General features: G+C 40.0%; 2 non-coding genes across 2 annotated transcripts; one reads left to right on the top strand and one right to left on the bottom strand.

Moving 5' to 3' along the window:
- Positions 1-35,350: 35,350 nt before the first annotated feature.
- On the bottom strand, positions 35,351-35,422 carry trnaq-uug (transfer RNA glutamine (anticodon UUG)). The gene has a single exon. It is a non-coding gene; the product is annotated as a tRNA-Gln (tRNA).
- A 1,182-nt stretch (positions 35,423-36,604) lies between these two features.
- On the top strand, positions 36,605-36,676 carry trnaq-uug (transfer RNA glutamine (anticodon UUG)). The gene has a single exon. It is a non-coding gene; the product is annotated as a tRNA-Gln (tRNA).
- Positions 36,677-72,089: the final 35,413 nt, after the last annotated feature.

Raw genomic sequence — 72,089 nt, forward strand, 5'->3', positions numbered from 1 at the left:
CATGAAAGCATGTGGACTTTGATCAAAGAGTTTGTTCCAGTTTTACAGCCAGTGAGAAATTTGCATCAGTCTCCTCTTTCATAGGTTACTGGAAGTCTAGCTAACCTGTTGCACAACAACTTAATTAAATACTGTTAAAGGAAGGCAGATTTCCAGTTATCTCAAGGGGAAGAAAATTAGCATAATTCCATGACTAAACAGATGGTGGCCATGGTCTACAGCTCCTGTAGGAGCAGAAGGCTTGGCCCCAGCTCTCACAACGCTCCCTGTTCCACATAATGGCTACAATGCTTTATGTGTTCATTGAGTAATGTAATGTCACCTCATTTTCCTACATTCTTTTGACACTGGATGAATTCCAATGGTTTGGAGGGTAGCTAACGTGACTTCGCTAGTTACAAAAGACAGAAGAAAAACAAGGAATTAGGACCAGTTAGCCTGACATTGGTGAAGAGGAAATTGCTAGTGTCCATTACGTCAGAGCATTTAAGACCATACGACTTGAGAGCAGAATTATACCACTTGGTGCATCGAGTCTGCTCCGCTGTTCCGTCACGGCTGATTTGTTATCTGCCCCAACCCCAATTTCACTAGTTGGAAAAAAGTGGTAAAATCAGTCAAATTCAGCACACATCTAACAAAAGGAAAATCAAGTTCTGCAAGTGAAGGAAGTCTAAATAAAAAGAGATACGCAGGAAATATTAAGCAGGTTAGACCATGTCTGTGGGAAGATAAATAAAGGTAACATTTTAGATAGAAGACCCTGGGGAATCATTCTTGAATCATTTCTTGGCAAATTCAGTGATTTTTAATGAGTATTTAACTAGCAAAATGGATGGTGGTGGACTAATGTGAGTGTGCTCTATTCAGACACTCAGAACGATTTTATTATCATCTCACAGAAGACATTACTATGTGAAATTCAATCAAAATGGATCAGAATCGAAATCACTGTATCACTGGCATGCAGTATGTTGTGAAATTTGTTGTTATGCAATATATAATAATAAAAATTATACATTTTTATATAAAGTATCTATGAAAGTTAAATAATTAGAGCAAAGAGAGGGAAAAATACTGAGGAAGTGTTGTTGGGTTCATTGTCCATTCGAAGATCTGATGGCAGAGGGGAGGAGTCTGTTCCTGAAATGATGAATGTGTGTCTTCAGGCTCCTGTATCTCTTCCTTCATGGCAGCAATGAGAAGAGGATGTGCCCTAGGTGATGAGGGCCCTGAATGACAGATGCCATCTTTTTGAGGCATTGCCCATTGAAGATGTACTCAATGCTGGGCAGGCTAGCGCCCATGATGCAGCTGGCTGAGTTTACAACTTCCAGCAGCCCTTTCCAATATGCAGTGGCCTCTCTATACCAGACGGTGATGCAACCAGTTAGAATGCTCTCTAAGGTGTGCCTGTGGAAATTTGCGAGTGTCTTTGGTGACATACAATTTCACCTCAAATCCCTAATGAAATATAACCTCTTTGTAATTGTATCAGTATGTCGGGCCCAGGATAGATCCTCAGAGATGTTCACACCTTGCAACTTAAAACTGCCTACCATTTCCACTTTTGATTCCTCAGTGAGGACTGGTGTGTATAAGTTATTTTCAGCTCTGAGTCAGACAGTATTGTCTGCAGATGTGAAATTGCAAGTAAATCTCCACATTTGCAGCAGCATCATCTAGGAGGCAAACACATCTTCTGTGTCTGTGCAGCACAATATCTTTGAATTTGCCACTCACAAACATTTCCTCTGCTGGGATTTTCCTCATACCATGCCTGTTTTGCATTAATTTATAGATGCTTAAATAGTAATTAGTATTAATCTGATGTTATGCTGACCTTTTAACTTTCTCCAAAATCTATCTGACCCTTCACTCCCACATAATTCTCCATTTCTCTCATCCACGTGCCCATCTAAGAGTCTCTTAAATGCTCTTTTCCAGTTCCTGATGAAGGGTCTCAGCCCAAAACATCATCTGTGTATTCACTTCTATAGATGCTGCCTGACCTGCTGAGTCTCTCCAGTGTTTTGCATGTATTTCTCTAGATTTCCAGCATCTGCAGAATTTCTAGTGTTTCTGTCTTAAATGTCACTAATCATCGACTTCTATCACCACCTCTGGCACCTACCTCTGATATCCTTCCCTATACTCTTCTTCAATCACCTTAAATTATGCCCTCTCATATTAGCAATTGCTGCTACGGGTAAATGTAACTGGCTCTCCACTCTATCTATGTCTCTTATCAACCTCTATCAAGTCACCTCTCATCCCCCATCACTCCAAAGAGAAAAAGGGTACTTCAGCTATTGTATTTTATATTCTGTGTAATGACTAATTAATTGCTCATGTAATAATTTCATTAAAATAACAGTTTTGTAAGTAACTGTTTTATAAAGTTAATGGTAGCAAAGACTTATGTTTTGTTTTGTATGTAATGGGCTAATTTTTCTATCTGAAAGCTTCCACTGAAAAAGGATATCGTTTAAACACCATTAACTAATGTGGGCAGAAACAGTAAATTAAATATTTGTGTGTTTATTTCAAGCTTTCCTGTAAAGAGTGATTATTTCCTTGTATTTGCTTGTAAGTGCATAGCTCAGAGAACGTAAACACAGACTTGTGCACAACGTCCTTTCTTGGCAATAGCTTGTCAATCTATGAGTAATGCTGTTCCAAAATAACAACTGTGGAATAAATAGTGTCATATTTTTACAGGAAATAGTTTTCTTCTGAAATGTGCCTTGTAATAGTGGAGCAGGTTTGAACATAGACATTAGAGAGGCAGTTTTTTTTCTTTGCTGTATGTTCTGGGCACAAGTCAGCAGGAAATCTGTGTGCACTAACTCACAGCAAATCCCATAGACCCGTCCCCTAGCTCACAACAGGTCCCAGCTAAACAAAGCCTCATTTAAAAAATTTATTTCTTATCTATACTGTAAGGTTTAATGATCTATGTTTTAAATTTCTACGTTTAATCTCATCATGGTTTCTCCTCTGCCTGTCTTTACCTTGAATTGCACCACTCTGCCATTCGCTTTGTAAAAATGGTTTCTTACCAAACTATACAACTCCAAAGCCATATTTAAGTTTGCTGATAACACCCGTGTCATTGGCCAGATCAAAGATGGTGACGAATTGGCATATAGGAGAGAGACTGAAAACTTGGCTGAGTGATGCCACAACAACCTTTCACTCAATGTCAGCCAGACCAAGGATCTGATTATTGACTTCAGGAGTAGGAAGTTGGCGGCCCACGAGCTAGTCCTCATCGGGCAATCAGAGGTTCTGAAATTCTTCGGTGTACTCATTTCGGAGGACCTGTCCTGGGCCCAGCATGTAGGTACAATTACAAAGAAAGCACGGCAGCACCCCTACTTCCTTAGAAGTTTGCAAATACTCGGCATGGCATCTAAGATCTCTGAGGATCTAACCTGCTCCCAACACATCAATGTAGTTATAAAGAAGGTAAGAGAGTGGCCATACTTTATTAGGATTTGAAAAGGATTTATTAGGAAAAGAGATTTGGCATGTCAACAAATACACTCAAAGTCCTCTATAGTTGTACCGTGGAGAGCATTCTGCCAGGCTGCAGCACTGTCTGATATGGAGGGGCTACTGCACAGGACCAAAAGAAGCTGCAGAAGGTTGTAAATCTAGTCAGCTCCATCTTAGGTACTAGCCTACAAAGTATCCAGGACATCTTTAGGGAGCGGTGTCTCCGGAAGGCAGCGTCCATTTATTAAGGACCTCCAGCACCCAAAGCATGCCCTTTTCTCACTGTTACCAGCAGGTAGGAGGCACAAAAGCCTGAAGGCACACACTCAGCGATTCAGGAATAGCTTCTTCCCCTCTGCCATCTGATTGCTAAATGGACATTGAAGCTTTGGACACTACCTCACTTTCTTTTTAATATACAGTATTTCTGTTCTTGCACGGTTTTAAAAAATCTACTCAATATACGGAATTGATTTACTTGTTTATTTATTATTATTATGTTTTATTTTGTTTTTTTCTCTCTGCTAAATTTATATTGCTTTGAACTGTTGTTGCTAAGTTAACAAATTTCACCTCAAATTCCGGTGATAATAAACCTGATTCTGATTCTGTTTCTGATTCTGAAAACTTGTACAAATGTCTATAGATGTGTGGTGGAAAGTGTATTGACTGGATGCATCACAGCTTGGTATGAAAACACTAATACCCTTGAATGGAATATCCTACAAAAAGTAGTGGGTATAGCCCATTTCCCCTCCCCACCACTGAGCACATCTACATGGAGTGTTGTCGCAGGAAAGCAGTGTCCATCATCAAGAATCCCCACCATTCAGGCCATGCTCTCTTCTCACTGCTGCCATCAGGAAGAAGGTACAGAAGCCTCATGTCTCACACCACCAGGTTCAGGAACAGCTATTACCCCACAACCACCGGGCTCTTGAACCAGTGGGGATAGCTTCACAACTTCACTCATCCTATTACTGAACAGTTCCCACAACTAATGGACCCACTTTCAAGGACTTTTCATCTCATGTTCTCAATAGTTATTACTTCTTTATATTTTTTTCCTTTTGTATTTGCACAGTTTGTTGTCTTTTGCACACTGGCTGTTTGTCTGCCGTGTCGGGTGCATTCTTTCATTAATTCTATCGTGGTTCTTGGATTTACTGAGCACGTCCACAAGAAAACAAATCTCAGGGTTGTACAGTATATGGTGACACATATGTACTTTGGCAATACATTTACTTGGAACCTTGGTCATTTTAATGAAATAATTGCATGAGCACATAAATCGCTCATTACAGTTACTCCAGAATGTTGTCCAATAATTATCAGCCTAACTATCCTTTTGACAACAGAATAATTGCTAATAATTAACAATCAACATCTCTAGCTCAGAGTGTAAGCAATTTAAAGCTTGAAATATAATTCCTTCTGTCTTTTCCTTTCAATTATTTCTTAGTTTCTCTTCAAGTCCATACTTTCTTACACTCTGAACTCTATTTGGCACTAAATTCAAGCATTCTGCTTCATCCTTCATTTCAATTTTTCCTCTGCTTTTCCTACTGTTCTGTAATTTCTAAAGTTTACTTGCCAGGATGTGGTGTGAGATGCAATGAGATACCAAGCTTCAGCGAACTAAAGAGGCTTTATTAAAGAAATACAATAGTTAGCTGCTAACAGAATTTCATCTTGCCTTTGAATTTGTCAGAAGTTGATCCAGTTAGTGATAACCATCCATCTGTTTCTTTCATGCAAAGGAAATAGGGCTGTAGACAACTGAAGTTGGACTATGGACACAGGGAACCATGGGGTTATTTGATGATGTGTTCTTTACCACAATTTATAGCCTGGAAAGTGTTCAGTTTAGGGCTAATGTCTTTAAGAAGCTTTACTAACATAGGTAGGTAACTTAGTTTCTCGGGTTTTCTCCGCTATTTCAATATCATCACAGGTGACCCTTTACCTTTCATTCACCTTTCCACCTGATCCTCTTAAACCCTTTTTTGTGAAAAGGCTAAATGATCTCAAGCTTAAAGGTATTCAATGACTTAGCGTCCACAACCCTCGGTGGCATGGAATTGCTCAGATTAGTCAGTAACTCTGACTAATGAAATGTCTTCACCTTAGTCCACAGAGGCGATTTATCCCTTATTCAAAGCTGTCAGAGATCTCAAGCCTGTTAACATCTATCTCATCAAACACAATTGTATGTTTCTATGATACCACTCTATTCTTCTAAACCCATGAGCATATACTCCAATTCTATTGAATGTCTCTCCTTAGGACTACCACTTCATTCCAGAAACCAATCACACATTACTGAGAGTAAGACACATAGAATGATAAAATAGTAAATACTCTGTGTAATGGGAATATTTTTTTATCACATCTGTCACATAACAAGAGCTCTCTGGTGATATTTCATTTCTTTAAATTGTCAATATACTCATTCACATCTGTCCCATTAACAGAACAAAGTTTATTGAAAACAAGACCGTATTACCAAGGGCATAGAATACTTGCTATAAAAGTAATAGACAGGGAAATGAGGATGGGGGGGATGGTTCCTCATTAAGAAATATGATAGCAGAACAAGAAGAAAATAATTCTGGTCACATGTCTCAAGAAAAATGTCAGAGGTAAAGAACATTCATTATCTAAACTTGCCATGTCATTAAAGTCTGGCCATGGTCCAGTGACAGTACTTTTGCCTCTATTTTATGTATGATCGCAGAACCATCAGGACATAGTTTAGGGCAATACTTCAACGCAAAACAGATGGAACTCTTGGTCACTGAAACAATGCATGATATGATTGTATTTGTGTTCCCAGCTGGCAGTAAAATAACCCCTGACACACTCAATTGAATTGAATTGGCTTTATTTCTTACAGCCTTCACATACATGAGGAGTAAAAATCTTTCCGTTACGTCTCCGTCTGAATGTGCAAACAGTAATTTGTAATAGATAGTATGTACGGTAAGTTATACAACAGCCAATATAGTTTAGAAGTACAATTGTGTCAGCGTGAATTAATCAGTCTGATGGCCTAGTAGAAGGAGCTGTCCTGGAGCCTGTTGGTCCTGGCTTTAATGCACAATGAAGAGCAGGGATGTCCTCTGCTGTCTTGGTAGACATATAGCCCTTAGCTAATATTACTTCAACAAAATATCTGGATTCTATTATTGCTGTTGTAGGAGTTCAGAGTATAAATTGATGTTTGCATTTTCTACATTAAAATTACTTAAGGCATACTTTATTAGCTTAAAATGAGTCTTAGGGTAGTACCATATATGGTAACGTATGTGTACTTTAATAGCAAATAAGTTTACTTTACTTTTAACTCCTGTCTTAGCAAGGACCTATCACCACAATAGGTCTTTGGAGGGTGCAATCTCTTTGACTCTTCACACAACGTGGATCACCTGGGCAATAAAAATACCTATGTCACGATACCATTTATTGACTATAGCTCAGCATTTGACACAATTGTTCCTACGGTTCTGATCGAAAAGCTCCAGGAGCTGGGCCTCTGTACCTCCCTCTGCAACTGGATGCTCGACTTCCTAAACTGAAGACCACAATCTGTGCAGATCAGAAATAACATTGCCACCTCGCTGACAACCAACACTGGCGCACCTCAGGGTGTGTGCTTAGCCCATGCTTTACTCTCCCTACACCCATGCCATCCATAAATTTCCTGACGATACAACTACCTGTTGGCAGAATTCCAGATGATGACGAGAAGGCGTACAGGAGTGAGGTATATCAGCTAGTTGAGTGGTGGCACAGCAACGACTGAAGAACTGATTGTGGACTTCAGAAAGGGTAAGATGAGGAAACACACACCTGTCCTCTTAGAGGGATCAGAAGTGGAAAGAGTGAGCAATTTCAAGTTCCTGGGTGTCAATATCTCTGAGAACCTAACTTGGACCCAACATATTGATGCAGCTACAAAGAAGGCATGACAGTGGCTCTATTTCATGAGGAGCTTGAGGAGATTTGGTATGTGACCAAAGGCAATTGTACCATGGAGAGCAATTCTAACTGGCTGCATCACCATCTGGTAAGGGGGGGGGGGGCTACTTCACAGGATTGAAATAAGCTGTAGAGAGTTGTAATCTTAGTCAACTCCATCAAGGGCACTGCCCTCTGTAGTACCCATCTTTAAGGAGTAATGCCTCAAAAAGGCAGCATCCATCATTAAGGACCTGAACCCCCCACCCCACCCCATCATCCAGATCATGCCTTGTTCTCGATGTTACCACCAGGGAGGAGGTACAGAGGCTTGAAGGTACACGCACATCAATTCAAGAACAGCTTTTTTCCCCCTGCCAACTAATTTCTGAATGGACATTGAACTCATCAACACAACCTCACTTTTTTTTTGCTTCTATTTTTGTACTACTTATTTAATTTAACTACTTAATACATATATACTTAACTGTAATTCATGTTTTTAAAGTTATTACGTATTGCATTGTATTGCTGCCGCAAAGACAAATTTCATGACGTATTCCAGTGATATTAAACCTGATTCTGATTCTGACTTTATTTTGGGAGAATGGCATTCCTACCGGCTTTTCTCATTTAGTAACACAGTGCTACTGCTACTTGTTATTTGAATATAATGAAAGATTCATATTTGATAAGAGCTGTGGTTTATGATCAAACACCACCATCATTCATCTAATTGAAGATCTTATCTGTAGTCATTTGTTTTCTATGAAATTAAATTGGGAGGTCGATGGTAGTGTGATCTCATGTTGAAAGGGCTCATAGCCTTTTGTTATTTTCCATAAACTGCTGCCACTGGAGAGGAGGAGTAAAGGTGCACAGTGTGAATATGAAATGGTGCTTGAAACCAACTAGGCAACTACAGAGTTTTATTAAGCAATGCAAAAACTACTACATTCAACTGAGAATGAATCAGAAGTAGCAGTGTCCTGAACACTTACTGCAGTTCTGGTGGAGTATGTTATTTTAAACTCGAAATTATTGAATCGATTTGGAAATACAATACCATGCAGAAGTCTTGGGAACACATATATATCTAGGGTGCCTAAGACTTTTGCACAGTACTGTGCTCGTCAACGTGGAGCAGATAGCAAGTCTGCAAATCTAGTGGGAGCAAAGTACGTTGGGAATGGTGAGGGGTGTGGGACAGGTGGCAGAGAAGGAGAACCAGAGGTAGGGGCTGGCACAGGTGCAGACACACCCAGCTCTGAGAGACTAGACAAGGTCTCACTGGTGCTTCCTGCTCCCTCCCCTCCCCCTGCCCTGTTCCCAACCATGACTCCTCTCTCCCTGCCCCCTTCCCACTCTCAGTCCACAACAGAAACTCTTCAGATTCAAGTTTATCATCACCCATATGTCATAAAATTTGTTTTTTTTTTGAGGCAGCAGTACAATACACTACATCAAATAACTACAATACTGTGCAAAATTCTTAGGCTCCATAGCTATATATATATATATATATATATATAGCACCTAAGACTTTTGCACAATACTGTATGCTCTTTTGTTTGTCGGCTTATTCCTTCATTCTAGCTACTTCTGTAATCAGAGATAAACGGCAAAGAAATTGCTATCTTTCACACAAAAATCTTTAGAATATAGTTCTCTGATGTCTGCTCTTACACCATAACTTTTTTCTCTGCAATGTGCTACATAATTTGAAAAGAATGTGTAAAACAATTATGAAACAGACAAAAAATTCCAGCAAGATAAACACATTAGGCACAAATTTTCTAAGGTATGTATGAAATGCATTACTGCTTTATAATTTACATATTTGAAGAAGCAGCTCTTTCAAAAGAGAGAGAACATCAACAAATGTCGGTTAGAAATGGAATTTTATCAGGAGATCGCCATTCATTTCCTTTATGTTTAGTCTCAACTAGACTACCTGTAAACTTTGCAACAATAATTAAGTGCACAAAAATAGGTGATTAATTTTCACAGATAATAAATATTTCAATTGGATATTCTAGGAAAATACTATGATTTTAAAACATATCCAATGGTAACAATTTATTAAATATAAAATTGAAATCCATCTAAGATGAAAAAGAAAAACTTAGTACAAAATGATCTGCATTTATTGTTATTAAAGTGTATTTTGCCACCACACATCTCTATCTATAACATACAGATTATTTAAAATACAATATTGTGGATAGTGGATATCTGAAAGAAAGCAGAAATGTTGTCGGTTGGCAGCTGAAGAGAGAAAATGTTGACGGAAGATCATCAATCTGTTTTTCTCTTCCTAACTACCACCTGACATGCTGAGTATTTACTAACCCGAGAGATTCTGCCGATGCTGAAAATCCAGAGCAACGCACAAAATGCTGGAGGAACTCATCAGCTCAGGGGGCATCTCTGGAGGAGGGGGAACAGTTGATATTTCAGGCCAAGGCCCTTCATCAGGACTGGAGAGGAAGAGGGAATGAGCCAGTAAAAGAAGGTTGAGGGAGGGAACAGTGTAAAAACTGGCAGGTGATAGGTGGACGCAGGTCAGGGGAAGACGGGAGGGTAGGGGAGAGAAGGATGAAGTGAGAAGCTGGCAGGTGATAGGTGGGAAAAGGTAAAGGGCCGAAGAAGGAGTCTGATAAGAGAGGAGACTGGGCCAGGGTAGAAAGGGAAGGAGGAGGGGCACCAAAGGGAGGTGATGGGCAGGTGAGAAGGGAAGGGGTAAAATGGAGGTAGAATGGGGAATGGAAAGGGGGGGGGTTGCTGAAATTACCAGAAGTTAGAGAAATCAATGTTCATGCCATCAAGTTTGAGGCTACTAAAGCAGAATATGAGGTGTTGTTCCTTCAGCCTGAGAGTGGACTCATTGCAGCAGTAGAGGAAGACATGGATCAACATGTTGGAACAGGAATGGAAAGTAGAATTAAAGTGGATGGTCACCAGGAAATCTCTGCAGCTTCAGCCATCAACAGACTCCTACTACTAATCACATCTTTCCCTCCCTTGTCTCTCTGCTTTCCACAGGGAACGTTTTCTCCATGACTCCCTTGAGTCCATGAGTCACTCCCCAAAGAACTCCCTCCTGAAAATTATCTCTGCAAGCAGGACAAGGACTAGACCTGCCCCACACCTCCTCCCTTGCCACCATTCAAGGCTCCAAACAGTCCTTCCAGGAGAGGTAACATTTCACCTGCAAGTCTGTTCTTGTCATCTACTGCTTCTGGTGTAATATAAATTGGGAGACCTCTTCATTGAGCGCCCTTGATTTGTCCGCCACATATTTCAATTCCACTTCCCATTCCCATTCAGACATGTCAGTCCATAATCTCTATTGCCACAATGAGACCGCTCACAGGTGGAGGAGTAACGCCTGATAATCCACCTGGGTAGCCTCCAATCTAACAGCACAAACACTGATTTCTCTAACCTGGTTATTTTTGCCCTCCTCCTTCTCACTCTTCTATCTTTTCCTTTCCCCATTCTGCCCTTGTTTTAATCCCTTACATTCTCCTCACCTGCCCATCACCTCCCTTTGGTGCCCCTCCTCCTTCCCTTTCTCCAATGACCAACTCTCCTCTCCTATCAGATTCCTTCTCCTTCAGCCCTTAACCTTTTCCACCTTCTTACTTTCTCTCTGCCCAGACCAACCACCAACCTACCCCTCACCTGGCTTCACCTAACACCCACCAGCTTGTACGCCTTCTCTTCCCCCACCTTCTTATTCTGGCTTTTATCCCATTTCCTTTCCAGTCCCGAAGAATAGTCTTAGCCCAAAATGTTGACAGTTTATTCCCGTCCATATACATTGCCTGACCTGTCGTGTCCCTCCAGCATTGCACTGAGTATTTACTGTTCTATAATTCCAAATGTACAACTTACTATCCACATATTATTTTAATGGAAATTTAAAGGCTCTTCAGACTTACTGGCCTTACAATTGTTTCATTCTTGGTTAGAAGCTCACAGCTGGAAGCAGTTTTATCAAGTTCTGAAACTTTTATTGATTATTGATTATTGTTTATTGATTACAACAGATTACTTACTTGAAGTAGTTCAGGTAATTTGAGACTTTACTTTTTATATGCCTCTGGTCTCATATTTTGAACAAGCTAAACTGGTTAGGAAGCTCCTCAGAGCTAGCTCCAATACCACCTTTCATATGGCATTGCTTCGGACCTGTCAAATGAGTTATATTTTTCAATTGGCAGGCAACCAAAGTGAACCGAAAGTGACAATGTATTTATGGTATCTTAGTTTCTTACCTAGGTGTATATTACCTCTATAAATCCTTGCAAATGATACAATTTATTCAAATCCATTCAAATTCAAATTGAATGACTGATTACTCAGTCATTGGTTGAAGAATCAGACTGACAGTAAGGAGCAAAATGGGATGGTTAAACGAAGCTTAAGAGTTGCTTATGAAAATCTGCTTGCAGTTCCAATTTATTTCTCTGTTTTTTAATTTCTTCTTTCATCGCTGAACCATGATTTCTCACTGAATTCATTTTATTAGCAACCCCCTTATTTGTTTTTAATACATTATCTTTCAATGGATATCTTACCCAATCACTTTAAGGCCCAAGGTACATGCTAGGATCAGTATAAACCACATCAACACAGAATTAAACCATTAAGGAGTATTTTTTTTTCCCGTGGTTTAGATGTCGAGTACAGATATTTGAAGGGAGGGAATAGATTGGGATTATTTGCCCTGAGGCTGACAGATTGATAAAAGTCAGAGGATGCCAGGGTAGGGGAGTCTACAAATTAAGAGTTTAAGGTGAAAGGAGAAAGATTTAAGGGAGATCTGAAGGGTAGGTTTTTCAACAGAAAAGGTGTTGGGTTTATGGAATAAGTTGTCAAAGGAGGTGGTAGGGACAGGTATAAAACCAACTTTTAAAAAAACACTTGGACAGGTCCATGGAAAGATTTCAAAGGATATGAGCTAAATATGGGCAAATTTGATTAACTTAGATTCCATAAGACCATAAGATACAGGAGCCAAATTAGACCATTCAGCCCATCGAGTCTGTTCTGCCATTTTATCATGACTGATCTATTTCCCCTCTCAGCCCCAATCTCCTGCCATCTCCCTGTATCCCTTCATGCCCTGGCTAATCAAGAATCTGTCAACCTCTGCCTAACATATACCCAATGACTTGATCTCCACGCCACTTGTGGCAATGAATTCCACAGATTCACCACTCTCTGGCTAAAGAAATTCTTCCTCATCATTCTAAGAGGACACCTCTCTATTCTGAGACTGTGTTCTCTGGTCTTAGACTTCCCTCTCATAGGAAACATCCTCTCCACATCAATTCTACTGAAGCCTTTCAACATTTGATGAGGTCACCCCTCGTTCTTCTGAATTCCAGAGATTACAGGCCCAGGGCCATCAAATGCTCCTCATATGACAAGATTTTCAATCCCAGAATCATTTTTTTACCTCCTTTGAATGTCAGCATATCCTTTCTTAGATAAGGGGCCCAATACTGCTCAGAATACTTCAAATAAGGCCTCACCAGTACTTTATAAAGCTTCAAAACTGCATCCTTGCTTTTATATTCTAGTCCTTTTGAAATGAATGCTAACATTGCATTTTCCTTCCTCACCAAAGACTCAAGCTACAGATTAACCTTTAGGAGATCCTGTACATGGACCCCCAGATCGCTTGGTAAGCATGGATAACTTGGGCTAAGGGTCCTTTTTTCCATGTTATATACCTTTATTAGTCTCTGAACTGAAAGATTCAATTTATTATCCAAGTATCAATTATCTATGTAGGCTCAATGTTTTCAATTAAATAAACTTCTGTAAATTTAGAAACAATAACATTTATAGGGAAACAGACAATGAGGTTATATGACATTTCTATATTTATAACTGAGGAAATAGACGTGAGCTCGTGTACACGTGTGAGGGGAATATGAAGAACAATTTGGGCATTCAACAACATGGCATAAATTGCAGAGCCAAATTTTTTTTCTCTTGCTAAATAGTTTTGTTGGTTCTAGGTAGATTATTAAACTTGATTTACATGGTAAAAGTGCTCCATTGAATAACTTTGCCCGAAACTGTAACAGATATATTCCTCTTCCAGTCTCATGTTTGGCACTTTCACAATAATGGCACAGTTGAGCTGTGGTCACTAATAAGGCAATAGGCTGTGTCTTGCTGCTTCTGTGAGGCCAAGAATTTTGGCAGCTCCACAACTGAGCTAATTGGCAGACCAAGCACTTGGGAAATGTCTAGAATTTAATGCAAAACTGGAGAGACTGGAGGGGAAGGAATGTTGGGCAGTTGATGGAACAGATCAGACAGATATAAGTAGTGTGGGGAGTAGGAGCTCTCAAGTGGGCTGGAAATAGGCTAATTTGTAAGGTCACAAGAACTATTCCTAATGCTCCAGAAGGCATAAATATAAAACTGAAAAATTTCAGTGGATTTTTGAGTACTGTAATCCCTTCAAGTTCTGTGAATCTTCAAGGTTGAATAAAAGACAATGCTCAATTTATTTTATACCAGAGTTTGATCAGCAGAACACTAATATCCCGGATTTACAGATTTAAACAGTTTTCACCCCTTTCAGTGGTGGATAATTAATCCATTCATAATCCCAAAGTAATATCTGCAATATTGAATGGGTTGCTGAAGTGCCCTTTGTCGATGCTATATTGTACTTTTTCTCAGTTGACATTATCAAAACAAGAAATTATACGTTCCCAATCAGTAAAAAATGTGACTTGTGTTACATTTCTGTTCAGATCTCAGGACAGCAAGCCAGTAAACTCACCTAGAACTTAATGATATTCTATTCCCTACTAGACATCAGAGACAAACAGTAGGAGCATTCAGGTTCACAGGGTGAAGAATGGACTGATCGGTATTTACAGCTCCTGACGAAAGGTAATTTCTGAACCTCTACTATCAGAACAAAATAATTCTGTTGCAGTATATCCTCTCCCTTTGTCATCTATACTAACTAAAGAGAATGAATTGAATAATGAAGGAATTGGAAAAAATGTAGCAAACCTACATCGAACCTTGGTTACATCATACTTAGAATGTTGTGTATGATTCTAGTCAATGTTATGAAAAGATAGATAGATAGATAGATACTTTATTCATCCCCATGGGGAAATTCAACTTTTTTTTCCAATGTCCCATACACTTGTTGTAGCAAAACTAATAACATACAATACTTAACTCAGTAAAAAATATGATATGCATCTAAATCACTATCTCAAAAAGCATTAATAATAGCTTTTAAAAAGTTCTTAAGTCCTGGCGGTTGAATTGTAAAGCCTAATGGCATTGGGGAGTATTGACCTCTTCATCCTGTCTGAGGAGCATTGCATCGATAGTAACCTGTCGCTGAAACTGCTTCTCTGTCTCTGGATGGTGCTATGTAGAGGATGTTCAGAGTTTTCCATAATTGACCGTAGCCTACTCAGTGCCCTTCGCTCAGCTACCGATGTTAAACTCTCCAGTACTTTGCCCACGACAGAGCCCGCCTTCCTTACCAGCTTATTAAGATGTGAGGCGTCCCTCTTCTTAATGCTTCCTCCCCAACACGCCACCACAAAGAAGAGGGCGCTCTCCACAACTGACCTATAGAACATCTTCAGCATCTCACTACAGACATTGAATGACGCCAACCTTCTAAGGAAGTACAGTCGACTCTGTGCCTTCCTGCACAAGGCATCTGTGTTGGCAGTCCAGTCTAGCTTCTCGTCTAACTGTACTCCCAGATACTTGTAGGTCTTAACCTGCTCCACACATTCTCCATTAATGATCACTGGCTCCATATGAGGCCTAGATCTCCTAAAGTCCACCACCATCTCCTTGGTCTTGGTGATATTGAGACGCAGGTAGTTTGAGTTGCACCATATCACAAAGTCCTGTATCAGTTTCCTATACTCCTCCTCCTGTCCATTCCTGACACACCCCACTATGGCCGTGTCATCAGTGAACTTCTGCACATGGCAGGACTCCGAGTTATATTGGAAGTCGCACAGGGAAGAAAAAGGTGCTAAAAATATCTTAAAAAGATGTTACCAGTAAGTAAAATTATATCTCAGAGGAAAGAGTGAACAGAGTAATCCAACTTTAAAAGACAACACTATGAGGCACTTAATACAAACTCCTTCAAAATTATAAAATGTTTCAACACTGCTAGCACATAGAGTGTTTCCATTTGAAGGAAATAGAAAATAAGTTTATATATATATATAGATAGATAGATAGAGAGAGAGATCATAACAAGATTTACATTAATTTGACATGGGACATTCTAGTCATAGTCTATGCCTGAGAAACTATATTAGGATGTTCATTTCATCTGCAGGTTGATTCCACCAGGTCACCTGATTCGGCTGCCTAGGTACTGCCCATATCGATGGTGCATCCTCTGGGAAGTCTTTGGGAGCAGTTGGAAAGTCTGAGCTTGGGGATTATCTAATCACTCGAATCCATTTTTTACTTTTTCATCAACATGGAATAACGTTCTGCATTCCTCTTCAATGTTGCTAGGATTCCCCTTTTCTTAACAATCATGCATTATGTTGCAGAATTGCAGAATTTAGAGAGGTGAAGCATGCTTTCTAAATCTGGTCTGATTACCCCTGTGGAGTATCAAGCTGAATAAATAAATCAATTCAAAATGGGGTGAAAATAATGTTTGATGATACAAAACTTATGGAGGAGCCTTTAGACGGATTGAAGATACCCTTATCCAAAAAGCCTAGATCATATGATAAGACCCTGATGAGATAAATCTTAACAGAGTCAATAGAATGAAGACTGACTATTATACCGGAATCCAGTGTTAAAATTCCTCACTCAGAGGAACCATTTTTAATTCATTTTCAACCTATTATCATGAACAGATTGAAATCTAGAAATGTAACCACAATGTGACTGAGGTATGTCATTAGCAACATGTCGCCGAACAGCGGTCTCTGTCAAGCTAGTGGCTCAGGCTTAATTATTTTTTTTAGGTTTGGAGGGAGGTTAGGCATCTGGTTAGCTTTAGGGACAGGAATGTGGGGGAATTAGATGTCAGGATGGAATCTATGCCTTTGTTCCATGTTTGAAGGCCGGTGACATGGACTTGTAACAAAGGACACCCATGGACAGATGTGAGGCCGGGCAGTGCTCTGGATAAAGACCAGTGAGGATGAGGGTTGGTGACCCCTCCTGTCCCCAAGTCAGCGAGTCCCCCTGGTAGCGGGTCCTATAATCGGGGGTCCACATGGGCAGGAAGTATGACTGCTGTATGCTCAGGTATGTGAGTCAGTGAGTCCAGAGTTCAAGGCTTGGAGTTCAGTCCCTTCATCAGTGAGTCCTGGGATCAATACCCAAGAGTGAAATCTGAAGGTCGATTGAAACTCTGGAAGTCGAGCTGCAATGGCTGAGGCCCTGGGTCTGTGAATGCACTGTTGAATTTGAACACTTGACATCTGCGAGCCCATTGGAGGCTGGAAACCCAGACACAGTATTGAAGGATTGTCTGTGTATATGAGTCAGTGGGAATGAGGAAAGGAGCTTGTCTAGTGTCATTGTTTTGTTGCTGTTGTTGGTACTTGTGAATATTGTGGACACTCTATGTTGGTGTTGGAACGTGTGGTGGCACATGGGTGCTGCCCCGAGCACCTCCTTAGGTTGTGTTGTTGTTTAACACAAATGACACATTTCACTCGATGTTACAATGTACATGTCATAAATTAATGAATCTGAATCAGGTTATTATTATACTTGTGAATAGAGATACATGTTTACAAGATACAAGTCATTCAAATTCAGTCCTTCTTCATTCCCTCCATATCATAAACACAAGAAATTCTGCAGATGTTGGAAATCCAAAGCAACACATAGAAAATGCAACACATATATAACTCAGCAGGTATCTTCCCCCTTCTTTTTTGGTCCTGAAGAAGGGTCTCAGCCTGAAACATTGACTGTTTATTCATTTCCATAGTTGCTGTCTGACCTGCTGAGTGTACCTAGCATCTTGTGTGTGTTTGTCTCCATATCCCTTGATTCTATGAGCTCTAAGAGCTAAATCCAACACAGTGAACATTGTGATTTGGTCTTCATTGCCCCTCCCCATCCATATACTTTTCCAAAGTATCCTTAATTATTGCAATTAAACCAGCAGCTGCCACTTCTGACACAAACAAGAGAAAATCTGCAGATGCTAGAAATCAAAGTAATACACACAAAATGCTGGAGGAACTCAGCAAGACAGGCTGCAACTATGGAAAAGAGTAAACAGCAGACGTTTCAGGCCAATGCCGTTCATCTGGACTGGAAAAAAGAGATCAGGAGTCAGCGTAAGAAAGTGGGGGAGGGGAGTATTACGAATGTGCCACAACTCTGAGGGGCCGAAGAGTACAAAGTAGCCCCCTCCTTTTTGAGAATCGCAAGATCGCTATTAACTCGGGTCTGGGACCCAGGAAATGAGAGAGAGACACACAGAATACACAAGGCTTGGAATGTGTCCTGGCCTCAGCAAGACGGAACCACTGATAATGGCCGTTGTCTCTTGGAGACGGAATTGTGTATTGAGTACTGTACTATTCATTGAAGCCCTCAGGAGATGACCAGAGTGGGCTGGTTGAGGGATTGCATCATCCCAACCTGATTGACATCTGAGACCCCATGAGTAAAGATAAAAGAGGGTCTGGGGAACAACCCCTTTAGACGCACCAGGAGAAACGCTAGAAATCCCGTGACAGCGTTTAATAGTGACAGCCGGTGGGGCTCGCATGCGTCCTTTTCCCTTGCCTGGGAATTGGCGGGCTCGCCATGGAAGAACGGCTTAGCTAAAGAAGAGGCCACACCAACGAAACTCTCAAAGGTTCGAAATCATTAAAAGGAAAAGCTGGCAAGTTTCTAAAAATCTCTCTCTTGACTCCAACCAAAGGCTGCTGCCTGAATGAACTGAGTGACTTTTATATTTCCATCGGACAATACATTATCCCCTAGACAACGATAGAGCTATTTCTTATTGATTATTATTATACCCGCACTTTTAGATTTAGTATTGACGACGTATAGTATCTGTATGTTTGCATTGATATTATTTTTGTGTATTTTTACCAATAAATACTGTTAAAAATAGTACCATCAGACTTCAACGGACCTCTCTATCTTTGCTGGTAAGTGACCCAGTTACGGGGTTCGTAACAGGAGAAAGAAATACAAGGTAGTAGGTGATAGGTGAAACCAGAAGAGGGAGAGGGGTGAAGAAAAGAGCTGGGAAGCTGAACGGTGAAAGAGATACAGGCCTGGGGAAGGGGCAATCTGATAAGAGAGGACAGAGGCCATGGAAGAAAGGGAAGGGGGAGGAGCACCGGAGGGATGTGATGGGCAGGTGAGGAGATAAGGAGAGAGTGGGAAATAGGAATGGGGAATGGTGAAGGGGGGGTATGGACAATTAATTACTGTAAGTTCAAAAAATGAATGGTCATCCCATTAGGTTGAAGGCTAATCAGACGTAGTATAAGATGTTGCTCCTCCAACCACAGTGTGGCATCATCGAAGCAGTAGAGGAGGCCATGAACTGACACGTCGATATGGTAATGAAAAGTAGAATTGAAATGGGTGGCTGCCAGGAAAACCCGCTTTTTCTGGTGGATAGAGGGTAGATGCTCAGCAAAGTGATCTCCCAATCTACGTTGGATCTCACCAATATACAGGAGGTCACATTGGGTGCACTGGATACAGTAGATGACCCCAACAGTATCACAGACGAAGTGTCACCTCACCTGGAAGGACTGTTTGGGGCCCTGAATGGTAGTGAGGGAGGAAGTGTAGGGCCCTGCTGCTTCAATATGCTCTCAGGCCTGGGCTATTAGGCCTGACAATTTATTAGTTAAACATTAGCTCAATCCTTACTCCCAAGCCTGAGCTCTGCTGCCTCACCTTGGCTCGTATCTGCCACTTCAGAATCCACTGGAAGTCTGCTCCAGCAGTGGTCAAAGGCCTTGCTAACATCCATGTAGAGAACATTCACTGCCTTTCCTTCATCAAATTTCCAGGCAACCTCTTCAAACAATTCTATAAGATTGGTTAGGCATGACCTAACACACATAAAGCCATATTGATTATCCCTAATCAGGCCCTGTCTATCCAAATACATACCCTGTTTCATAGAATATCTTCCAATAATTTACCTACTAATGATGTCAGGCTCAACTGCCTTTAATTTCCTGGCTTATTCTTAAAGCCTTTCTTGAACAATGGAACAATATCTTCTCCAATTCTTCGACACTTGCCTAAGGATGTTTTAAACATTTCTGCTAAGACGCAAACAATTTTTGCAGTAGCCTTCCACAAGGTCCAAGGGGACATTTTGTCAGCCCCTTGGGACTTACCCACACTAATTTGCCTCAAGATAAGCATATCCTCCTCTGTAATCCAGATACAGTCCAAAACCTCACTACTCTTTTGTCTCAGTTCTATAGAATCTGTATTTATCTCCAGAGTAAATATAGATGCAAAAATCCATTTAAGATCTACCCCATCTCTTTCGGCTCCATGCACAGATACCATGCTGATTGTCAAGTGGACCAGTTTTGTCCCTTGCTAAACTTTTGGACTTAATATATCTGTAGAAGCCCTTTGGATTCTCCATTACCTTGTTTGCTAGAGAAACTCCTTGCCTCTTTTTAATCCTCCTGATTTCCTCCTTAAGTGTTCTCTTACATTTCTTATACTCCACAACTACCTCATTTGTTCCTTCCTGACTATTCCAGCTATGAATTTCATCTGAACCAGGGCCTCAATATCCTTCAGAAACCAAGGTTTCCTGTTAGCCTTGTCTTTCATTCTAACCGGAACATATAGACTTTCAATATTTCATTTTTGAAGGCCTGCTATTTACCAAGCATCCCTTTGCCAGAAGACAAGCCATACCTCCCAGATCCTTTCTGATGCCAGCAAAATTGGCCTTTGATTGACCATCATTATTGACCGTAAGTGAATTATGATCAATAATGACCAGTGATCATAAGTTTATTAGGATTATCCATAATTATCTTGAAACTAATGAATTATGATCACTAAATGTTCTTCTTCTACACAAACTTCTGTCACCTGCTCTATCTCCTTCCCTAATAGGATATCCAGTATCACACTCTCTCTATTTGCAACTTCTATATACGATTGAGGAAACCTTCCTGAACACATTTGACAAACTCATAGCAATCCAGTTATTTTACAGTGTGGGAGTCCAAGTCAAAATATGGAAAGTTAAAATCATCTACTATCACAACCTTTTAATATCTTACTATCTTGCAAATGTTTGGTATTGCTCTGCAAATTTGCTCTTCTAAATCCCACTGACTATTAGGAGGTCCATAATATCATCCCATTAATGTGGTCAAACATTTCTTATTCCGCAGTCCAAGCCATATAGCCTCAATAGATGAGCCCTCCAGACTGTCCTGTCTGAGCACTGCTGTGACATTTTCCCTGACAAGTAATGCCATCCTTCCTCAAATACCTCCCTCTCTATCATGCCTACAGCAACAGAACCCCAGAACATTGAGTTGCCCCTCTTGCAACCAAGTCTCAATGATGGCCAAAGTATCATAACTCCATGCTCTAAACTCACCTGCATTACCTTCAATTCTCTGTGCATTGAAATGAATGCAAACCAGAACATTAGTTCCACCATGCTCAACCTTTTAGTTCATGTCTTTCTATGTAGGCTTACTCTCCCCACAACCACTCCACCAGCTACCCTGGCACCCTAGTTTCCACCCCCCTGCAACTCTAGTTTAAACACTCCAGAGCAGCACGAGCAAACCTCCCCACAAGGATAATTGTCCTCCTCCAGTTCAGGTGGAAACCATCCCATTTATATAGGTCCCACATTCCCTGGAAGAGAGCCCGATGATCCAAGAATCTGAAGCTCCCTCCTGCACCATCTCCTTAGCGACATGTTAAACTCTAATTTTAGCCTCCTTTTTCTAGCCTCCCGAGCAAGTGGCATGGGTAGTAGTTCTGAGATCACCACCTTTGAGATAGTGTCCTGTAATTCGGCACCTAACTCCCAGAATTCACTTTATGCAACCTCCTCACCCTTCCACCCTATGTCATCGGTACCGATATGGAACACAATCTCTGTCTGTGCACCTTCTCCATTAAGAATGCTATGGACTCAATTCAAGTTGTCCCTGACCCTGGCACCTAAGGGAAAAATACCATCTTGGAACCTTGTTCTTGTCCACAAAACCCACTGTCTGTTTCCCTAACCAATGAATCCCATATCATTGGTGCTTGTCTCTTCTCACCCTTTCCCTTGGGAGTCACAGGGCCAAAGGTCATTCCCCCTCCCCCAGTAGTATCCAAAATAATAGACTTGGAATTGAGTTCTGTCTCCTCAATGTGCTGAATGTCATCCAGCTCCAGTTCATTAATACAGTGTGTAAGAAGCTGCAGCTGGGTGCACTTCTTGTCAATGTAGTTGTCAAGGACACCAGAGGTCTCCCTGCCTTTCCACATCCCACTAGAGGAGCACTCTACTGCCTTGGCTGTCATTCCCACTGCTCCAACAGAGGGAGGGAGGGAGAGAGGAAGGAAAGAAGGAATCTTTGCCTCAGCTCTTCACTCTAATCCAGTCCCTTCACATTATTGCCACTCCCACAATGGCTGCTCTACTTCAACCTAACCTTTTATTGGCCCTTTCCTAATAACCCACCGATCTCCAGCTCCACAGAAAATTCTGAAAGATCCCACTTACTTTTTAAATCTGACACATTGCCCTTGCACACAGGTAGCTGCTCGTGCAATCTCAAGCACCGCTACTCTTCTGAGCTCCAATGAATGTAAACCTAATCTATCCAATCTGTGACAGTCTGCTCTCTCAGGAATAGGTCTTTAAATTTTCTGAAGCATTCTCTCAACAGCAGAGGTGTCCTTTAGATAATGCTACCAAAACTGCACACAATACTCGAGATGTGTTCTCATGGAGACCCTATATAACAACACATTACCCTACCCTTGTTCTCGAATCATTTTGCTATGAAGGAAAACAAATCATTTGCATTCTTAACCTCCAGCTTCATTTTAGTGAATGATACACAAGGATATCCAGGTCACATTGCATCTCCTCTTTTTCAAATCTATCAGCACTGTAGGTTGGGATGCTCTCCCATTTCAACATTATGGCGTACAAACAAAGAGTCTAAATGGCACACAAGTGAAATGTGCTGTCATAGTTGATTGAAAGGACACAGTAAAAAGCAAGAGGTGGAAGGAGAGGGGGTGAAGTGTTAATTAGCAGAAGAGTAATATCAGAAACACTAACAGGTTTAATATCATTGGCTGCCTATGTTATGAAATTTATTGTCTTTGCAGCAACAGTATAATGCAATACATAGTAAATAGGAAAACTGTGAATTACAGTAAGTACATATAATTAAATAAGTAATGCAAAAATAGAAATAAAAAAGTACTGAGGTAGTGACGACACAAAGGTTGGTGGTGTTGTGGATAGTGTAGAGGATTGTCGAAGATTGCAGAGACATTGATAGGATGCAGAAGTGGCAAATGGAGTTCAACCCGGAGAAGTGTGAGGTGGTACACTTTGGAAGGACAAACTCCATGGCAGAGTACACAGTAAATGGCAGGATATTTGGGAGTGTGGAGGAGCAGAGGGATCTTGGGGTACATGTCCACAGATCCCTGAAAGTTGCCTCACAGGTAGATAGGGTAGTTAAGAAAGCTTATGGGGTGTTAGCTTTCATAAATCGAGGGATAGAGTTTAAGAGTCATGGGATAATGATGCAGCTCTATAAAACTCTGGTTAGGCCACACTTGGAGTACTGTGTCCAGTTCTGGTCGCCTCACTATAGGAACAATGTGGAAGCATTGGAAAGGGTACAGAGGAGATTTACCAGGATGCTGCCTGGTTTAGAGAGTATGCATTATGATCAGCGATTAAGGGAGCTAGGGCTTTACTCTCTGGAGAGAAGGAGAAAGAGAGGAGACATGATAGAGGTTTACAAGATATTAAGAGGAATAGATAGAGTGGACAGCCAGCGCCTCTTCCCCAGGGCACCACTACTCAATACAAGAGGACATGGCTTTAAGGTAAGGGGAGGAAAGTTCAAGGGGGATATGAGAGGAAGGTTTTTTACTCAGAGAGTGGTTGGTGCGTGGAATGCACTGCCTGAGTCAGTGGTGGAGGCAAATACACTAGTGAAATTTAAGAGACTACTAGACAGGTATATAGAAGAATTTAAGGTGGAGGGTTATATAGGAGGCAGGGTTTAAGGGTCGGCACAACATTGTGGGCCGAATGGCTTGTACTGTGCTGTATTGTTCTTTGCTCTTTAGTGTTTATTGGTTCAATGTCCATTCAGAAATTAGATGGCAGTGGGGAGGAAGCTGTTCCTGAATCATTGAGTGTATGCCTTCAGGCTTCTGTAAGTCCTTTGTGATTAAAAACAATGAGAATCTGACATGACCTGGCTGATGAGGGTCCTTTTAGAAATCAGTTCTTAAAGATCTCCTACTATGGGGTCTAGTGCTCATGAGCTGACTAAGGCTTATTTTAATCCTGTGCAGTAGACCCCTCCCCCATACCAGACGGTGATACAGCCATTTAGAATGCTCTCCGCGGTACCTCTTGCAAGTATATTTGGTGACATACCAAATGACTTCAAACTCCTAATAAAATACAGCCGCTGTCGTGTTTTTTTGTAGCTGCATCAACATGTTGGTTCTAGGTTAGATCCTCAGAGATACCGAAATTCAGGAACTTGTATTTTTTTCTCTTCCCACTTCTGATCTCTCAATGAGGAATAGTGTGTGCTCCCTCATCTTACCCTTTCTAAAGTCCACAAACAGTTCTTTGGTCTTACTGATGTTGAGTGCAAGATTGTTGCTGTAACATCATTCAACTAGCAGATATATCGCCCTCCTGTACTCACCCCGTCACCATCTGAAATTCTGCTAACAAAAGTTGTGTTATCAGCAGATTTATAAATGGCATTTGACTTGTGCCTAGCCACAAGTCACGGGTGTAGAGAGAGTAGAGCAGTGGGCTAAGCACACATCCCTGAGGTGTGCCAGAGTTGATTGTCAGCAAGGTGGAGATGTTACTTCCAATCTGCTGAAATAGTGATATTCCAGTTAGAAAGTCAAGGATCCAGTTGCAAAGGGAGGTACAGAGGCCTAGGTTCTGGAGTTTTTCCAATCGGAACTGTAGGAATGATTGTGTTAAATGCTAAGCTTTAGTCAATAAACAGCATCCTGACATAGGTGTTTGTAATGCATTTGTATTCTGTTGCTACAGTCCACATAAGAAATGATAATACATTTGTAGATGGAATTTGGAAAGAAGTTCCAGAGAGAACTTCGTCTACTTGCCTGCAAATTATAAACACAGAACATTATTTGTTCATCTTTTTGTTGTCTGAGCCACATGACGTGCAAACTGGCTTCAGGACAAACAAAGTAGGAGGTTAAACATATAACCTGAAGACCACTCTTAGTGCTTGCTGAATTGCAAGTTTGTTGTCTCCCTGAACAATCTGAACTTTCCAGAGAAAGATAGTTGCCCTATCATGCCCAGATCAAAAGATCTATTGACTCTCCTTACCTGATTCCAAGTGCATAACAATGCATTTTGCCAGGATGTCATTGCTATCTAAAGTCCCTCAGTGCTTGGAGCCACTGGTATAGGTGTAGAGTTATTGTAGGTAAGAGCATGGTGGGTGGAGTACAAGAAGTAAAATATATTCTCTAAACAGAGGCACCTTCCCGATCTATTCTGTTGTGTGTCAATGTTTGTTTCACAATGCTACTATAAAGCTTTTTGGGACATTTTCGGTACACTGAATCAACATACTTACTATTTAGGGGCTGTATGTGTCTTTCCAGACAAGTCACAAAAAGTCAACATGCAGCAGATACAGCAAGCAATTATAAAAACAAGTGACACCAGCCTTCACTATAAAGGCATCAAAGTAAACAATTAAGTTAATACTACAGAAAGCAAAAAGAGTCTTGAGATGAGAATAGCTGAATTACTGTGCAAAGATTTGATCTCCTTAACTAAAGAATGATATATTTGCCTTAGAATGCAATAGATCACGAAGGTGCTTCTTGGGATGAGATAACCATTCTAAAGGGAGTGGCAATCTTTGAAACATATACCATTATCAAAATCAGATTTTACACTTTTTGACCACAGGCGAAATTTATCAAGTAATAGCTTTAATCTTTTTCTGGCGGTGCTATCTATGAATATTATGTTACACTCTAAGAAAGAACACAGTAACATTATTTTTAACTTCTCAGTACTTGCTTCATCAAAAAGACTGTTGCAGGCTTCAACAGGAGCCAATGCTCATAATAGACAGGAAGTCAATCAAGAAAGTAAAGATAATTTTGCAATTATTGGAATATTGACATTTTAAATTTAAATTATAATTGAATAACTCATGGACTACACAATTAGACCACACTACATTTAACACTCTGCAGCACTAATAATGGATTCCTACTTAAGCATGCTCTTAAAATACTGATTTATAATCTCTGCTGCTTATTTATCCAAGAAGTTACCTAGACATTTAGGTGCCTTATTAAATGCCACATGGAGAAACAGACATATAAGAAAAAAAGGAGAACAATTGTTGCATTAACCATCAGGTCATTTTATCCTCGAATATCTCTAAATGCATTTTTACCCTGTCAGAATTTTCCATACTGCATACAGACCCTTTAAGTGTTCACTAACTTGGTATTCACTGTTTTAATTTTTAAACTTAAATTGTACCACTAAGCTATTTCTCCCTGGGGATATCAAAGTGAACAGAGACATCTTGTGATACCATGGGCCAAAACAGGACACTGTAATTTGCACTTCCTTTGTTTTATTATTTTTTCCTTCCGAAGATTGTTATTCATTCTGAAATACAGCTTCTGTGGTCTGGAAGAGGGGATAAATGGTTTCCCCCTCCAAAGGTACATTTCAGAATGACCATTAATATTCTTCCTGTAACAGCGCTCAAATAAGACAAACTATCCTGTAAATTGCTGCTTCACCTATAATGTGCTTCTTTTCTGGCAAGTCAGTGCCCATATTTCTCCAGCTCCAGGATAGGATCATGATTTCCCCTTTTGTATAGTACTTAAATAGCAATAACTTAAGTCATATATTCACTGTAACTAAGACCAAAAAGCATCACCCTTCTCATTTTCCACTAAATTTAGTACAACTTACCATAATCTTTTTTCAGCAGTTAGTTCACTGCTGAGTTAAGTGTGACATTTGTTTGATGCTGCTCCTAACAATTCTATCGTAGACAGAACTTTTCAAACAATGGCTAATCTTCCACCATTATTTCAGAGCCCCATGACAAGTTAACTTTATCCTGCTCTAGCTCTTCATCCACATGCAGCATTAAATATTATGTGCAGATGTAATCAGCTTTCATATACACGCTGAAGAGATCTACTTTCCCATCACTTTTATTTTTGTTGTCTTCATATCACTTTTATTTCTTTAAAGTCTACTTTTATTTCTTTAAAATCTACTTTTACAGTGGGTCTCTCATGCTCTGCCCTATGTTATTTATAATTCATTCAAAAATTCATTTTATGTATCCTATTCCACAACGTGTCCCATTCACTCCCTCCTCAGTGAACTATGTTGTTATGCGAATGAAGTTATTGGAGAAAAATACCGGTAAATACGAAGCAGCTTCTTTATTTGACAAAACAAGGTCCAGCAGACATCATATGGAGACACCTTCAGTCGAAAGGTCTGGCTGGCTCAATCTGGGGCTCAATATTTTATGTGCCAAACATCAAAGGACAACTCCATGTTTACAAAATATGAACAATGCTTTATTTGAAACTACATACAACCTTCCACATCCACACCACAGATATCCAAATGAATCTTAATCAGCATTGTCTCAACTGGGATTCACTGCTTTTAGGGACTTATTGTTCAGAGCTGCACTCCAAATTAAATGCACAATACATTTTCAGATGTGAAGATGGTAGCCAACGTCATTTGCTAAGTGTATATGTCTTAAACCCAAAAATCACAATAACAAATTGCATTGGCTTATAGATGCCCATAGTAGAGATTTTAAAGTCTTAGTTTCATAGAGCCATGAACAAACCGTTCAATGAACTATGTCCATACTAAGTATCAAATATCCATCAATGCTATTCCAGTTACCAGCACTTTGCCCATAGTCTTTTACATTTACGATTAAAATGCATATATTTATTTATTTATTGGGATACAGTGCGGAATAGGGCTATTGAGTCGTGCCGCCCAGCAAACCCGTGATTTAATCCTGGTCTAGTCATGGGACAATTTACAATGACCAATTAACCCAACAACCAATACTGTGGGAGGAAACTAGAGCACCCAGAGGAAACACAGCAGTCACAGAGAGATCATACAAGCTCCTTTCAGGCAATGGGATGAATTGAACCTGAGTCACCTGTACTGTAAGAACTGTGCTAACGACTATGCTGCCATGCTGCCCTTTCCCTTTGCTACTTTTTTCCATATCCTACCTTGACATATGCTGGACATATGCAGAACCTAATTCTGATCCTGATTTTGATTCTGAATACCTCCTCCAGTCAGACAACCCATTCCAAAACTCTTAATTCCTTTTCCAGAAGTTCAGTCTCATCCATTCTATCATTTAAAAGTGCTTTGTTGACCAAGGTTATATTAACCCCAATAAAAATCACCTTATTTGCCTCAAAAGCAATTTTCCATTAATACTCCTGTAGAACACTTGATCTTATTTTACATAAGTTGAAAGCAAGATAAAATAAAATTTAAAATAAATGCAACAGTATTTTCTGTGGGTGCATTTTCGCAAGATAACTTCTGTGAAAAGGCCATGGAAATTTTAGAGATGCAATGGGAATTTCAATATGCTGTTTTAGGTTAGAATTCCATTGCTCTTTTGCTGAAATTATGATGAACGAGTTGAAGAGCTTATGGGAATTCTCCCCTGATAGCTTCAAAGTGAATTCACTTCCTTGTCAAATGCAAAGTTTTGTTTGCAATTAAGAGTTGATTTTAAAATCCATATTTCATTGCTCAAGTGTTCAGACTGTTATTTTATGGTTAATGAGTTAATTTTTCTTTGTAAAATTAAGTAGTTAAACAAGTCCGAGTTGATATTGTACCATATAAATTACTGATATAACAACAAACATTTTTTTACAATGTTTTAAGTATGAATTTCATTGGGCAAGGTTACCTTTGGTTTGAATAAAGTGTACATGTAGTTCAGGGCAATAACCGCCTCCCTGCATATACATAGGAAATTAACGGATGTAATGCAATGGTACAGAATGTCCTTCCCCCAGACTGTTGCTTGAATTCCCACCTTTGCAAGTATGTAACAGACACAGAGACTGACTATCCATTGCCAATTGTTGACCCACAAAGCAGAGCAGGTTTTAAGTGCCAAATCAACCTTAGAATGTGGTGCTTAAGAACCTGCCCCAGAAGATCTTAATGGTTTTCTGTACAAGAAAATAATCTGATGGTCTGCACAAATACAGTTTGAAATGAATACTCATAGGTAATGCATTAATTTGGATCATGTTTATGACATTCAATCACCTCAATGTTCCTCTCTGTACTTCCTTACTATATTGAAGGACGATATTTAGCCCTCTCAGTCTACTAGCATATAGAACAATCCCATTCTCTGCTTTAATTTTCCCTGTAACATAATCTCCTCACATTCCCATTGCGTTTCCACAGATCATAATTAGTGAAAGCAGTATTTTATACCAGATTATTCACTTAACAATCAACATTCCTTAGTTACTTATAGCACGGAATAAGCCCTTCTGGCCCTACAGGACCTCACCACCCCGCAACCCCAGACAACCCCAAATTTAATCCTAACCTAATCATGGGACAATTTACACTAACCACTTAACCTATAAACCAGTATGTCTTTGGACTGTGGGAGGAAACCAGAGCACCTGGAGAAAATCCATGCATTCCACAGGGAGAGCATACAAACTCCTCACAGTGGATGCCAGGATTGAGCTCTGAACTTTGATATCACGAGCTGTAATAGTGTTGCACTAACAGCTACGCTACCCAGGTACCCATGGATATTCCTGACTCTGGAATTTAGTCCAAGCCTCTGGATTACTAGTTTAGATATGCTGTATGACTAGTTTTCCAATGTTTCTTAATTTGTTAGTTCCTGAGATAGGCAGGTTCTTCTCCTTGCTAATGTAACAGTGAGCAAAATTTAAGCTTATAATCACACTTTACAATGTCAGCTTATTCTTTAGAATGACTTCTTAAAACAGATTCACAAACATAATGCTGTTTCAGGTTAGAAAGGTGTTCATGAAATAAGCAGCAGTCAGTCTCTAAACTCTTCCATGTACTGTACCCTTGATATATTATTGCAGCTAAATCTCAGCAATCAATTATTTTAAGTAACATTTCATCATCATTGCTCAAGAATGCATGACAAGGGAAAATAAGTTGTATATTATTAATTTATTGATAAATTATCACATTCAGCTGAAAAATAATGTGGGATCTTTCAAAAACTACTTTGCAAGTGGCCAGGAAGAATCAATAGTCAATTTAACAGAGTTTTCTTTGATTAATAATAAAGAATTAAGCAGACCTCATCACAAGACCTGCGTCACTTTGGTCAGTAGGTGAAGGGTAAAACAATTTTTAGTCATAAGCTTCAGATGAAATTACATTATTTTTACAAATCGTGCATAAACTGATCAGCTTTGCAAGGATGGCATTTTTTCAAAATAAATGGTACCCGTCAAAAGCTCTGTACAACAGCAGTTATCCATGAATAGCTCGAGACTGAAACTGTACTTGCCAGCATCTGCTGTTAGGAGAAACATAATGGATATTCCCTGAGTTTGGAAACCACTGCAAAACAGATGAGATATTGAATGCTCTGCATTGCTGTTCTTCATTACCCGAGCCCTAAGCCTGTTAATTAAATTTATGCACTGATACAATTTGCTGGCTTTCCACGAGGCAGCTCTTATTCTTTGTCATGTTGGCATTTAAAGGCAAATGAAATATAACCATTAGAGCAGCGCCAAAAGCAACAGAGATAAATAATGAAGCAAAAGCTGATCACAGCCGTGTGTCATAAAATTTCATTAATGCTGACATCCTGTACAACATGACCAATGGATAAGCACTGATACATTCCCTGGCCTTATGTCTCTGTATTTCAGAATTAAAAGGAACAAAGTTGGAGGTCGAATCATTGCAGTTAGTCCCCCCCCCTCCCAAGTACTGAATAAGAACATTGCCGAGAAAGATATATATAACAATGAATGGGCAGAGCTGAAGATAAGCATGCTTTAAGGATGTCTGTGTTCTTTCCAACCCAGACAACACAGACTAGTGATGTGGTTCATTTGCACTGCCACTCACGTTCTTACACTTCCTTTCAGCATTGATGGGTTGATTTAACCTCGTGTGGTCTTTACTCTACTAGACCTTCGAATTATTAGAAGTAAATCTGAGTATCATCTAGTGAATAATAAGCAGACAACTCAACTTTAGATGGGAAAGACAAAGCAGGGCTAATTTTCAAGATGATATTATCCAACCATCAACAGTATAAATGCATGGAAAGTGGTATGCATCCATTACACCAGTTATGTGCACCTTTTACATATTTTATATTTTCCTTCAGAAAATCCTTTGCTAATGCCTGTCTTTACCACTTTTAAAAGCCCTTCACATTATTCTGAATCAAATTTTGTTTCTGAATGCTTGGATGTGATATTACATTTTGGGTTCTATATAAATTAATGGAGTTTTGGGCAAATATGGTGTCTCTCATTATCTTCACACATGCTGTGAAAACTTTCTCCATTGTACCAGGTAATCAGCAAACCTATTCAGGCACTATGTATGCCCTTAGATCTTCAAGTTCAGCACATCTTCAAGGTTTGTAGGATGAAACATTTTACATGCCTTAATAGCAATGCTATTGCAGGGTACAAGGGAACATCAGCTGCACAACCATAAGGAGACAACTGTTCTCGTGAGAAATGTGAGCATCCGAAGAGCAGGAGCTTCCGGTGGAAGAGGACAAGGAGGTAGAAAAGAAAGGGAGGATGCAAACTCGTGTTCAGGCTATCCTTGGTCAACTTACCCAAATTCATACTGAGTAGCTAAACCCCACTGCCTGATCATTAACAGATCCTAATCTTACCCTCTGTAGCCCTCTCTGCTTGACTAAATAAAAGCCGGATCAAAATAAACTCCAAACCACAAAATAATGATTTCTCATACCACGGAGGCAATCATACAGTATATAATCATCTCTATGGTAGGGATGGGAGGATGAAGCTTAAAGGCCAAGTTGCCTGTCTATATTAATGCCCTACAAACCCACTGTACAAACACACTGCAACCAGCAATCTGAACTTCCATGGAAGCATCAGGCGGTGAATGGCTTTTGGCTGTGTCCTGTTGGAAGTGTGGCATTGGCTGGCTGGCTGGTGTACCATGATTGCTTGTGAGCATATTTAGTCACTAGTTTCTAACTGTGATGGGTTGAGGATTAGGAGTAACCCAGATCTCCAAAGCTCTCTTGTGGCTATTCCTCTGCTTTAAAAAAAAAATCTGTGTCTCTTTTCCATCTAACTAAAGCAGATCAAACACAGAAAATGCCTTCTTCAAACAAAACCAAGAAAGCTTTTCCATGTCTGCCTTCTGCATTCATTTGCCTTCCCTGTTCTTTTTAGTCAATGCACCATCCAGTGGTGGACAGTTGCTTGCCTAGACTGGAATTGGTTGTTGATGACCATGAAGACCATTTGCTAGCAGCTTGGAGCCTGGGTCCATTGTCTTCAGAATATGTCATCTCACAACGTGCAGCAGTGGCCAGAACTAATCACCTCTAAGGTAACTGCACAGACACTATTGATATGATGGCAGTGGGAAGCATGTGCACTGTCGCTAGGCAACCAGTTTTGATCTTAAAGGTCATATGCAGGTGCTTAGGTAGACCTAACAATGGCTTAAACATCTCAGCATCATTATAATCTACATTTGTATACATGTTCTCTCATCCTATTTCTCTATCTCCTTATTGAGTCAATGCAATCCCATTTACCCACTAGTTTTCCCTGTTATCCAGTCTCCTCACAAACATATCTACTCCTCATCAACAAATCTAAACCAAAACCAGAAAAAAATACATCAGGCCCGAAACATCCACTGTACTTTTTTCCATAGATGTTGCCTGGCTTGCAGAGTTCCTCCAGCATTTTGTGTGTGTTGCTCGGATTTCCAGCATCTGCAGATTTTCTCTTGTTTGTGAAAAATGCCCAAGTGCCCAGTAAGTCAAATCAACATTCGTGAAGAGAGAAATAGAGATAATATCTTAAATAAGACCACCTTATTCAGTTCTGGTCAGCTCACTACCTGATGGATGTGGACACTATAGAGAGAGAGCACAGAGGAGATTACAAGGATGTTGACTGGATTGCGGGGGTACCTTATGAGAATAGGTTGAGTGAACTCGGCCTTTTTCCTTGGAGTGACGGAGGATGAGAGGTGACCTGATAGAGGTGTATAAAATGATGAGGGGCATTGGTCATGTGGGTAGCCAGAGGCTTCTTTCCAAGGCTGAAATGGCTAATATGAGGGAGCATAGTTTTAAGGAGCATGGAAATAGGTATAGAGGAGATGTCAGGGGTAAGTTTTTCACACAGAGAGTGGTGGGTGCGTGGAATGCACTGCCAGCAGCAGTGATGGAAGTGGATACAGTGGGTACATTGAGCTTAGAAAAATAGAGGGATAGAGAAATTTCAGGCAGTCTCTAGATTAGGTTACATGGTCGGCCAAAGGGCGCTGTATGCGCTGTAAACTTTTATGATCTATTTTCTATGTAAGGACAGTTCTTTCTCTGTCCTATGACGTTGCTTGGTCTGATGAGTGCCTCCAGCATTTTCTGCACATCTGAAATGAGAAAGGCCATAAGGTACAGAGAGTCTGTGGGAGGAGTGGGAATTGTGATGTGAACAGATTAGGTGAGAGCATACCATGATGTGAGCTCTCCACTAAATAACTCTCCAGTCTGCAAATGTGAGTAAAATCTTCTGCCAAAGAGAAATTCATGACAAGGGTATAAGCATGATACATCTGCTATGTAAATGTCTCCTAATTCCCCTACCACCAACCCACTTTGAGAGCTATTCTACAGTTGCCAATTACCCTCCCAATCCATTATTCATAAGTGGTAAGGAGCTAGAGAACTCAAGGGAAACTCATTGAGTGACAAAGAGAATGTGCAAACTCCACACAGACAACAGCAGAGTTCAGATTAACGCTGGGTAATTGGAACTGTGAGGCAGAAGAACTGCTCGATGTGCCCTTACGGCACCCACTCTTCATCAGAAGCAATTAAATGAGAAGCTGCCATGCCCACGTTGCCATTCCATTTCTCAGTGCCCACCGATTTACATAATAGCTTTCAGTGATGGCTAAATTTAATAGCCACAGTGCCTATAAGAGCTGTAATCATGATGCTGATTAACAATGGTTCATTTTAACACACAAATGTGAGTCCTGAATTCCCGCATACCAAAAAGCATTTTGATTGACGACTCTTCGGCGTATAAGAAAATACGCAAGATGGATGCATGCCCAAGAAATAGATATTCATTGGGATAAGTTGGAGCAGATTCCCCCCACCATTTTACAGTTTATTGAATTTCTCTGCAGCAGCAACCAATATAATAACTGCCAAACACCATTGTTTACAGACAGACTATCAGCAAATAACATAACACTTCAACACAGTGAATAATACAATTCACAGAGTGAATAATTAAAACATCAGCTATAATCTCCTCCATCAAACGCTGCTTCAATATATTTACTGTGCTCATAATAGAAAAGGGCATTATGACACGTCCAGGTTAAACAGTAAAGGTCGTACTGCTTTAGGACACTACTCTCTGTGGATGCAGACAGCCACATGGCCTTTTAATTACTAGAAGGATCTTTCACTACCACTGCCACCATGCATTATTTTTCTTGACAACAAGACCAAATAGTTTGTTTAAGGGAAGAAGTAGAGTTCAGATGAAAAATATTGGCATGCAAAGGTCTGAATTCAATCCAAACCAAATGGAGCTATAATCCCTGATCAAAAATATAGTTAAGATTATAGCTCAATTACTTCCCACTCTGATATTCTTTCCATACTTGCTAATATGTTTCCCTGACTTTTCCTTTCTTGTCTGTCCAGTCATCTTTGACTGATGTTACAGAGAAACCGCAACCGTCTCAACATAATACAAATTGTTGTTCAAGTATACCCCTAGAGAACAAATGCTGGCAAAATATATCGGTCATTTTATTCAAGACTATATACCTTTCAATGTTTTTCTAATCATTCACCCCTCACTGAGGCACACTAGCCCTCTTTACTATTGTGAATCTTCTGCCAATGAAGCTCCTGAACTGCATGCAGAAAATAATTTCACTCCTGTTTACGAGCAGGAAGCATGGTGCTTGCAGTCACACGACCACGACTGCAATACTGTGGAGAAAAAAACCTTGCCAACTGGGGCTTTGAGGCTCCACCAGGACCACAAGTAAATGAAAGGACAGGGTTCATAAACCATACATTGAACTCTCCCTCAAAAGAGTCTTCTGACCCTGTGACATTAATTTATTACCTTCATAATTTGAGGGCTTTCCAGCTGCTTCTTTATTATAATATACATTCTTTATTATAACATAAGATATGGGAGCAGAATTAGGCCATTTGACCCATCAAGTCTGCTACACAAAGAACAGCTCAGGTTCATTGCAAGGTTCCACCGAGATTTGAACTCGGATCGCTGGATTCAAAGTCCAGAGTGCTAACCGTTACACCATGGAACCACTGCTATGAACCACCTATTTATCTGTGTAAAAGGAAATGATTTCTTGCCACAGGAAAGAAAGTGAAGCAGAGTTAAGATGGTGCTAAACAGCAACTCCTTTGCTTGCATCTTTGGAAACAGCTTTATTTCAATTTTTGATATCACTTATTTTCTTTTACAGAGTGTGGGGGTTTCTTTTGAAGACCCTGACCTGGGATTACACTCTGACTTCGATATTTTGCGGGAATGGGGCCCACTCTTAGGACCTGACGACTGGCCATTTTTTGATATCCCAAGGACACGGGCAGGAAGAGAAGTGCACACCTTCACGGTTCCAGGATTTCGTGGCTCTGGGGACGAGCTGATTCAAGGCTGGCGCCCCTGACTGAACCATCATGGGAAAACACGGAACATTTGGAGCAGCGGTTAGCTGCCGGGGGTTGTGTGCTTGGAGAGCTGTGCCTTTTTGGTGCCGATTCTGCAGGCGCAGAGCTTGGAAAGAGAGACACAACAGGCTTTTAACATCGTAAATCAGCGAGTTGTTTGTTATGTCTCCCCTCTCGCTGAGAAATGGGGATACCTCTTTTTCCCTTTTTAGGGAGGGAGAGGGAGAGTCTGTGGCATGTCAAATTATTGGGTGAATGTGTAGTTACTGCAAGTCTGTGTCTTTATTGATGCTTTGCTGCATGCTTGAGTGCTCCATGGAGGGTGCTGATGATTTTTTGGTGGTGGGGGGTGGTCATTGCCTTGCTGCTGTTTGTGTATGGGAGGGGGAGTTGGGGGGGGCTTTGGGGTTCTAATATTTTAACTTTCATTCATTCTTTGGGGCACTCCTCTGTTTTCGTGGATGTCTGTGAAGAAAAAAATTTCAAGAGGAATATTGTATACATTTCTCTGACATTAAATGCACCTATTGAAACCTAAAGTTTGGAAATTACCTTTTAAACTAGTTTTAGTCCTATGGTTTAATTTAGTAATGTCTTGAGATTATTTCTATGTTTGGCAGCACCATTTTCTCACATCTCATTGAGATGAGAGGAAACTCAAAATGGTGCCAATATGTAGAAACTCTTTGTCTGCAACTCTGATGGCAATCATCAAATATTCCCATGTATGACCCCACCCCCGACTATCCTGCTGCCAAATGTACAGTCTCTGTAAAATAGAATTGAACTCAGAGCAATAGGTGGTTCATAGCAGTGGTTCCATGGTGTAACGGTTAGCACTCTGGACTTTGAATCCAGCGATCCGAGTTCAAATCTCGGTGGAACCTTGCAATGAACCTGAGCCATTCTTGGCGGAGCAGATGCGACGGGTCAAATTACTTTAGATCCCCGCCCCCCTCCACCCTACAACTATCCTGCTACTGACTGTACAGTTGCTGTAAAATAAAATTAAACTCAGTGCAAGATTGCAGTAGCAGAGGGACATCAGAGACTGCTGTGTATTTTGATTCGCAGAAAGGTGGCTCACCTCCATCATTTCAGATGCAGCACTGCAGCCTCAAGGCTTCACCGTTCTCTGAAAGACAGGACAACAGTCCTTTAAAGGGTGGAGTATGCTTTATGATTAACTCATCTTGTGCACAGATGTGATGGTTCTGTCTCAATCTGTCACCTTGATAGCTCTACATAAATTATAGTGGCATTTCTTGAGCTCCTGTTGGTCTCTGGAGGCAAAGGCTTTATCCCTTGTACTGAACTATTTATCCAAGGTTTCTGGTTTGGATACAGCCAGACCGATTTTTGGGGAACAATGTCTTCAATGCACTTCCGAATGAAGCTTGTGACCACCTCCGTGTATTCGTAGATGTTCTCAGCTTGAAATACCTCCCAAGTGACACTATCAAAGCAGTCTTGTAACATTGAGCAAACACGAGGAAATCTGCAGATGCTGGAAATTCAAACAACACACACAAAATGTTGGTGGAACACAATAGGCCAGGCAGCATCTATAGGGAGAAGCACTGTCGACGTTTCAGGCCGAGACCCTTCGTCACTCGGCCCGAAACATCAACAGTGCTTCTCCCTATAGATGCTGCCTGGCCTGCTGTGTTCCACCAGAATTTTGTGTGTCTTGTAACATTGAGTCTGATTGGTTGGACCAGCAGTGGATTGTTTTCACTATGGCTGCTTCCTGCTTCAATTTCTGCCTGTAGGTAGGCGACAAGAAGATGGAGGAAAGGTCAGAGTTTCCAAATAGAGGGCGGAGATGTGCTTTGTGGAAGGGAGAGTGGCAGTGGTCAAGTATGCTTCCTCCCCATGTGCTCACTTTGATATGTCGGCTGAACTTCAGGTAAGATCTGGTCAGCAACACTTGGTTAAAGTCTCCAGCGATGATGAAAGCAACCGCTGGGTGTCTGGTTTCATGGGTATTGATGGTTTTGCCAAGCTCATTGAGAGCTAGGTTGGTATCGGCCTGTGGTGGGATGTACACAGCTGTAATAATAACAGACGTGAATTCTCTAGGCAGCCCGAAAGGTCAACATAGCAGCATAAGGTACTCCAGATCCAGGGAGCAAAAGGATTTGATGGTAAAACGGCAACATAGGTTCAAAATCCAGTCACGACTCTGTGACGATGACACACGTAGCATATGGTAAGGACTCACACCATCACAGACTTCAAGAAGAAACGCAGCAGTACAGCCAACATTGCTGCCTCACTCCCGGATGAGCTAAATGTTTTTTAACGCTCGATTAGAGGTTGCTAGAACTGACCCTTGAGGAAGGCCGCTGACGAGACCTGCAACTTGGTCATCTCTGAGGCTGAGGTACGTAGAACATTCCAACATGTCAACAGCCGCAAAACAGTGGGGCTGGACAGCATCCCAGGGCGCGTCCTTAAAGTGTGTGCTGAGCAGCTGGCTGGTGTGTTTACAGACCTTTTTAATCTCTCCCTCTCCCTCCTGCTCCAAATCGTCCATCATTGTACCGAAGAAAACCAAGATAGCATGCCTGAATGACTGGTGCCCTGTCATACTCACCTCAATTATAAGCAAATGCTTTGAGAGGCTGATTAAAGACTACATCTGCAGCTTGCTACCACCCACACTGGACCCCCTACAATTGCCTACTGACAGAACTGGTCTTCCAATGACACCATAGCCATAGCACTACACCCTGTCCTCACTCACCTGGAGAAGAGGGATACATATGTTAGAATGCTGTTCCTGGACTACAGCTCAGCATTCAACACCGTAATTCCCTCCAGCCTTGACAGGAAGCTCAGAGACCTCAGCCTGCACCCAACTTGGGCAGCTGGATCCTAGGCTTCCTGTCGGATCGCCGGCAGGTAGTAAGGATGGGCTCCCTCACCTCTGTCCCTCAGCACAGGTGCCCCCCCCCCCCCCAGGGTTGTGTGAATTATAGGAGGAACGAGACAGGCTCGGCTCAATCAACATCAATGGGTTTGCAATTGAGAGGGTGAGTAGTTTCAAGTTCCTTGGTATACACATCACTGATGATTTCACCTAGACTGTACACTCCAGCTTTGTGCCAAAGAAAGCACAGCAGCATCTCTTCCACCTCAGGTGACTGAAGAAGTTTGGCATTGGCCCCCAAATCCTCAAGATCCTCTACAAGGGTACCATTAAGAACATACTGTCTGGCTATATCACCGCCTGGGACGGGAACTGCACAAACCTTGATCACTGGACACTGCAGAGAGTGACACAGACAGCCCAGCACATCTGTGGATATCAATTTCACTCCATTGAGGACATTTATAGAAGCAGGTGCAGAAGGAAGGTCTGAAAGGTCATCAGAGACACCAGTCACCCCAACCATAAACTGTTTCAGCGGCTTCCGCCAGGCAAATGCTACCGCAACATTAAAGCCAGGGCCAACAGAATATGGGACAGCTTCCTTCTACAAGCCATTAGACTTTTAAATTCACATGTCTGTATATTGCAACCGAGTCATACCACAATGATTTTTACTCCCTCACATTGTGGGATGGATGTAAGGTTTAAGTAAATTCTAATCCTGATTCTAATTCAATCCTGCTCGCCCGACCTGGAACATCCAGCAGTCAAGTGTTGGGGATTTCAACCAGGCCAGCTTGAAACTGTCTCTGAACCACGATCACCTGTGAAGCCAGACGAGCCAACACACAGTTATACCACCATCAAGAACGGTTGCTATGCCATTCCACGCTCACCCTTTGGGTTGCCCAATCACCTGGCTGTATTTCTACTCCCAAAGCATAGGCAAAGACTAAAGACCACAGGAGCAGTGGTGAGGAACAAGATGGCATGACCAGGGGAGGTGGGTGCCCTTATAGGACTGTTTTGAATCAATGAACTGGACAATTTTCAGAATCAGAATCAAAATCAGGTTTAATATCATCGGTATATGTTGTGAAATTTGTTAACTTTATGGCAGCAATGCAATGAAATCCATGATAAATAAATATAGAGAGAAAAAAACTGAATTACATTAAGAATATATGTCTATTATATAGTTAAGTTAAAATAAGTAGTGCAAAAAAAATTATATCATAGTGATGTAGTGTTCATGGGGTCAATGTCCATTTAGAAATCAGATGGCAGAGGGGAAGAAGCTGTTCCTGAATCACTGAGCGTGTGCCTTCAGGTTTCTGTACCTCCTTCCTGATGGTAACAATGAGAAAGTGGTGGAGAACCTTAATAATGGACGCCGTACCACCTTCCTAAGGCACTGCTCCTTGAAGATATCTTGGATACTATGGAGGCTAGTGCCAATGAGGGAGCTGACTAATTTTACATGTTTCTGCAACTTACTTTGATCTTGTGCAGTAGCCCCCACACTTACACCAGTGAATGATGCAGCCAGTCAGAATGCTCTCCACAGTACATCTGTAGAATTTTTTTTGAGTGCTTCAGTTGACAGACCGAATGTTAGTAAAACCAAAGAGCTGATTGTGGACTTCAGAAAGGGTAAGATGAGGGAGGACAAACCAATCCTTATAGAGGGATCAGAAGTGAGCAATTTCATGTCCTGGATGTCAATAATTGGAGCAACTGACCTATTTAACCCTAGCCTAATCACAGAACAATTTTCAATGACCAATTACTCACTGGTACATCTTTGGAATGTAGGAAGAAACTGGAGCACTCAAAGAAACTCCATGAGGAGGAATATACAAACTCCTTACACAGGATGCCAGAATTGAATTCCAAACCCCAACGTCCTGAGCTGTAACAGCGTTGTGCTAGGCGCAACATTACCATGGTGCCTATGGGCATATTGGAGCAAGTTACCAAATGCAGCTTATTCTTGTTTCCTTCAAATCCACTTTTGAAGTTTCTACAAATCTGGCTGAGTGTCTGAATCCTGCTTATCTACTGTGTATGAATAGGAAGTAATTGTTCTAAACAGAACTCATATGTTAGACCACTCACTACTTCCCTTGCTCTATCCAGGCATTTTTGTTCTGATGGGGAACAATTAGGCAAGACCACAATATGTCAGGCACAATATCAGACAATACTCCCTTTATAAGCACAGATAGTACTGGAATCTGAAACTTCCTATAAAAAGCCGTTGAGGTTAGATCAATTGAAAGTGCCAAAAGTTACATTGTTAGATCTTTGTTAAGCAAACGTATCACCGGTTACTGAAACAAGGAGTGAGATGGAGTTGAATTACATGCCAGTCCTGTTTTAACTGTGAGGAACAAGTTTTATGGGCTTAATTGTATACTACTGCTTCTATCATCTGCTTGCTGGTTTCTGTTCATTACTGAGTTAGTGTGGAATGCCTACAGCTTTGAGTTTAATTAATAACCTTTGTGTGTAATTTTCTTAAAACCTCTTGAAAATTGTGGTGAACCACATTTAGATTTTAAATTCCCTAAGTACGGTGATTCAGGCTTTGATAAATTTGTTTCCATATTAGATTTAGGAAAGAATTCTGGTTTTTGATCCAGCTTAAGAAGCTGAATTTCTGTCAAGCTAACTTTAAAAAATGAAACCCTGCAAATAGCCTTCAGAACATCGAGAGGAGCTTTCAGCAAGAATACCCAATTTAAGGCAATTCGGGCTGAGAGTTGATGAAAAGCTTGAACGTGTTACTTCCCCCCAGTTACTTTAATATCAGTGTTCCTCAAAATTTGGATAGAAATCAATAAAGTTCACTGTTCAAAGTACATCAAAGTATTAAAGTATGTATACATTATACAACCTTGAGATTCATCTCCTTACAGGCAACACAAAACAAAGAAACCCAGAAGGAACCATAAGAAACACCGTCAAACACCCAATGTGTAGGGAGAAATAAACACAAAAAGTGCTAGCAATAAAAGTAAGAAAATAATGAAAGTGAGACCATGGACACAAAGCCCAGAGCAGGCCACAGCCTCAGCCTCAACTTAGCGCAGAGCCAAGTAAACCTTGCAGAGCAGCAAGTAGAGGTGGCCCAGGACTCACTTCTCCTCCCGACACCCTGCCTTTTCAATCCATCTGGCCCAGCGTTTAGATCATCCATACATTGGGTCATCCTTTGTCGGGGGACCAGGATGCTGCTGCTTCGTTACTTTCTGGGCCTAAACCCTGCTGCCATGTTTCAGCCCGTACCTGACCTTTCGAAATCAGCCTGGCAGTCAAACATCAATCAAACATCATTCTCGGTTTAGGTGGACAGGCCTCGAACCTGCCTCTCCTCCGCTCCGCTCACCCCGACTTTGCCTCGAATATGCCCTGACTTCACCTCGCCTTTGCCTTGCACTAGCACGCTTTGATCCTGGACTCGGCTCCTCACCTTCGCTCATCTGTCCATTGTTTGTGGTGATTGTCTGCTGTTAAGTTTTACCAGAAAAAAAATGTCATTAATGAAGTATTTCGTCATATTCTTTGTTTTGTTTGCCAGCAGTATGTAGTTCTGGACTTCAGCAGGGCCATCGAAAATGGATGGAAGTAAAGCTCCAACATTGGGATTATTAGCAGTTAGTGGGTATCCATGTGGCTGTGACTAGTACACTTTGGTTGATTCTTTCCATGATTTTGTTTTCTGGACAAAAGTAAACAAACAATTGTATTTCTGTCTGTGAATCTATGACACATTCTACAAATTATATGTGCTACACTCTCCATGGCTTTACTCTATCTTTTGATTTATGATCATCTCTGATTCTTCTTTCTGAAGATTATGTGAGGCATAGATAGAGTAGAGGGACAGAATTTTTTTTCCCCAGGGGTAAAGTGCCTAATTCCGGAGGCCATGCATTTAAGATGAGAGAAAGTAATTTCAAAGGAGAAGTGAGAGATAGGTTTTTTTTTTACACAGAAGGTGGTGGATGGCTGGAACGTGCTGCCTGGGTGGAGGGAGAGGCAGAAATATTGGGGACTTGGGAAATGTATAGATAGACACGTGAATGTGAGGGAATTGGAAGGATATGAACATTGTGAAAGCAGAAGAGATTAGTTATTTAACCACTTAATTAGTTTGGCACAACATTGTGGGCCAAAGAGCTTCTTCCTGTGCTATACTGTTCTATGTTCTCACTCTCCATTGTGTGTTTATCACATGGTTTCTTATTGTGTCTGTATCTTTTTTTGTGCCAATCAAATTCAATTTCTATACACCTTACTTATTTTCTCAAAAAGCCACAGTAGAGGAATTCACCCTTTTCTTGGTGCACTGAACTTCTGCTACATATAGCAGTTATACTCACTCCCATGTCCACAGAGAATTTCATGAAACTAGCAAGTAATAAAAGTAGCACTCCATCGACCCGGGTAGTTCCGGTCACAGCCTCGATACAGAGCTGGGAGTTGCCATGTCATTATATACCGGGATGCAAGCTCATGCTCAATAAACCTTTACCTGGTGGCAGGATAGGTTGTAAAGTGGAAACTGCCGGGGAGAGGAGGTAGCAGTACCTTATGATGTGTCTGAGTCCAGTCTTCATGAATCAGTGAACTGACCAGATCAACTCTCATGTTGTGAATGGATCCGAGCTACTGTAATCTGCAGACAGATCAATGGTCCAATGGAATAAAAAAGACTGCATTCACTGAAGTGATTTTTTAAATCTTGATAATTGAAAACTCAGACTGGGATATTCTATGTGCAAGGTGGTGTTGTGACAGTGCAGAGTCCCTAAAGCCTGTACAATGCACTCCTTTTTTTTGTGAATTAATAAAGGTCATTGGTTTGCCCCAAAAGCTCCAATTTCTGCCAGCTGTGGAAGAAATGTGCTGTGTGACCTTGACATCATTAACAGTGCAACTGACTCTAGCAAACGCTAAGCTGAATCTAGAAATGCACAGACTGATTTTCTAATATTTGCTCATTGGTCCAGAAATTATTGCTTGCGCGCTTTTGAGTGCAGAATGGTTTTGAGCTTAACAATGTGTGCAAATGGATTCAATTTCTAGGCAAATACTTCTTATTCAAAGTCTGTCTGATGCGTATTTTTGTCCAATCAACCCCGAGTTTAACTTACAAATTGCCGAGCAGCATTGTTGTAACATACTGTATGTTAATTGAATTTAGATGAACTGGCCCAAGGTTCATACCTAAGTTAATCAAAATGTAAATCTGCAAAGTTCCCTTTTATTCATGAATATTCTACTCATAATTAAAAGTAAGATAGAGACAATGTTCTACTATAAATTGTCTCCTTTTTCATTCTGACTTGTATTTTGGACCTAGTCATATTATTTCAGTTTTATTTTCTATTCGAAATGAACTTCGCAGTATTTTTTTTTTGTTAAGATCTGTCTCCTGCTCATTCTTTGTAATACTGGAAATGAGTAAGTAGAGAGCTAATCTTTTTCATTTTTTATTTTATTGAGATACAGCGTGGAATAGACGTTTCTGGCTTTTGGAACCATGTTGCCCACCAGTCCCCAATTCAAAGCTAGCCTAATCACGGGACAAATTACAATCACCAATCAACCTACCATCCGGTACATCTTTGGACTATGGGAGGAAACCCACGTGGTCACAGGAGAACGTACAAACTCCTTTCAGGCAGAGACAGGAATTGAACCCCATACGCCTGTACTGTAATTGCTTAGAAGTGATCAAGATGGAGCAAAATAACATGGAAGTAGAAGATGCAGTGATTGTCTCATCTATACTGATAATTTCCACCTGAGAGATGAAAATGTTCTTTAGTCTTTGCATGGTGCTAATGGTAACCGAGAAATATGGATAATGAAGGATAGGGGTTAGCGCGGTGAATAGGACCATGGATTGATTTTACTCACCTGTAAACATTCCTGATATAATAGAAGGATTCAGCTGAGAATAGTCATCCATGGAGCAGTTGACTAACAGGTCAACTGTTAGTCATTTATACATAGTTAACTTTTAATATCATAAAATGTTCACTAAATTTCATGACAGAAATGAGAGGAAATATAAAAGCAAAAAGGATTGGGCACTGAGTGACCGCAGAGAACTCGGGGAAGATGGTCAAGAGGTTGCTTTAAAAGTTGTTTTTTTGACACGGTTTTTGGAAGTGGAGTGTTATGAGCCAGGTGTGCTCAAGTGTGCTGCAGCAGACCAAGGGGTCAAGATGTGAATTGCAGTGGAGAAACAGCAGGAGTGGAATACTGAGGGTGATTTGTTAAAATCTCAGGGAAAGGTGAGAAAGATGTTCAGCAGGCCAACAGCAGCAGAGGTGTCAGTGGAGCAGGGCCAGAAAGCAAAAAAAAACCCCACAGGAAATACACCCTGAAGAAGAACAAAATAAAAGATCTATATTGATAAAAATATTTGCTTTGGGGATAGATGATACATTAGTAATATTATTAATGTGTGTGATTATTAAGCATTTCTGTTTTTGTAATACAAATGCTGTCATGAAAAGAAAAAATGACATGCTGCAGATTAGAACTTTAGTCATATGAAATAGAATGATAGAGCACATCTGATGCACTGCACCAAATAAAGCCTCCACTATCTTTCACTTTTAGCTGAAAAATCTATTTTACACATCCATTTCTTCTATTTAATCACACATATAAACTTATCTTGCCACAGACCATTTGCTGAAAGCAGAACCTGGTTCAAATTATTCTATACATTTTTCTTTTGTGTCGTTCTTGCCTCAGGCGCTTTTTGTAGGTCAGGCTTTCCTGATGGCTATTGTAGCCCTGACATAAATAATGTACAGCTTACCATTCACATTGAATCCATCTTTCCTTCAAAAACATCAATAAGCCAAAACAAATGTGCAATACAGTTATTAAACTTATTTGTCTAATTACATGCTCAAGTTACAATTGTTACATATAGTTTAAAATCGAGGCATCCCAAACCCCAGATCTTTGTTCTCCTCTGTGTGAAGTCTTTTTTTCAGCTGCTATAATTTTAAAGTTAAGTGGTTGAAGCAAGCCATCTGGAATATTAACCATAACAGCAATTAAAAATTGCTAAGCTTTTAAGACCATTGGAAACTTTGACCCTTCTTTATAATTAACCTGGACAAACTCATCAAAAGCACACCTAATCAAAGATGCAAACCAAAAGAGGAGCATCTTATTCATGCATTATCAACTGCACTTCCTTTCAAATACTGCATTATGCTACTCATAAACCTGGTATTCTTCAACACTTTTTTTTAAAGCAATCATTTTCTTTGTGTTACATAACTTCCTGGATGGTTATAAGAGCCTTTTAAAAAGGAGGGATGTTGATGCAATGATTATACTGGTTAAAAATACACATATTTTAATTGGGTGCCAGATGGTTTTGCCTGAACTTATGGACCCAGCTGTACCACTGAACACAGACTTTCAAGAGCATCACTGATTACTGGATGACTCTGAAGGAGCTGCCAGAGGAACAAGGCTGTGGTCTAAACAATACAGCATGCAGAGGAAATTAACTGAGAGATTTAGCTATTCAATAATTAAACATTGGGGTGCCTATAAGAATTCAAATAGTAAAAGTCAACCCAACACATAGACAAGTCACTAATATTTACTGTATAGTTACTTGGGTTGCTTGTCTCATTAAGTAATTAAAAGCAACTTGAATGAAGCTGAAGGCTTGTTCTCTCCTGTATGTGAAAATTGGGACACAAAATCTGTGAAATGAACCTTTCAGGCTTAATTTTCAGGTTTTTTTTAAAAATTCAAGGTTTATATTTATTCACTAGGCAGTAGACTTGAAATTCTTTTCAATATTCCAGTTTTATCTCCCTCATTTACACTCTCATTTTAATGATTGCAAATTGTCTGAACTGGTTATAGATAGAGGCTACTAATATTTCTATTACACCAGATCAGATGTCAGTAGCCACACTAATAACCCTTGATGGTTACAAGACACTCCTCATCTGTAGCACCCCCTCCCTGTTACTCTTCAGTGAAATGAAGTACACAAGACCAATCTCAATCAAAAACAAAAAGGCTTCATATCAAATCAATTGATCTGATTGCAGGGGCTTGCTGTCTATTACAATTTCTACAAATGGATCAATAGAAATTAATTAAAATTATTTAATGGTGTACATTACTTATGGGAAAGAAGAGCCTGGAGTGTGATCTGGAAAGACCAAAGAAAGCACAGAAAATTTATATCCTAGAAGTATTTAAACTGTTCCATCTGTTTCCATTATTTGGAAGTAATGCAGCGTGAAATGTTTGTTGAGAAGGTAACATGCTTCAATGCTGACACTGTAATATAATGCAGCTTGGGCTATGTGTTAGTTGGCATGAAATAAGTTGATGTGCAATAACTACACTTGCTTTAAGGAGAAACATGCAGGAGAAACTTGGAAAAATTGTCAGCAAAGTTTAAAAGGAAAAATTAAAAAGAAGGAATGATGGCAGAGAACTTTGGTTGAACAACTATTGTTCATTTTTTGTAGAATTAGACATTTAGAACTAATTCACTTCCTCTGCCTCTGCCCCTTCCAGAATAAAAAAAAAGTTGTGACCACTTCCAAGATGAATGGTACCACTGCAGAAACTGAGCATCTCTGATCTCAAATTAGCCTAGTATATCTATCGTAGGGATGGGAGGAGTCAACAGCTCGGAAAAACATAGCTAATGTAAAAGGGAAAGAACATGCAGGAGAGGCTACTGAAGTCTCCAGAATAAAGAATAAGACAGAAACTTTAGAAAGGGATAAGAATGTAAGTCCAGCCAACACAGAGACAAAATTGAGAAGAGAGGTCTGAAATATAGGACTGAAGGAGTTATTTTTGAATGTTTGTGGAATAAAAAAATAAGGGAGATGGGCTTATAGAGCAGTTAGAAATTGGCAGGAATGATGTTATGGGCATCCGAGATTCGTGGTTGAAGGAAGATCACAGCCAGCAGCTAAACATCCAAGGATACTCATCCTATTGAAAAGGCAAGCAGGTGGGCAGAATGAGTTGGGTAGCTCTGTTGGTAAAAACAGAAGTGTCATAGGATTAGAAGATGTAGAACCCTTGTGGGCAGTGTTGAGACACTGCAAGAGTAAGAAGATTCTGATGGGATCAAATATGCAGACCTCCGATTAGTAGCTAGAATGTTGGTTTCAACTGAAAACGAGAGAAAGCATGGGGGATTTCAATACGAAGAGAGATTGGGAAAATTAGGTTAGCACTGATCCTAAGAGAAGGAATTTGTAGAATTTCTACGATATGGCTTGTTCTTATGTTTGAGCCCATGAGAGAAAAGACAATTCTGGATTCGGTGTTGTACAATGAACCAAACATAATTAGGGGGTTTAAGGTAAAGGAACCTGCAGGAGCTGGTGATCATGATGTGACAGTAATCACCCTGTTGCTTGAGAGAGAGAGCTAAAACTGGATATATTAGTATCACAGCTCCATAAAGGTAATTACAGAGCATGAGAGAGGACCCAGCCAAAGCTGATTGGAGGGGATATCAGAATCAGAAACAGAATCAGGTTTTATATCACTGGCATAGTGTATCTCGTGAAATTTGTAGTGCAAATGAGCGCTAAAAAATAGTGAGAGTATGTTCATGGGTTCACTGTCCATTCAGAAGTCTGATGGCAAAGGAGAAGAAGCTATTCCTGAAACTTACGGACCCAGTTGGACTACTGAATAGAGACTTTCAAGAGCATCACTGATTACTGGATGACTCTGAAGGAGCTGCCAGACAGCAATAAAGCTGAGTTCTAAACAATCCAGCATGAAGAGGAAATTGATAGAGATATTCAGCTATTCAATAATTAAACTTCTATGTGTCTATAAGATTTAAAATAGTAAAATAGTAAAAGTTAATGCAACATATGGACAGAATAGAAGGACGTCACTTTAAAACAGAGATGAGGAGGTACTGTTTTTCTTATTTGGCTGCTTTTTTTGCTTTCTAGAATGTTATAATTCTTAATAATTTCTTTAGGCAGAGGGTGCTGACTCTTTGGAATTCATTGCTACGGACAGCTGTGGATACAAACTATTAGATATATTTAAATGAGAGGTGATAAGTTCTTGATTGTAATTGTGTCAAAGGTTAAGGGAAGAAGGCAGGAGAACAGGGTTGAGAGGGAAAATAATTAGCAATGATCGAATGGCAGAGCAGATTGAATTGGCCAAATAGTTTAAATTTGCCCCTATTTCTTAAGGTTTTATGGTCATCTGACACAAATTAAATATCAGATGCTTATCAAGTGTTGACATTCCTTTTACTGTTAGAGAAATGCATGATGTTCAGTAGAGGGTCCCTCATTGGGCACTTCCTGCACAACCTGGTTTTAGTAATACCAGTCTGAGGTGGGACCACACATGGGCAAGTTCCATTTCTTACATCCTCTGCCTTGCAGTCACACTTCCATTTTATCAATGCCCGCCCTATCATACTGCTCAGAAAATCCCAAATGTTACCCATGCATCCCCACCCCAACCCTCTCAGCTCAGCCAGTTTCTCATTAACTGACACCTTCTCATCTGAAGTGGCTGCAATCAGATATCCAGACCTGCTCCATTCGAGACACCCATCCCAACCAACTCTCTGACCACTCCCACACACCAACCCTGACTCAGTGTTCCCAGCCTGGGTTTCATTCTCTTTCATTTCTACCGTTCAGAAATTATATTAAAAACATACAATTAACTCCAATTAAATCACAACAGAATACCACTAATGGAAAATGCCTTGCCTGACAATTTCAATGATGTAATGAAAAATGATTTTAAAAACTCTAATAACATAATTTTAATTCTCAACATATTCTGTTCGAAAAATGTACAGTACTCACCCCTACTTGATCCTCTTTTTGGGTGGTGAGCATCATGATGAAGACCAATTGCCCTAGTGATGGAGTGCCAATGAAGTCAAAGACTGTCATTGCTTAATATTCCATTGGCTGAACTTATCCTGCTGTAGGTGCTAACATACCATTAAAATTTTACAAACATACATATTGAACACATGCTCATTCTGTGTATTCAAGAGCACGTCTATCATTTTAACAAGTGTCTATTTTAATTCCAGGTCCAAAGAAAACCTTTAAAATCTCTGGTTCTATGTGGTTAGAAAATCAAATCTTTCTTTTCTGACAGTACACTGATTCTTAATGGCTGTGACATAAAATATAATATTGTTCAAAATGATGTATTTAAAGTTGTATTATTTTCCATTTAGACTGTGTGTAAGAGTCACAAATGAATACTGGCATCAGAGTATTATTTTAAATAAACTTGACAGGCCACATAGAAGCCAGTGTTATATATGGTACTGGTGCCAGTTTAGTTGGCTTACATAAAACCAAATGAAAGTCTCTTACTGTTGTAAGGCATTACATTCCATCCCTAGAGGCCAGAGACTATAAACAGAGCTCCCCGTTTGGAAACTTTTAATTAAATAACTACAGAGTACTACACATGAAGGCTAGTTCTTTCTCAAGAGAGGAATTCGCTAATGCATAGGGAGGTCTGCAGAAAAATTCCCATTTTGCATTTACTCTTTAATAATGTGAATGTTCAATATGCCATCATATTCTCTATAAAATGCACAGTAAACATTTAAAATAACTTGCTTTAAATCATTGACGTTTGGGCAGAAATAGCTTTTTAAACACCTCCACATTCAATAATCAAAATTCACCCATCTTACGAAGACTTATCTGCTAGTTTACCCAATGATCTGATTGATCTCAGATAAAGCAAAAGCTTATGCTTAAATAAAATTCTGACTTTTGAAGAAATGATTTATTTTCGTTGAAACTGTTGGCAGACAGCCAAAAACATTGTAATTGTTCTACCAATTATCTGTAATTAAAACAGTACTTTAATTTAAAAAAAGAAATACATTATCAGTGGAGGAGTATTCTTGGCATGACTCAAAGGCTGCCAGATGTGTCCTGGTTAAGCAGACTAACTGAAAATCCATCTGTTACCTGACCCTTTGTCTCCAACATGAATGATGTGGAACACTCATTACTGTTGTCTTCGTCAATCTCCATCTTTTCTTAAAGTAAATGAAGTCAATAATAATGTATTTATTCAAGACAGTTCAAAACAGCATTATCAAACAGAATTCCACCCTGAACTTTATAAGAAAATATGAGAGCAGGTGATCAAAATCTTGACCAAACAAGTAGGATTTTAGAAGCAGTTCAAAATTGGGAGGGAGAGAGGGAGAGAGGGAGGGAGAGGGAGAGGGAGAGGGAGAGGGAGAGGGAGAGGGAGAGAGAGAGAGAGAGAGAGAGAGAGAGAGAGAGAGAGAGAGAGAGAGAGAGAGAGAGAGAGAGAGAGAGAGAGAGAGAGAGAGAGAGAGAGAGAGAGAGAGAGAGAGAGAGTGAGTTGACAGAGGAATTTCAGTTTTTTGAGTCATGAAAAAACAACTAGATTATGGACTGATCAAGAGGCCATAACTGGAATAATAGATCTTTGGAGGTTGTCATGCTAGAGAGAATGACAGAGATAGGAAAGGGTGATTGATTTGAGATTATTCATATTGAAGTGCAGCTTAATTTGGAACCAATATATGACAGCAAACAAAACAGGTGATAAAAGAGTGTGATTTGGACAAGCGAAGATGTCTGGTGGTTTTACTTAACATCAGGTTTACGCTGAGTAGAACTGCTGAAGTCAGCTAGGAACACATTGGAATAGTCAAGTCTGGAAAATGTAAGTTTTAGCATCAAAAGAACTGAATTAGGAGAATAGGGATAATAAGACAAAGTAACAGAAGTTGAAATAAATCACTGGAGGATGTATTTCTTTTCAGTTGAAAATTCAGATCAGTTGGAGAGTCAGTTTTGATAAGATTAGCTGTATTAGTTGGAAAGGGTGAAGTCCATAAGTTGGAGAGTTACATGATGTCTAAATTAAATGGAAGGAGCTTATCATTTATAGAGCCATAATGGCACAAAACACTTTATTTCATTGAGCGTATCTGTTGATTATTGTTATATTATTACAGGTGGAGCAGAATATTTGTTTTAGTTTGAACATCTCCATTGACAGTCTGTGATTTATCAAACCAGACTGTTGTATTAGAATGACCCCTTGAGTTTGAGTCTGACTGCAAGCAACTGTTGGAAACTCACCTTCAGTTGACTGGGCTGTTCTTGTCTGAGAAGTTGCATTCACTACAGCGAATGCCTAAATTGAAGGATTGAATTAACTGGAGAATCTGCATTAGATCCATGGTGCTGTCAATTTACAGGACATGTTTTCTGAAGGTAGACTGCTGGGATTAAAGAAGAGTTAGGACCATTGCCACGAGTGTTTAGCAAACAATAAATTAAACATTTGAGTCCAGAAATGAACAAATAATCAAAGCATCCCAAAAAGCAAACTGTGGTATTTCCTTCAGCAACTGATGGAGCTTATTGTCAGCAAAAAAACCTTAGAGTGAGTTTTACAGGTCCCTCCAAGATTATGCTAAGTACCAGGACTATGGATGGGTGCTGGTAGAACTGAAGAGGTAGATAACGTGTACAACATAAAGGATGAACAGAAATTCTGTAGATTCATGTTTCAGCAACTCAGTTTGGAAACTTTGAAATAACCTATTTTACTTGTGGTCCAAGAGTCAGATAGTTGACAAAACAAAACAAATTAGCAAGGCCAAGTGGGAGAACCTGTTTCTGACCCATGGAAATTCCCATCAACATCTTCAGGTTTGGGAACAAGGGAAGAGATGACAGAAAGACCTTTTTCAAATTTCCAACTCTCCTCGTGCCTGCAAGTTTCCTATTGCACATGGATCCTATGACACCACCCCAAGGCAGTGATCGATGAATATCAGTCATTCGTAATACTTTTGTGTTTTGCCATTTGGATTAGTTATGTTTCTCTTAATTCCTTCCATATGATACAAGAAACAGGCTCTGCATGTTTTACGCCCCACTATGTTTTTCCTGGTTGTAGATGTTGTATTTTTTGCTATTTACCATTGCTGTTGAATTCAGATCATCATTTGAAGATGAAGATTATGCTACACACACATTATAAATTACAGGATTAACGAAGAACTATGTTGGAAGGATATAAGGACTCCAAGCAGCACTGAAAATGTGATGACTGCAAGCAGGCTCTTGACTGAGTTAATTATGTGTTCTGCAACTACAGGACATTGTAGAATATTGTCTAATTTCACAAATAAAGCAGTTGCATTTATGGTTAGTTAACGTAGAGAACAGCCCACACATGGAAAGAAGTTGAGCTAACTGGTAGGACATCCATCTACTAGGGAGGCTGCAAAGTATGAACTGTGGGACAGATGGAGTAAAGTACTTCAGGTCCACCCCGTGACAGAGAGGCATTGGAGGAGTTGATGAGTGAAGGCAGCGTGCAGTTTAACAGTGAGTGATCGATTTTGTCACTTCTGTATGATCGGAAGGCCCTGTTGGACATTGTGAATGTGGAATGCTCCAAGTCTGAGTCACTGATTTATTGGTGGACAGCGAGGGAGCTGTGCGGCCTTGTTTGTGGTGAGGACTAGGCCTCGAGCTGTGGTGTTGCTTGTTGGCAGCTGCCCAGGAGAAGCATTGGGGTCAATGCGTCCCACCCGAGGTCGTGTGATGTGCTTCCAAGCTGGAGTCGGTGCTACCCCCAGTTTTCACTTGGCAGAAGACAGGTTGTATTGTGTTCCACTGCAGACTACTGTAACATTCAAGGACTCAGGGTCTTGGACTATATATATTTTTGTGAAACTGTATTTTACTGATATCTTATATGTGCTTACTACCTTATATGCTATATGTGCTTTTTGTGTGTGTAACTGTTGATATTGTTCGATCAGCATATAATTCACAATTCACTATTGCGCATTCTTTAGATGACAACTGTAGAAACTGAAACATATGTAACATATTTTTATTATTATTTCCATTATTCAGCTTTAAAACTATGAATTAAAGCAGAGGACTGAATTAGTATTGACCAGACCATTTGCTGATGTTGGAGTACTTTATTCTCTTGTTTTTGTTGTGGTGCTGAATGTTACTGGAAATTTGATTGATGATATATTAATCAAAATTATAATTTGAAGTGGAAGCTCATTATGACTGTGGACTCTCAGCTGTTCTATTATAAACCTTGAGCACCTGTAAAGGAATACATTAGATATCTCATCCAATAAAAGCGGAAAGATCAAAATGAGAACTGATGATCATACTATTAAAATAACATTTATACATACTCATTTATTTCTCCCTCTTTTAATAAACAGGCTTCAGGCTTCAAAATGTGTCTCTCTCTCTCTCTCTCTCTCTCTCTCTCTCTCTCTCTCTCCTCTCTCTCTCTCTCTCTCTCTCTCTCTCTCTCTCTCTCTCTCTCTCTCTCTCTCTCTCTCTCTCTCTCTCCTCTCTCTCTCTCTCTCTCTCTCTCTCTCTCTCTCTCTCTCTCTCTCTCTCTCTCTCTCTCTCGCCTGCGGTATGTAGCATTACAAGAAGTAATTACTCATTTAGTGGCTGTTTCCCAACACAAAATTAATGCATTCTTCACTGACTACATGTGAAATGCATGGTCGTAGGTTTTGCAGATCCCATTGGTATCTATAGCCCTTTCCCTTTTTCATCTCCAACTAATTAATGACTGATACACTGTATTTGGACTGTACAATGTAATCTAATCTGAAGGGTCTAGGTGTCAGAAAAAAAATGACACATAATTCCCCGGAAAGATTATGGTGAAATGATCTGATAACAACTTTCAACTGCAAGGTGCTAAAGCTGAGAACAATCAGTGCATGCAAGATCTGGACAAAGGAAATAATGGCATCTTTCATATTTTCATACAACATAGGAGGAGGCTTTTCTACTAGCTGAGTCACTACCAGCTCTTGGAGCAACCCCATCAATCCTGTTCGCTCACCTATTTCCCTGTAATCCACTCTCTCCTGCAGGCACAATAACTTCTCCCAATTCTCCTACATTCGCCCCCATTAAGAAGAATTTACAATGCTGGTTCACGAAAGAAAACCAGAGGAGACCTACAGGGTCACAGGCAGAAGATGCAAAGTCCTCACAGACAGGACTTGAGGTCAGAAGTGAGCTTGAATCATTGGAGCTGTGATGTAGCTACACTACCCATCATGTCACTCTGTCACCCATTGTCGCCCATAACCTCCTTATTTCAATTTATCTCCACCATAACATATACTGATACTGGGTCCAACTCCGGAACTGCATTGAATAGGATTTCAGTAGATTACCAACTTCTGATATAAAGACTTTGTGGGAAAGATTATCATTTCAAAATGAGCTGAGGAGTCTTGACTGTACTCTTTTCCAATGATGCTGCCTGGTCTCTGTGTTTCTCCAGGACTTTGTGTCTGTTGCTCGGACTCCAGCACCTGCAGATTTTCTCTTGTTTGTAACCAAAAGCTCTGAACTTTCTGTTTGAAGCTGAACCAAAGGCACCTCATCCCAGTCTGAGTTTCAAGAAATGTCTTGTAAAATCAAATTATGGAAACAAAATTCTGTGATCAAGAACATTGATTGTTTCCAGAATAAATCCTAAATATGCATGTTGAAACTGTGACTTTTCATTTCAATGCAGACTGAATACAGCTTAGATTGTGAAAATAAAACATCAAACATGTTTGTCATTCCCAATAGCTAGCTGAGCTTACTATGCATGCCAGCAGTTTCAAGTATAAAAAATCATTTCTAGGATTAAGCCCTTACTGGGGTCTGCTCATTAGCTGCAGATCTTCTGGAATTATTTTGTAGTATATTTTACTACTAGAAAATGGCCACAGAGAATCTCAAAAGAGTTAGATCATGCCACACTCTTCACCAACTCTGACACTGTCATCTGGGTAGATGGGATGGAGATAAGGAGGAAATCCTCTGTGCCATGGGGCCAGGAGGAACTGGCTGGAGCTGATGACAGAACGTTTGTGATGTACCTTCAACACAAAGCTGGGCCCTGAGAAATTCTGTGACCTCACAAGATATTTAAGTTGAAAGCTTTAATACATGAAATTGGATCTCAAGAACTTTTGTCAGGTGCAACACGCTTACAGACAAACAGAGACACAGAGCAACCAAGCAGAACTAGCAACTTGCACTTGCATTTCCAGGCCAAAGTCAGAAGGTCCAGGTTCTTTACTTAATAGAAAAAGATAGGCCTGCCTCAGCTCAGAGTTTAACCAAGCTTGTGATTGCCATTGCTAAATCAGTGGCTTTATTTATACTCAGCCATGCTTGCTGGAGCATAAACAGAGAATGAGAAATTGAAAAGGAGCCCTTATGTAGTAGTGAGAGAGACGTTCTGCAGCCCAACTACCCAAGAATAAAAGAGTCACATAAGCTCTACTGACAAAGGCTGTAGACGACTTCTACATTCAGGTTTGATTGCCCTAATGATTTGTGCAGAGCTCCAGAGTTGTGGTGGCTATAACAACTCAAGCCTGTAAAACTCACAGCTCCACCTGGCCATCAGCCTGATGGCATTCTGCTGAAGCAAAAGTGGACAAAGTCGCTTTTGCTTGAGAAGAAAATATGTATTTCTTAAGTAGCAAACTGTGTCAAATCTGGCATAGGTTAGCTCAATACATTCTTGGTGGCAGTGACACTGATCTCTTGTGCTGAACAGTCCAGCCGCAGTTCCTTGTTTATAGCTCTCTCTGCAGAACTTCACAAATTACTTTTTCCAGTGACATAGAAAACCATTAACTTAGGGATTAATTGCCTTTTGAAGAGCTAAGTTGAGGACCATGGCTCTCTGAGTACTTGCTGGGCATCGGATGAGTCCTGCTTGCCTTCCTCCCTCCCTCTCCTGGAGTCTGCTCCAGGTCCATTACTTGTCCTGCACTCCAGTGTGTGCGGTACACCCTACCCAGATGTAGAAATGGCAGAGTACTTTCATCTAAAAATTAAAAGGCATGTGCCAGTAACATTGGCTGTGAATCTATTATATTGTTTAAAAACCTGTTTGGCCCTCAGAGAAGGAAACTTGCCAACTTAATCCAGTATGGTCTGAGCATTGACTGCCCTCTAAACTGCCCAAGTAAGCCATTCAGTTTAAGTTAAGCTTGGACACAATGTGCCTGGCTTCTAATGCCAACAATTCGCTAATGTATAAAATGCTACTGCTGAGCAATATTTCTAATTGTTTCAAGGCTGTCAATGTAATTCAGGAATCTGTAACCATGGTTTTGTACACAGTGAATCCTCTTAAACCAATACATAGGGTAATTGCCTTGTCTAATTTAAGGAGAACTAGGTGTGCAGACAAGTCAATTATGATATTGCAACTAATTGGGCCAATTGGCTTTAAAGACAAATTCAACTTGGCTTCAATGCTTATTTTTCAGCTTCAGTTTAAAATCCACTCTGCAACAACATTTTTGGGAGTTTGGGGAACCCCAATCCCATATTGAATAAGAATTTCCCATAATTGGGTTCCCTTCAAATTACTGATCTAGACAATTGAGATTGCTCCCATTGATTTTTCTGTCATTAGATGAAATGATTATGAATAAATCTCAACCCATTTTAATTATTCAATTAGTTTTGATTTTTGTCACACTCAGTGACAAGTTTTGTAAGCTAAATCAGCCTGATTTAGGCTGACTTTGTGCCTAAATCCATAGGTGTTATACCTTCTCCACACAAATACCATAAAAAAGCTATTTCATGACTGCTAGGTGTGTGTACTGAAAATTAGTGTGGGGAGTCGAAATGAATTTCTAAGTGGATGCAATACCACAGAACATTTTAGTTCATAATTAAATAGCGTTGGGCAAATGCTACTGCAAACTTATAGAAGTAAAAGAGATAAGCACAATATTAAAATAGTACAGTTGAAGATGAACTTCTGACTGGAATGATTAGGGGCCACTAATATTTTAATACAGGGAGAAGTATGAATTGGATCTGGCCCTTATGCAAACCAGGACACAAAGACAAAATTCAAAACAAAAATTGTTTCAGTTTCACAGCACTATCATCACTTGCTTTAATTACCAGAAAATTTACTGAAGCAAAAACAAGTTAATCCAATGACAAGTTGGTTGAAGATAGTTTCAAAACAAGACAAAATAGTTTCAATAGTTTCAATTTTGCTGCCATTGACTTTCCATCTGTCAGCACAAATGTTTCTCACACTATTTTCCCACATATCCCAGGTTTGGCATAATATTTATGGTACTAAACATAAACCTCAGATGACAGGTGTTTAAAGAAACCAGCCTCCATTTTATTTACCCAAGAGACTTTCCCTTCGAACTCAGATTGTGTGGTATAGTGAATGGGACTTCTCAGGATTGTTAAATCGGCGTACATTTAAACTTACATACAGCATGCTATGAACTGCTTAAAATTAACTCTCTAAAACCGTAGGATCATTTTAATATTTGAAAACATTTAAAATATTGGTCATAATTTATGTCGCATAATGCAAGTACTGAAATGTTATATGATCCCTTGTATTCTTTGAACATTACTGTAATTTCTATGTGACTCTATGACAGACAGTATATTTTGAAATATGGAAAAGATATTATTCTAAATCATGACAAGAAAAGCATTTTACATTCCCTGAACAAAGTTGCATCATTGGGCAAGTATTTACATTTTGGAATTATTTTCCTACACCTTTGCCAACGGGCCGAATCTAGCTGACTGACATCTGGCAGTGCCATAGGCGACAGTTGGCTGACAGCCGTTCGTGTCTCAGCTTATTTTGGAATTCCGCACATGCTCAGCCAAACATAGAACAGAAGTCTAAGTGGACTCAAGGTCAGATGCCGATGCATTGGACCATCTTCTCCACTGCTGAGACCACCATTAAGCTCAGTGGCATTGAATTAGTGTGCTGGAAAGAGGAATTGGCATCTGGGCTCTGAATTTTACAGCAGGACTAGATGACATATGCATAGACAATTCTGTTCACTCATTGAGTCTTAGAGTTCTATAGCAAGGAAACAGGCCTTTCAGCTCACAATATCCATCCTGACTATCATGAGGCATCTACTCTAATACAATTTTCCCATTACTGGGCTCAAAGCCCTTCTAAACCATGGTTATTCTTAAATGTTATGTATTATCTACCAGTGTATCTCCCTTGAGTGAGCAGTGCATTCCAGTTTCCAATCACCCTCTGAGTTAAAAAAAAACTTCCTCAGATCCTCACTAAACCTCCTATCTCTCATTCTGAAGCCATTCCTTCTCAATATACGTATATACTGCCGTATGGTGAAGAAGTTTTATATTATCTAACCTATCTATTCCCCTCAACACTTTACATAGTCCTATCAGATGTTCCTTTATCCTCTTTCATGTTAAGTAAAAGAAACCCGATCTATCCAGTATCTCCTCATGGTTGAAAATTTACAATCTAGATGGTGCAATTCTCTCTGTAATCTCTCTAGTATAATCTCATCTTCAAAAGTTCAATGTTCAAAGAATTTGTATTATAAAAGTGCATATATGTCATCAGATACTACCCTGAGATTAATTTCTTGTGGGCATTTGTAGAAAACAAAAAGAAATACAATAAAATCAATGAAAAAAACTTACACAACAGAGACATACAAACCATCAATGTGCATAAGACAACAGAGCACATACACAATGAAAATAATAGTAATAAGAAGAAATAAATAAGCAATAAATATTGAGAACACTAGTTGTAGAGTCCTTAAAAGTGAGTCCATCAGTTATGGAATCAGTTCAATGTTGGGAGGAGTGAAGTTATCCCCTCTGGTTCAAGAGCTGAACTTGGCAAGCAGAACTTCTCACAATACTCAAGCTGTAACCTAACCATTTATCAGCATACCATAACCTCCCTGCTCTTAAAATTTATGCCTTGGCTGTTGAAGGCAGATATCGAATGCTCTAACCTGGTCCCAGCACATTAATGCAGCTATAAAGAAGGCAAGACAGCGACTATACTTATTTAGGAATTTAAAGAGATTTGGTATGTCAATAAGAACACTCAAAAACTTCTATAGATGTACAGAGAAGAACATTCTGACAGGCTGCATCACTGTCTATTGGGGGAGTGGGGGGGGGGGGGGGCTACTGCACAGGATCGAAAGAAGCCGCAGGAGGTTGTAAATTTAGGCGCCTCCATCTTGGATACTAGCGTACAAAGTACCCAGGACATCTTCAAGGGGCAGTGTCTCAGAAAGGCAGCGTCCATTATCAAGGACTTCCAGCACCCAGGGCATGCCCTTTTCTCACTGTTACCATCAGGTAGGAGGTACAGAAGCCGGAAGGCACACACTCAGCGATTCCAGAACAGCTTCTTCCCCTCTGCCTTCCAATTCCTAAATGGACATCGAACCCGTGAACACTACCTCACTTTTTAAATATATATTATTTCTGTTTTTGGATGATTTTTAATCTATTCAATATACATATACTGTAATTGATATACTTCTTATATTTTTTCTCTCTTCTATATCATGCATTGCATTGAACTGCCGCTGCTAAGTTAACAAATTTCACGACACATGCCGGTGATAATAAACCTGATTCTGATTCTGCTTTCATCACTGTCTTATCTCCTTGTGCTGTAAGCATCAGTAATATTTGGATTTGTACACCAATGTCCCTTTGTTCTAGAGCCCCTGTTCATTGTGTATGTTCTAGCTTCACTGTCTTTCCAAAACTATCAGGAATAAATTCAACCTGCCCATATTACCAACTGATCATATCATCCTGTAGCCAAAGACACCCCACCTCACCATCCACAATACACACATGGTCATAGCTTACAAATGTTCATATCACATACACTCATGTCAAAATTATTGTTCTGGAGCAGGCTTCCAGAACAATCCGCATGATACACTACATGGGGTTACAAGACCCCAATCACAAACAACCCTCCATAGTCACACTCTCCCACCTATTACGAGGGTTAATTTTGGATTCAATTTGCAATTTGACTTACCTTAAAATTGCATGAAGTAAGATTTGTCCCTCCAACAAGCAGGCAAGGTAGTAAAGGGTTACGTTCAGTCTCAGACAATGCCTCTTCATCTGATAAAATCCATATACATACATACTTCGCCGTCTCTATAGTGCACATCTTTGCAAGGAACAAAAGCACAATTACAAGAATATTTTACTTGGCATACAGCCTGAGAGAACTATTTTGATAAAATTTCAAATTCCCTGTCAGATGAATTCAAGAGATGTGAGATTATTTTGGCAAAGCCAACACTTGCAGTCTTTTCCCAGTTTTCACTGAGTCAGAGTTGAACAGCATGGAAGCTCATTCTTCGGTGCAGCACTACCGAGCATCTAGTTATATAAATCCCGTATTAATCCAGTTTCATTATTCTCCCTGCATTCCCATATTTTTCCTAAGATTCTACCACTCATGTACACACTTGAAATTTAAAGTGGTCAATTAACTTACCAAACCTAAAATATTTAGGACGTAGGAAGAAACCTGACCATCTTGAGGAAACCCAAGTAGTCATAGGAAGAAGATGCAAGTTCTATTCAGACAACGCCAGAGGTTGGAATTGAACCTAGCTTGCTGGAGTTGTGCAGCAGCAGTTCTATTAGCTGTATCTATCTGGAGAAGATCTTGGAATGCCGTATCCTAGAATTGCTGCAGTCCTGACAATGAAGGTACTCTAGCAGTGATTTTACCTCAAGGGTTCTACAATTTGACTTAGTAGTGATGAAGGGACTGCAATACAATTCCAGCTCAGAGTGGTTTGTGATTTGTAGAAATGATTAGTTCCTACACTCTCCCCTTGTCCTGCATTGTTGAAATCACACGTTAGGGTGACGCTATTGAGCATGTCTTGGTAAAATAGTGTAATATAGTTAGGGCACACTGAACCACACTGCATTAGTGGATGGTTAGATAATGGATGAGGGGGAAATAAGTGAGCTGTTCTATCTTGGATACAGTCAAGTTTCTTGAACATTGTTGGACTCATCCAGAAAATGGTGAGTATTCCATTGCATTCTTGACTTTCAGATGATGGAAAAGGTTTGCACATTTAGAAGACTGGGTCTAGAAACTGATGTAAGTAGAGACATGTTAAAGGGGCTGTGTGCCACTGGCCACTCAAGCATTCAAGTTTTTCTTGGATATGGACCTGGGAACTGGTGGTCATTGTTACACTCCTGTGCTTGAGAGATGATTTTCCCAAATTGTATGGAAATAGCAATGCAACCATGTGCAAACTTACTTGTTTTTAGCATTGATTGTTTTCATTTTATTTGCCTCTTCCTATGATACACTCATTCACAGATAGAATACCTACTGCTTTTGCCAAAATGTTGTAAGGAGATAAAATGAAAATAGCTGTTATTCTGTAATACCCATGTATGGAATGAAAGAAACATTATTAATATCAAATATTTTATTTGTATATTTAGTCTGGCCCTTCTGTTGCATTGAGCCACATCGCACTGCAACACACTGATTTAACTATAGACTAATTGTGGGTCAATTTACAATGACCAATTAACCTACTAACACATATGCCTTTGGACTGCGGGAGAAAACTGGAGCATCCAGATGAAGTCCATGCACACACGGGAAAGAACATGTAAACTTGCTTACAAAAGATGCAGGAATTGATCTCCAAACTCCAATGCCCGAGCTGTAATAGCATTGTGCTAATTACTACTCTGCTGTGGTGTCATCTTATTTCTGAAGCTGAATAATGTAGCAAGTAGTAGAACTACATATTTTGAGAAACTTTCCCACTTAAACAGGGTCAAATTAATAGACGTATGGCTGAATGGGCTAAACCATTTACCTCAAATAAAAGCAGGCTTACTAAATGCTTTCCTATCCAGATTTGAAAAAAATGTCAGCTAAACAAAGTTCTCATTGCAAATTGATTGGAGAAATCAGAACGGAACTATTGGATATTTAAATAAATATTTAAACAGTTAATTGAAGTAACAGGTAACCAGTATTTCAGATTACACCAGAATTCACCCACTCATATCCCATGAACATTGCTGCAAAATACATTTTCATACGGATAAGAAGCCCTATATTGTAGAAACTCATGTGTTTGGCCTGTGGTGTATACGCTTGCAGGCAAAGGACATAAAAGCTAATAGTTGGTTTGCTTTACAACTTCAGTTTTCATGAATTTTAGTAAGTTACAGTGGAATTTAAGTCTGTTTTTCCAACTAATAATTATTTGTGATGGGTATTTCTTCAAAGAGAAGCCTACTGAAAGCAAGGCCTGAGGTTCAAAAACTTTAAAATATGCCATGATTATTTCTCGTAGCACCTGCTGTTGGTTACAATTGTTTGTACATGTTTAAGATTTTGTTGTAATAATTGCAAAGTGATATTGTTGTTATCGGGAAATAAGCTTCTGGGTTCTCAGTAAGCCAGGGAAGCCCTGAACTATGCTGATTGAATAATCATGAAATAAATAGCCCAGGGAATGAGAGCATGTGTATGTTAGAAATGACAATTTTAGTGTCAAATTAAGTACAGAAAATGCAATCGGGAGGGATAGATTGTATGGATGCAAAGAAAGAAAAATATTTGTCCAAATTTTAGATTATTGCATTTTATAAAAATGTCAGAGAATCTTACCGAAAGGAATAAGATACTGCACAACAGTTAACAAGTTCCAAGAAGGTTTATTGGTGGTAGTTAAATGTTAATACATGATGAAAAGACCGTTTAAAACTTGAAATGACAAGGTTTAACTTTCTGTGCAGGTTTAATTTGTTTTTACTGTGCAAAAGCAGTGAAAAAAGCCAAAAATAAAACACATAAAAAACTGAAAATACTAAGCAGGTTTGGCAGTATCTGTAAAGATTTTATGGCTATATGCACCAAAACATCGTAGCTCCAAATATCCCAGATCACACTAACACAAATTATGATGGTATATACAGTATGTCTCTTTCTTTGCCAATAATGCCAGTGGTAGTCTAATCTTACATTATAGTCCTTAGAATCTTAAATGACTTATGATCTGGACCATTGTACCTATACTCGTACAAAAGATAGTGAATTCAGCCCAGTACCTCACAGATAAAGCCCTCCCAACCATTGAGCACATCTACACGAAACACTGTCGTAGGAAAGCAGCATTGATCATCAAAGATCCTCACTACTCAGGTCATGCTCTTTTCTCACTGCTGCCATCAGGTAGAAGGTACAAGTGCCTCAGAACTTGCACCACCAGGTTCAAGAACAGTTACTACCTCTCAACCACCTTGAACAAAAGGGGATAACTGCACTTATCTGTTGAGATGATCCTACAACCAATTTAAGAAATCTTTATCTCATTTTTTCATGCTCTTATTATTTATTGCGATTTATTTATATTTGCATTTGCACAGTTTGGTGTCTTCTATGCTCTACATGATCTTTCATTGACCCTGTTATAGTCACTATTATAGAGATTTGTTGAGTATGCCCGCAGGAAAAAGAATCTCAGGGTTGGATATGGTGACATGTGTACTCTGAAAATAAAGCTTACTTTGAACTTTGGTTGACAAATAATGACCAGCCTAACCTCATCTTTTAGCACCATACCCTTTGCTCCATAGGTAGCCACTCTTCCAATGTATACTGTATTTTAGTATTTTTAAGCATAATTTCTGCCTCCATCACACTTACAGGCAGTGTGTTCTGTCCTCCTGGTACAAGAAAAATTGATCCTGTCATCTTATGATTTTTTCCACTGTCTTCTGAATCCTCTACTAAGGGAAACACGTCCTTCCTATTTATCATGTCTCTTACCATTTCACATCCCTCCGCCCTGATTGTCAACATCTCAGAGGATGCATCCTGGGCCCAAAACATTAATGCAATCATGAAGAGAGCATTCCAGCAGCTCCACGTTATTAGGAGTTTGAGGAGATTTGGTATTACACCAAAGGCTCTTGCAAATTACTATATATATGTACAAAGGAGAGAATTCTGACTGCTTGCAACACAGTCTGGAATGGAGCCTGCAATGCACGTGATAAAAAGAGGTTGTAGAACAGGTGTTCCTAGCCTGGAGTCCATGGACCCCTTGCTTGATGGTATTGGTCAATGGCACAAAAAGGGTTGGGAACCCCTATTGTAGAGGGTTTCAGATTCAGCCAGTTCCAAACACAGGCACAACTCTGCACACCATAAAGGACCTCTCTAAAACTGATGCATCAAAAAGGCAGCATCCATCATTAAGGACCTACACCATCCAGGCCATACCTAGGAAGGAGATACAGGAGACACTGAATGTTTTAAGAACAGTTTCTTCCCCTCCACCATCAGTTCAGTCAACGAACCCATGAATACTACTTCACTATTCATCTGTTGCACTATTTATTTATTTTAGTAGTTTATAGGAATCTTTATATCTTGGAATGTACTGCTGCCATAAAACAACAGATTTCACAACATACATCAATGAGAATAAACCTGATTCAGAATTATTCTGATTCTGAATTCTGTTACCTCCGCAATGCGATCTCATCTTTCCTGTAATGTGACTAGAACAATATGTAAATCTTCATCTGTGATCCAACTGGTTGCACTGCGACCTCCATTCTCAAACATATTATGTTTTTTTGCTAAAAAAATAGCATTTTGTATCTTTTAAACTGCCTTGTTAACCTTATGCTATCTGTAAGAATCTGTGGACATCGATTATTCTTCCATTCCTCTCAATTCCCATTGATTATATTTTCCCTGGTTTACCTAAATGTATTACCTCATACACAAAGTGCTCGAAGAACACAACAGGTCAAGCAGCATCAATGGAGAGTAATAAAGAGTCAACCCTTCACGCCAAGATGACTCACCACTCCTGTTCCTTTGCATTTCCAATATCTGCAGAATCTTTGTATTTACGTATTACTTCATACCTTCTTTTTAACTGAACTTCATTTTGTCACTTTTCTATCCAACTTGGCAGACTTCCCGAAATTTTATTTTTTTCTATCGGCTATTGTTCCATCTTCAACTCCTTTACCTAGTTTCCTGCACTAAAACTTTAATCATTAATATTATCACACCAAAAACAATGAACAAGTACGAGAAAACTGCAGATGCTGGAGATCCAAAGCAACACACACAAAATGCTGGAGGATCTCAGCAGGCCAGGCAAGATGCCGGAGGAACTTACCTCGCCTGCTGAGAACAAGGAACAAGTACCGGGCCCTAAACAACTGGTAATAGACTTCCACATAACGATACCGCTTAATGACTTCCAGCCTTTGAATTGACAATGGATCCAATTTGCCATTCTCTCCATGAACTTTATAGACAGTCTACAATTTTGGGACTTCATCAAAAGACTTATTAAAATCCATATGGATTACATCAAATACAATGCCTTCAATCATCCTCCTTCTCAAATAAGTTGTTTGTGAGCAATGATATTCTACAAATATAGTCCGTCTGCTATCCAACTTACAAACATCACCAAACTATTTTCCCACCTCTTCCAACTCATGTCCTCCACTCATTAGCAGAATACCTCCTCCCATACTTACACAATCTACAATCACCCACCACTGTTTGATAACACCAGGGATACTTCCTGATTCCAACTTCACATGGACACATCCAATTGCCCAAAAATTACTTCTCAGAAAATGCTTGTTTTCCCACTTTTTCAGTCCTCGTAATTTTGTAAAGCCTTCTGATCAATTGGCAAGAAAGAAGAAACATGGTCAATGCATATCCTAGGAAAATGCTCCTAGTAGCAAGGCTCTGACCATTACCTCTGGTGACTGGACCAGAATGTCAGCAATCATGACAGAACATTTCTCAGCTATCTACATTATACAGCAGGCATATCCTCATCAAGTAGTTCATTGAGACTATAATGCTATGTGTTACTGATTAAATTCAGTTCCAAAAATGTCTGTTGCAGTAACTGCTTTCTTTCCCCTATCGATGAAATCCCAAAATTATCTGATTATTACCTGAAGAGCAGCATGAAGTGTAGCCTAGAGTTTCACTTTCAGCAGTTGATTTTAGATTAAAGTAATATTTTAATTCCACGGTGGAAAGCTAACATGAGATGCTACCTGATTATTACATGGGAAGGAAATCTGGCACCATTATCCACTCTAGCATTGCTGATATTGGCTGCCTTTTTAGTATGAGGGCAATACACAATGGATGATAAATGACAAGGAACATTCATGTTCTGTCAATAAATATACCAAAAATGTTTGGATTGAAACTATGCATCAATTTTGACCGGAAACATATTTTTTGTTTACTTCCACAGAGGCTGCTCAATCCATTGAGTTCTTCCATTGCATTGTTTATCGCTCCAGGTCCCAGCATCTGCAGTCTCTTTTGCCTTCTGGCTTTTTATGTTCACTTTCTTGGAATCTGCCTTATGAATTTCTCTAACTGTATATGCCCAATCAATGTACTATCCATTGACTTGTAATGTAATGACTTAATTTAAAGAAATGGTAGATGGGCACGACTGTTATCAGGCAGTAAGTGAATTATATTTCATTAACTTATATGTGGTAATGTTTTTTTAATGTGCTACATGTGATATATGTTTTGTGGGTGCACCATGGTCCAGAGGAACATTGTTTTGTTTGGTTGTATGTATATATATATGATCAAATGAGAATAAGTTGAACTTAAACTTTAAAATTTCCAATCCTTACATGTTAATAGTCGGTAATCGAACAAAGAGTATTTAAAGCAATATTGTTATTGTGCTCCTATCAATATGATTTGGATCACTTATAAATGTTATATATTTATGATGTTTCAAGGAGGGATTGAAGCATTGAAGAACGAAAGCTTTTATTGTGGGCACTGTTCAAAATGTATATTTCTTTCATCAGTGCTGCTGCTCCTCTATATAAATTTCAAACAAAACTTTTAGACTTTAACAAAGTTCTTGGACACTATCAGAGCTTGTATTACTGCTATTATTTTCTTTTATATTTTTTAAAGGAATTATGAGTAACCCAGAGAGCTTTACGACTGACAACAAATGTAAAATAATGCTAAATTGTCATGTTACATGCAGGAAGAAAAAACACTTCTTTACCATTCAAACACGTAATTCAATTGAGGTTTGATGCTTTGCATTACTTTCCACTGCTTCCAGCCAGGCAAAGCTATATTAATTGCCTGAGTGAACTATAAATGTATTTGAGGCTGAATTGGATCAGCAAGAACGTGAAATATTGGAAAATGATGAATTATTGCATTGTGTTACAAATGCTGTTCCCTGCAACGTCTGGCTTATTGCCAAGTCACCAATTTCTTTTTTTAGTATCTCTATGCAATCTACTATTAAACAGTTGCTGTTGCTAAATAATGTCTGAGAGCATAGTTACAATTAATTGTAAATTAAACCTAATTTTCTTTATATTGGAAACTAAAAGCAATCACCAACTGCCTGATTTGTTTTGTTTTTTTTATCAATGGTTCTCAATGACAGGAAAATAATTTTAATTAAAGTTACCAAAAAGACAACCTCTGTTCATAACTTGCATGGAAGCTTAACTCTGTGGTTAAGAAGGCGTACGGTGTATTGGCCTTCATCAATTGTGGAATTGAATTTAGGAGCCGAGAGTTAATGTTGCAGCTATATAGGACCCTGGTCAGACCCCACTTGGAGTACTGTGCTCAGTTCTGGTCGCCTCACTACAGGAAGGATGTGGAAGCCATAGAAAGGGTGCAGAGGAGATTTACAAGGATGTTGCCCGGATTGGGGAGCATGCCTTATGAGAATAGGTTGAGTGAACTCGGCCTTTTCTCCTTGGAGCGACGGAAGATGAGAGGTGACCTGATAGAGGTGTATAAGATGATGAGAGGCGTTGATCGTATGGATAGTCAGAGGCTTTTTCCCAGGGCAGAAATGGTTGCCACAAGAGGTCACAGGTTTAAGGTGCTTGGGAATAGGTACTGAGGAGATGTCAGGGGTAAGTTTTTTTACTCAGAGAGTGGTGAGTGCGTGGAAAGGACTGCCAGCAACGGTGGTGGAGGTGGATACGATAGGCTCTTTTAAGAGACTTTTAGATAGGTAAATGGAGATTAGTAAAATAGAGGGCTATAGATAAGCCTAGTAATTTCTAAGGTAGGGGCATGTTCGGCACAACTTTGTGGGCCGAAGGGCCTGTATTGTGTTGTAGATTTTCTATGTTTCTATGAAGATAGTTTATTATCTTGTTGGATGGAAAAATACTCAGAATTATTTTATTAGCCTGAGAGCAAAATGCACAGTGACAGTGACACCAGTAGCTAATCTTTGCTACTGCTTTAACTTCTAAATTTGGAGAGTGTGCATCACGGACATTAATGAGATAGCAGATAGGAAAAAATGCCTGGCAATCACTGTCTCAAGGAGCTGACTTGTGGTGGTTATAGTAGACCTGGCAGAGGGTGGTTGTGGTCTAGCCGTCACAGAATCAGTGATCAGCAGAGGATCAGAGCATTGATGGCAATGTGCTCACCAGTAAGTCTTCCTTCTCAAATCCTACTTCCGCTACATGCATAAACACATCTGTGCTCTTAAGTCTAGATAGTTTAGAGTGCTCCTCTAACTCACATACTCCCCTCATCATAACCATGCTGTAATGTCTTTATTACTTCAGAGATAAAGTGACACACAATAATTAAATTCTAACAGCTGAACTGTTCCATGCACAGTCACTAGAGGATGAATGTAGGGCTCTGTTGGAGGACTTTGTCAAATGGTGCAAGCTGAATCACCTGTAGCTCAACATCAGTATGACAAAGGAGATGGTGATGGACTTTATGAAGACAAAGCCTGCACAGCTCTCTGTTGCTGTTGATGGTGAGGATGTGGATGTGGTAAGGACTTACTAGTACCTGGGGGTGCACCTGAATGGCAGACTTGAGATGAGCACCAACACAGACTCTGTGTACAAGAAGGGCCAGAGTCACCTCTACTTCTTGAGGAGATTGAGGTCCTGTGGAGTATGCAGGCCTCTCCTTCACATGTTCTAACAGTCTATTGTCACCAGTCTATTTTCTACCAGTCTGCCGTACTGGCAGACCACAGTACGTGCACTTGCAACACTGTGTGTCAGACAGAGTGGTCAGCAGCACTGGGGCTCCACAGGCGACTGTCCTGTTTCCCTTTCTCTTCACCATCTACACCTCGGACTTCAACTGCATAGAGTCTTGCCATCTTCAGAAGTTTTCTGATGACTCTGCCATAGTTGGATGCATCAGCAAGGGAGATGAGGTGGAGTACAGGGCTACGGTGGGAAACATTGTCACATGATGTGAGCAGAATCATTTGCAGCTTAATGTGAAAAAGACTAAGGAGCTGGTGGTGGACCTGAGGAGGGCTAAGGCACCGGTGACCCCTGTTTCCATCCAAGGGGTCAGTGTGGACATGGTGGAGGATTACAAATATCTGGGGATACAAATTGACAATAAACTGGACTGGTCAAAGAACACTGAGGCTGTCTACAAGAAGGGTCAGAGCCATCTCTATTTCCTGAGGAGACTGAGGTCCCTTAACACCTGCCGGACGATGCTGAGGATGTTCTACGAGTCTGTGGTGGCCAGTGCTATCATGTTTGCTGTTGTGTGCTGGGGCACAGGCTGAGGGTAGCAGACACCAACAGAATCAACAAACTCATTCGTAAGGCCAGTGATGTTGTGGGGGTGGAACTGGACTCTCTGACGGTGGTGTCTGAAAAGAGGATACTGTCCAAGTTGCATGCCATCTTGGACAATGTCTCCCATCCACTTCGTAATGTACTGGTTAGGCACAGGAGTACATTCAGCCAGAGACTCATTCCACCAAGATACAACACTGAGCGTCCTAGGAAGTCATTCCTGCCTGTGGCCATCAAACTTTACAACTCCTCCCTCGGAGTGTCAGACACCCTGAGCCAATAGGCTGGTTCTGAACTTATTTCTACTTGGCATAATTTACATATTATCATTTAATTATTTTTGGTTTTATTTTGCTATATTTCTACTCTATTCTTGGTTGGTGCAATTGTAACGAAACCCAATTTCCCTCGGGATCAATAAAGTATGTCTGCCTGTCTGTCTGTAAATTCCTCTGCGTGGTGGTGTACTGGGGCAATAGCATCAACATGGGTGATGTCAACAAGCTCAATGAACTGATTAGAAAGGCTGGCTTGGTGATAGTCAAGCTGGACACACTGGGGGCTGTGGTAGAACAAAGGACTCCATGGAAAATCCTGGCAATTCTGGACAATGTTTCTCATCCTCTACATGCCACCTTAGCTGAACAGAGGAGCACTTTGGGTAATAGACTAAGACAACTATCCTGCTCCAAAGAGTGCTATATGAGATCATTCTTACCCTCGGCCATTAGGCTCTATAATGAGTCAACCTATAGCTCCTCCTGTCAGACTGTTTGAAGTAACTTATTTTCTATTCTTTCTAACTTCTCTTCTAACATTTGTATATCTATGCACTTGTAATGCTACTGAGACAGTAAATTCCTTTGGGATCAATAAAGTATCTATCTATCTATCTATCTCTATTAAATGAATACTGCTCTTAGAGTAAGAGACAGAATCTGCTTCTGATGAATGATTGGGCCAGGATCATTGCAGGCGTAACTCATTGTGTCAGCTTCCTAGGCAGCAAGGTTTTGTATTTGTTCTGCTCCTGATAACTGAGGAGATGACTACAATGCAGTAGCCGATCAACAAAAACTGCTAAACAAGCATGTGGAGATGCGTGCAGATTGTCCAGACTGTCTGAAATCTGCACGTCATGTTGACGAACTTGTGAGTAATCCAGCTCCAACATTGCATGTGGCTTTATATAGAGCTGGAACTCATTCTACTCAGTCTACTGATGTAATTTGCTATATATTGTTTCATGTCTAAATTTTGGGAAGCTCTTGCTACATTCTGGCATAACCTGTGAAAGAGCAGTTCTCATCTGAACCACAGGACCATAAAGCAGACATTAAGAGCCTGTTGTGGGCTACTCTTCAGTTAAGATTGTTTGTGCAGCACACAGTTGGCCCTCTGCAATGGAGAATGAGTCTGTGCAGGAACAAGGATTATCTCCTGATCAGATTCAGCTTCCTGTGAATAGTCCACACTCTGTATAAGTGCATAAACATGGGTCAATTGTATGTGGCAGCAGTAATCATGCTGCATAAGCACTACATCACCTCAGGGATCTCTGTGTGCTGTGGGCATGTGTGCCAAAGAAGAGGACATCAGACACTGTTGAAGGACTTACTATGTTTGATGCATGTCCACGGTACCGGTTACTTCAAAAACTTGACTTAATTTTGCAGTTCAATCACACAAGGTTTAAAATATGCTAAGAATTTGAATTTTAGACTGGAGTGTTCTTTGCTTTATTCTGTATTATGTCAGTTTTATAATGCATGGAAAAACATATGCAGAGGACTT

The sequence above is a fragment of the Hemitrygon akajei genome, chromosome 22 (assembly GCF_048418815.1).
Source record: "Hemitrygon akajei chromosome 22, sHemAka1.3, whole genome shotgun sequence".
In the NCBI taxonomy this organism is placed as follows: domain Eukaryota; kingdom Metazoa; phylum Chordata; class Chondrichthyes; order Myliobatiformes; family Dasyatidae; genus Hemitrygon; species Hemitrygon akajei.